The following is a 72,089-nucleotide window of genomic DNA, read 5'->3' as shown; positions in this document are numbered from 1 at the left end:
TGGAGATAGGCGTCTATTTGGGAAGAGGCGGGGTTTGTGTGAGTTTGATTGTATTGGCCAGCTTCCTCTATTTTTTCTGGGAAATCCTTCTTCCCGTGTGTGTAGATGGCAAGTCTTACAGAACCGCATAACCACGCAGCCTGTGAGACCCTTGCTCTGGACGGCTTTGAGGCGTCCGACCCAGCCTGCAGCTCCAGAGTCCTGGAGGAGGCCACAGAGGGTGGGGGCAGAGGCTAAGTTTGTGGCGCCTGGGAAAGTCACACTCCGGTAAAGCCATCAGTGCAAGCTTGCCTGTCCCTTTCACAGGCCGTGTCGAGTTCCAAATGCAATTCCAGAGGCCTCTTGCTTTCTTCTGGGTCAGGCAGGCTTGGGGCCCCTTCCTTCCCATCCCTGGGCCCCCTCCCCCACACTGAGAGGCCTTTCCTCTCTCAGGGAATGGCAGCTTTCAATTAAAGAATGACCATTGTTCCTTCTGGGGGAAAAGAGGCCCCGTCCCCTCCGTCCTTTCTCATATCCTGTTCCTGGTTTCTAAGACCCTCCACCTCGGGGCCAAGGCTTTTGCACCCCCCTGACACTCCTGCGTTTCCTGCTCCTGCCCCCCTTACTCTTGCCCTCCAGCTTCTGGCCTTTCCCTTGCAGGCCTTCCTGGCCACCAAGGCCCCCCCACGCCTGGTGCCCTCCATCCTGCACAGCCCTGGCCTCTGATTTACCTGGGCAGCTCTGCCTCCTCTTTCCTCACCTTCATGCTCCATTGGTCTCGGGCACATTTACCCGGGACGTAGCCTGAGAGACACACAGCGAATTCCCCAGAGTCCTTCGCCCTTCCGGGCAGGCATCACTCAGGACGCACACTGCAGACAGCTTGCTACCACCGGGGAGGGAGGTGACTCTCCCCATGTCTTAATGCCCACATGAGCTCCAGGCAGTGTCCTGCCTCACAGACGCATGTGGCCACCGAGTTGCATGCCAGCCGCCCCTCCCTGGAGGAGCCATTTCTTTTGGCTGCTGGGGCCAGGCCTATGTCCTGCCCTCCCCCCTGAGGCCCAGGAGCAGTGCTGGCTGGCTTGGAAGCCCAAAGCCAGAACATCCTTCCTATCTTTTGCAGCCAAAAGCTATTTTCTGTTTACCTCTGGAAGTTCACTTCCTTCTGAATACTGAAAAAATTCTACCGGGATCATTGCCCTACACAGAAAAGCAGACAGAGTTGGGAGTTGAACCCAAGAACCTAGAACCCCGCCAAATGCAAGGTAACCTGAGGGCACATCCCTCAGTCCTCATGCCTCTCTCTTTCTGTGTGGTCTTGCTGTGAAGGAGTGGTGCAGAAACGTTTCAGAAGAAAGCTCTGGACATAGACACACTCCTGTTCTCTGCCTGTCTTATCCCCACTGCTATGGCCAGGAAGAGAGAGAAACATGCTTTGAGGATTTTGCAATTTCATCCTCCTGGGTTTATAAAATGTCTTTTTTTTTTCTTTTGAGACGAAGTTTCGCTCTTGTTGCCCAGGCTGGAGTGCAGTGGCATGATCTCAGCTCACTGCAACCTCTGCCTCCCAGGTTCAAGTGATTCTCCTGCCTCAGCCTCCCGAGTAGCTGGGATTACAGGAGCCTGCCACCACGCCCAGCTAATTTTGTATTCTTAGTAGAAATGGGGTTTCACTATGTTGGTCAGGCTGGTCTTGAACTCCTGACCTCAAGTGATCCGCCCGCCTTGGCCTCCCAAAGTGCTGGGATTACAGGCGTGAGCCACCACACCTGGCCTAAAATGTCTTAAACCCACATTTGACCCAATTTCACATAAAAATTAGTAGTTTTTCTGATACACAGGCGTACTTCTTGGAGGAGTTAGGTGTTCCCTGCTTCATGTCCCCAGAGACCAAAGCTGCCACCTCTCTCTGGGTCTGACCAGGCTGGGCTCACCACCCCCCCACCCAGCCGTTCTGCTTTCTGCTGGACCCTCCTCCAGCTGGCACCACTGGGGGCCCCTCTCCTAGCACCCCACAGCACTTTCCTGCTCAGCCCTCACCACTGCCACTTGCTACTGCCACAGCCACGCCTCCTCCCAGCCCCTTCCATTCATGCAGAGCTCACACAGAACCTCAGTTCCCTCCAGCTTCCCAAAAGGGACAGCCGGTCCGGGCACAGTGGTCCATGCCTGTAATCCCAGCACTGTGGGTGGCAGAAGTGGGAGATTGTTTGAGCCCAGGAGTTTGAAACCTGCCAGGGCAACATAGAAGACTTTGTCCCTATTAAAAAATAATTTATAAAAAATCAAAATAAAAGAAGCAGCCAGTGCAGGTCAGGCTACCTCCTTCTGTCCTGGGACCTTGTGCAGAAACAGCCCCCTTCAGCTGAGCGGCTTGGTGGGTGACATTCACTTCTGAATTCTTTGGGAGTCTCTTTACAGATTGGAACCTGGGTAGGTGACGGCATCTCCTCAGGACAGAGCAACACTGGGCAGGTTAGGGAAGCAAGGCAGTGGCCACACTGGCCATCCGAGGCTGTCTTTCACGTTTTTTACCTTCGGAAACTAGATCAGTTTGTATTCAGGGGCCACTGGTCCCTTCCAGCACTATTGAGGACATGCTTATAAGGGTGTGAGCACACACATAGCCCGGGACCCTGCACCTGTGCTCACCCAGGAGCCAGCGGCCTGTATGTCCTTGCCTTCTTTGTTCCAGTTCCTGGGAAAGAAAGTGGGTCCATGAAACCTGTGCTCCATCCAGGTCCCAGGGCCTGCTGAGACAACCCAGATTGTGGCTTACACCAGAACCATCTTGCAGTGAGTCTGCACCAAAAAATAAATGCCCACCATGGCTTTTATCTGGTTTCAGGTGAAACAAGAGCATCTACCTCTCAGGGTTGTCGTGAGGATTAAATGAGATGAGGCATTGAACACGCTTAGAGCGTGACACAGTGCAAGACACACAGTGAGTGCCTGTGAGCAAGCACTTAACTAGAATCACTGTTGCACATCCTCAAGGCTGGTAACAGTGCACACAGATTTCAGGACTCAAAACGATAATTCGTGTAAAGCCGTTGTTGTTATCTTTAGGCTGTGACTAGCTGCCAGACTATGAGAGGTGACCCCGAGTGGTTCAGTGGGACCTCAGCCTCTGAATGAATGTCGTCATCCTGCTGAGTTCCTGCATCCACCGTTATGAAGTTAGGACATTCTTTTCATGAGCAAATTCCAAAGTAGAATTGTCAGGAGTCGCATAATTAGTGAAGTTTACTGGCACGAATTATTTGTGTCTTTTGAGTGTTGACCCTTGAGTCTCTGGAAGACTTGAAGAGCTAAAAGTTCTACTCTTTCTCCAGATTCAGGTCCCTAGGAGCCCCCACCTGCCTGATCTGTTTCTGTCCTCCTTCCCTTCCACCCAAGGAAGCATGTAAATGTGGTGCCCGGAGTTCCCAGGGCACCTGGCCAAGGCCACTGTCAACATCCACATACCCAAAGAGCATGCACACGTCTCTGGGGTTCTTTCCTCCCAAAGCCCAGAGCTGTGACTGTCCCCTGCAGACACAGGATTTCAGGTCAACTCAAGCCAGAGGTCAACCAAGTCCCAGGCCAGAAAATGCATTGTCTGGAATGTTCCTTAGAAACAAATGAGTCTCTCTGTGATGCAAGGAGGCAGGCAGGTTAACGTGCCATGTGTCAGAAGTTTTCGCCTAGATTGAGAGATGTCAATGAATGGCCTGGAGATAATGCTCACTGGGCATTTGGGAAAGTTAGCAGGACAGACGTAGACTTCTACCAAGTACAGGGTGCAAAGGCCCACAGGTAGCTCCTGAGGGGAGGTGGCTGGTGGGATGGGGAAGGGAGACCTCCAGGGAAAGGCTCTCTCAGTACTTACCTGTTTAAACTATTGGTCTTCTCAGTAAAATTTATTTAAACACACAAAGGCTGCCCCTGCATCATGTTTTTCCAAAATTGTCTGGTCCAGTTCCTTTCCCTCAGCGTTGTATTGTCTATTTAGTTTAGTTTTCTCCTCCTTTAATGAGGACTTACCAACTTTTTTTGCTTCAAAATGTCTATAACCAATTACACAGACTTTCATAAGAAAGATTTATCAAAACAGTAGACACACGTTACTGCCTTGGTCCTATAAACAGAAAATCACCCAGGACCATGTATTTGCAGAATGGTTTTCAAACTTAATCTATGGCTTAAAAGCTGAGACAATTATCAAAGGCTGTTAAGTTCACTCCTTAGTTTGAAAAAGCAGAACTAAAGTGGACACCCCTGTGTGTCCAGAGCTGCACCCTCCCCAAGGCAGGGCAAGGCACTCAGGGGCTTCTCCATCCCTACAGGGCTGACGACCCAAAACACACACTTTGGTTCAACATTGGGAAAACGACAGCCCTATTCCTTTATTGCTTAAGGGAGAAAGAGGCATGTACAGAGGCCCACTGCTAACCCAGACCAGGAATCATTACTGGAAGGAAGAAACTCCTGGAATCTATGGTCAAGGTCTTCTGTTTTCCTTCTGTCCATGGGTTTCCCAATCCAAGGGCTCGCCTCCCACTGGAGGCTCTCCTCAGCCAGGGCGATTAATTTCTATGCCAGCAACATGCAGACAACCTCAAAAAAGGGCCCTTGCTCTCCTTCCATGGTGCTGCCTGCACTTTCCTTCCAGTGGGAACTTTCCCATCATGCCCATGCTGTTGGAGGTGTGGTGCTGCCCGTGCTTTCCTTCCAGTAGGAGCCTTCCCATCATGGCCCGTGGTTGTTGGAGGTGATGATGCTGCCCGTGCTTTCCCTCCAGTAGGAACTTTCCCATCATGGCCCATGGCTGTTGGAAGTGACGGTGCTGCCCAGAGTTTTCTCTCGCCAACCCCCCACCTTTTCCCTGAGAGGGTGCCTCCATCCTGCAACTCCAACCACCTGCTGCTTTTGACGGCCAATATCTTCTGCACAAATTTCCCCTGTGAGCACCAAATCCAAATGCCCAACATCCTACTGGACAATAGATTTTCAAACTCAACATTCCCCAACTCAACTCCTCATCTTCCCCCTACTTCTTTCCCAAACGTATTGTTCTTATCTTTCTTCTCTCCCTGACTCCCTGCACGTATTCAACTTACCTACTTTTTTGCTTCAAAATGTCTACTACCAGTTATGTAGATTCCAAGTCCTCTAGATTCAACCTTAGTAAGGTCTTTGCTCCCACCCACTCCTCCATATCCCCACGGTGACAGCACCGTTTCCTGACCTCAGCACCTCTCATCTGGCCTTGCAGTGCTCTCCAACCCACCCTGCAGTCTTGCCTTTCTCTGTCCATCCTCAGCAAACCACCAGGGCATCCGTCTAAGACAGGAAGCTCTGATCACCTTATTTTCCAGCTGAAACCCCTCAGTGGCTCTCCCTGGCGGGCCTCCCCCTCATCCTGCCTCCTGCTGGCCCAGGCCCATCTCATTCCTCATCCCCGGCTACACCAATGCCTGACCTTTCCCAAACACACTGCATCGTCTTACACAAAGTGTCTCTGCCCGCCCTCCCCACCAGCAAATATCTTCTATCTCTCATATTTCCATGCACCACCCCCATGAACACGTTTCCCCAGCATACTGCAACGCACCCTTGGTGCACACTGCTCCCTGGGCAAGAATTTTTTTCTCCTTGCCAGCTCAGCTACTGGACTATAAGCTCCTTGCAGGCAGACATTAGGTCTTGATTCTCTTCCTCACATCCCTCGTGTCTAGCATAGTACCTGGTACACAGAGAGTACATAATGAATATTTAGGGAAAGAGGCAAGAGAAGGGAGAGGAGGAGAAAAGAGAAGAACAGAGAAGGAGAAGGAAAGGAAAGAGTCAAAAGACCAACAGAATTGGGTTGTACACTGCCCATATACCTGGGGAGTTAAGATGCGTGTGCACATTGTGTGTGCACATACACACACACGATGCTACGGTCCTTTCAACAACTTAGCATCATAACTCCAAGTGCAGCTCAAGTTGCAAATTGTAAATCTACTTAGAGAGCCACAGCATTTTCCTTGGAAGACATTTACGGAGTATTACTCGGCACATGCCACCGAAGGCCCTCCATGGGTCAGGCCTCGTGCTAGGCACTAGGAAGACAAAAAAACGGGTGAGAATTTGTTTTTATCATTGAGAAGCTCAGAGGAAAAATCTGGGCAGCAAACAAATGGGCCAAATCTGGCCAGCAGCTGTTTTTGTAAATAAAGTGTTATTAGAACACAGCCATGCCATTTACTATCAGGCCCTTTGCAGAAGACATCTGCTGGCCTTGCCCTAGGTAGTAGAGGCCTCAAGGCCCTTGGCCTTGTCCACTGCCAACAGCACACAGCCCCTTGCTAAGTGCTCAACAAACGCATCCTCAAGGCTCCAGAAACTCTCTGGAGTCAGGCTCACTGGTGGAGAAGAACTCCTTCTCTTTATCTAATATTAAAATAAGTGTGCATTTTCCTCCAAGCAAATGTGTGCCACCAGAAGAGGCAGCACAATATCCAGCAGCTGTTGGTGACCTCTCTACAGACATGACGGACTCATTTCCGGGACCAGCCCCTTATACAGAGACTTCCATCCAGCATCCTCACAGTGTCTGGCCTGGGCTGTACAAATCCAGAGACCTAGAAACAGAAACTGTGATTCCTCTCGAGAAGTGAGGCTGCTATGTGGCTGGCGTGCACACCACACTGCCAGCTTCAGGCTCTATTGCCTTATCTTAAATTACAAACTCTACCAGAAGAAAATGTCACCCTTCTGCTGAGGTCTGGAAGGCTTTGTGTGTGTTAACAATCGTCTTGGAACCTGCGCTCAAGACGACCTCAAGCACACTTTGTTCTTCAGCTCTGGACATGTCGTGGCCGTCAGGGTGAAGAGAGAGATGAGAACAGAGGCTTGGACAGGACAGCCCTGGCTGACCAGTCAAGTGTAGAAGACACATACATACATTTCCTTTTTTCCTTTTCTTTTTCAACTTTTATTTTAGAGTCAGGGAGTACTTGTGCAGGTTTGTTACAAAGGTATATAGCATGATTCTGAGCTTTGGGGTATGACTGGCACCCAGGTAATGGGCATAGCACCCAACAGGTAGTTTTTCAGCCCTTGCCCCTCCTCCCCTGTCCCTGGTCTAGTAGTCCCCGGTGACTATTGTTCCCATCTTTATTCATGATAGCAAAAACACAGAATCAACCCAGGTTCCCATCAATGGTGAATTGGATAAAGATGTGGTTCATATACACCGTGGAATACTACACAGCCATAAAAAAGAATGAAATCAGGTCTTTTGCAGCAACATGGATGTGGCTGGAGGCCATTAACCTAAGCGAATTAATGCAGGAACAGAAAACCAAATACATCATGTTCTCACTTATCAGTGGGAGCTAAACACATACCTTTCGGAAGGCACCAGAACACTGGTTTGTTCCTGCTTTGTCTTGGCACCAACCCACTTGGCCCCTGACTCATCTTTCTCTACAACACTCCTGTTTGCTTTTCCCTACCATGGAGAAGGTATGTCTCAGTGGAAGAACTATGGGAGGTATTCAGCCCAAACATCCTCTAAGACAGTAAAGTGTTAACAGCTTAGAAAGAGCTGCAGACTATTAAAATGTGAGCTGCGTTAGTCAGCTGAACCGAGAATTCTCATCCTGGCCCTTGCTCTTGGAGGGAATGCATGCCTTAGTGCTTACTCAGCTCTTAAACAGGGTTTGTTGTTTTCTGTGTTTTTGTTTCCCGTGACTGTGTGTGTTTGACTTTTTTTAAACTGTGGTTTAAGAAAAAAAAAAAAGTTGATCAGTAAGTCAAAGTGTCAGAACTGTCTGGGTTGAAGCAGGCACTCATAGGGAAGCAGGAAGACCAGTCTGTAGGTTTAGGGGAGGGGAGCAGAGGAAACAGAATTTTCATTCCACACCAAGCCTGCAAAATCATACAGACAGGAGAGCCCAGACAAAGCTAAATGTCATTTTCTTTATCCTAATTTATTGATTTCTGCTGGCTGTCGGGAGCTCTCGGGGAGGAAGCGTGCTGAGTCCATAGCTAATGCTTTTCGTTGTTCTCACAGTTAGTGGGCCCTGGAGCTTGGGGAAGGGGGTGGCATAAGTGCAGGGAAATGGTGATGAGATGCAAAAGAATCATGGTGGCCAGAGCAGAAAATGTGTGCTCGCATTTCTCTCTCTGCAGTGTTTCTGAAATGGCCTCTTCATTTACTTGAAAGAGACCTCATGCCAAAAAATGCATAGCATCATCCCCCACCTGCTCAGTCATGCCTTGAATCTCAAGCCCAGAAACGCAACTGCTGCCGGTGGGGGGTGCACCCAAAAAATCCTCATCCCGAGAACACCTGTTAAAAAGTCCACGATGGCAGAAATCCCTGGTGCTGCATGGAGAATCTCCACTCAGGTGCGTCACCCCCTAGACGTTAGGAAGGTCCAGGGGCAGGCGTGCGGTGGGGTCAGTGAGACACGCAGGTTCAAGGTTGTTCTACAACCCTGAGAGAAATGTCTGGGCCTCAGAACGTCAAGAGAGCTGGTTCTTCAGAGTTCTATTTTCCATTCCGCTACTTTGAGAGGGATGTGGGCTTTCATTGTGCTCGTTATTTTCATGAAAACTCATTACAAAACTGAAACCAACATCACAGAACAATGAGGAATCACCAGCCCATTGAACAAGTGCAGAGCGGCACCTATGACCACTGCAATGCTTCCTTTCCAAAGCTCTTTTGCTCTTGCGTGGAGTGGCCCCCGCCACGGGCTTTCCCAGGTCACACCTGCTCCACACTTCTCTCCAGGTGCCTCTGTCCCCTGAGGCCTCACCTCGGGTCCGGGTCACCCTGCACAAACAGCCCCTGGGCGGGCACACAGCACTGACTCTGCTGCAGTCTCCAGGTTCCCGAAGCCAGCTGCCTACTGGACGTCGCACCCTTGAAGTCCCACCAATGCATCCCCAACAGGGTCTCCTCCACGGCCCCCCTTCCTGGTGAAGTCTGATCAGCTTCCAGCCACACAGATGTGAAGACTCATTGTCTCCAAGGAGCCCCAGAGTCCTGTTGACTCCCCTTCTGAATGTCTCCTCATTCTGACCTCCTCCTTCTCACACCCACTGCCCTCCACCCAGCCTGGCCTCAGCCCAGAAGGGCCTCCTCTCCAGCCTCCGTCCGGATCTCTGTCACCTCACCTGTACTCTGCCCTCCACCTCACCTCTACCCTGCCCTCCGCCTCCCTCTGGAAGGCTGCTGTCCTCCTCCGGGGTCCTTCACTGCTCACTGAACCACCTCTCAGTCTGGCCTTCACGGACCCAAATCTACCAACTCACTTTTCTCTTATTCTCTAACACCAAGCCTCAACACCATCAGGCTGTCCCCTGCCACTCCATGAACGTCCGTCCCTCATATCTGTGTCCCCACCATCATCTTACTTAAAATGCCTCTCCCTCTGATCTGCCCATTCAACGCCTCATCAAAGCCCAATTCCAGTCCCTCCCTCCCTGTGGCAACCTTGCCTGACTCTGCAACAACTGCAACCCCATCCTTCTCCCTGCCTTTGTGTCCCCATGTTGCTTCATTATAGTGGGACGTCAATAGGCATTAAAAGGTTGCTGTCTCCTCTACTTCCCTGTACCCATTGTCAAAGACCCCCACCGGCTCATTCGCAAATTCAGAAAAACGTTCCCCTTCCTCAGAACGCTACTGCTCAGAGATTGTCACATTTACCAAGTCTGTTCACATTTATGAACACATTTATGAAGCCTGAGATGAATGGTGGCCCTAGGACTGCTGGTGACAAACCCGCCTGAGCCCAGCCCCCAAGGTGGCAGGATCGCTTCCTACCCACTGTGCACACCAACTTCAGGTTCTTCATTTCCCAGCTTTCAAGTAGGCTTTGTCTATCTCTAGCGGAAACAATAAATAGTCTGAAAACCAAAGCACTTTTGATTTGCAAAAGGCAGGCTGCACTGAGAAAGAGATTTCTCTTAGAATTCTGAAGGATGCCTTCACACATCAAGAACCAAGTTAGAGCTTGGGAGTGCAGGTTTACGCCATGACTATGGGGAGCAGAAGTGAACAGAAAAATGTGGGTTGATGTCAGAGAATAGCTATTTATCTACCGGAAGGGAAATGATGGATTACCAATAGGCAAGAAGGGAATCCACAGAGAATATAGCTTAGACACTTGGGACGAAACTGGAAATGTTTCCCCCAGCTCTCCCCCTCCACACTGTGCCCCTCCCCCAGTGAAAACGCAAGCAGGGGAGGCAACCAGAAGTTTCAGAAACCCCAGGTGGGCTTGGGAGGAACTAATTAGCTTGGGAGAGCTAATATCTCAAAACAGTATTTACCATCTGATGGATTTTCCCTTCATGGGGATGCATCTCCTCACCGACACTGTAAATCAGCTGCCGGGGCAGGCCCGTGGCACAGGTGTGCACACACCTGGCAGCCTCAGCTCTATTCTCTGCTCACCAGAGTCCAGCAGCCAGCACATAATCCCCTTGTTAATACACTGCTCCACTCCTAATAAGAGCAGGGCAGTGTCCCAGGGCCTGAGGGGTTACAGAGACTGCTGAAGAAGGGGCAGTTGGGTCCTTCACTCTTTGGTAGGGAAAGCAGGATAAAAGGGGCTGCTAGAATGTATGGCAGCGTGGAGGGCTGAGCAATGATTCAGATCTGGGGGATCAGGGATGGCTTCATGGAAGAGGTGGAAATTGGCTTGAGTCTAGAAGGGTGAAGAGCGTGTGATATTGTTTCTTCATTGTCCACCTTCCTCACACCAAGGGGAAAAGGGGACTTGGCCCCGTCAGAGGAGGTCACTGCCTGCTCCCTGCAGGGATGGGCGGGCCTGGCATCTACACCCTAGATTGGGCCCCCAACTCTACTTTGGTTAACTCTCTAACCCAGAAAGCATTCCTTCACCTCTTGAGCCCGTTTTTTTCCTCATAAAATAGGAAGGGTCACGTTGCCTCCCTTGCCAGTTTGCTGTGAGAATTAAGTGAAAGAGCAGAGTTACATTTCATCTGTGCTAACTTCCTTTCTGTTATGGACTGAATGTTTATGCTCCCCACAGCCTGACCAAAATTCCTATGTTGAAAAAAACCCAACTCCAAAGGTAACGAATGGCATTAGGAGGTGCGGCCTTTGGGAGGTGATTAGGTCCTGAGGTTGGAGCCCCTGCAAATGGGATTAGTGCCCTTATCAAAGGGATCCCAGAGAGGAGTCTCATTCTCTTCCCACCATGCAGGGACACAGCTAGAATGTGCCATCTGCAGTCCAGAAGAGGCTCTCACCAGAACCCAACCATGCTGGCACCCTGATCTCAGACCCCCAGTCTCCAGAACTGTGAGGAAGAACTGCATGTTGTTTATAAGCCACTGGGCTCTGGTACTTTGTTACAGCAGCTGAAGCTAAGACATTTTCCTTCCTTCTTTAATAGGGATGATGGGCGGTAAAAAGCTTAGAGGAATTCAGCTGGACGCGGTGGGTCACGCCTGTAATCCCAGCACTTTGGGAGGCCGAGGCAGGCGGATCACGAGGTCAGGAGATCGAGACCATCCTGGCTAACACGGTGAAACCCGTCTCTACTAAAAATACAAAAAACATTAGCCGGGTGTGGTGGCGGGCGCCTGTAGTCCCAGCTACTCGGGAGGCTGAGGCAGGAGAATGGCGTGAACCCAGGAGGCGGGGCTTGCAGTGAGCCGAGATGGTGCCGCTGCACTCCAGCCTTGGTGACAGAGCAAGACTCTGTCTTAAAAAAAAAAAAAAAAAAAAGCTTAGAGGAATTCAATCTTTGACAGACTTTGCATTCTAGGGTGCTGGATCAGGGGGGTCCCTGAAGCCCCTCAGGTCCCCAGTAGGTGATTCCTGACCAATGTCTTGCCAGCCTGGCTAATGTCTCATGTGCCCACAGAGCTTGACCCACCCACTCGGCCCCATGGGTTTGGGGTGGGGCTGCCACACCTCTCCTGGCTGTCCTGGCCAGGCTGGTATCTGGGCCAGTGCCTGGCTCCCCCATGCACAGGTCCAGGTGGAAGCAAGGACCAGTAGTCTGGATGCCAACCCAGAAACCTCCCAGCTCACATCCTCCTTGTCCATGGGGTTGAGGCCAACAGAGCAGCGGCCTTGGCCTCACAGACACACCCGCAACATCCCTCTTAGTTTGATGAACGAAAGTTCTGCTGACTGGGTTTCCTTTCAGGCCGGGAGCTGTCACGTGTTACCTGTCCTCTGTTACAATGTTTCCCATGGTTGGAGCTGGGATTCAGCATCCTGTCCCACCTGTGCCTGTTTGTGATGACTTCACATCATTAGGGGACAAGCCTATGGGATGAAAGGACCCCTTGCTGAGTCCCTCAGCTGGGCTTCTACTTCCTGCCAAAGGGGAACAAGCCTATGGGTTGTATCATTAGGGGACAAGCCTATGGGATGAAAGGACCCCTTGCTGAGTCCCTCAGCTGGGCTTCTACTTCCTGCCAAAGGGGAACAAGGGGAAACTTCCTTCGCAGAGATTGTGGGTCCTCCCTAAGAGCACTGTAGCCTTATCTTTTTTTTTTTTTTTTTTTTTTTTGAGACAGAGTCTCGCTCTGTCGCACAGGCTGGAGTGCAGTGGCGCAATCTCCACTCACTGCAAGCTCCGCCTCCCAGGTTCACGCCATTCTCCTGCCTCAGCCTCCTGAGTAGCTGGGACTACAGGTGCCCGCCACCACGCCCGGCTAATTTTTTTGTATTTTTAGTAGAGACGGGGTTTCACCATGTTAGCCAGGATGGTCTCAATCTCCTGACCTCGTGATCCACCCGCTTCAGCCTCCCAAAGTGCTGGGATTACAGGCGTGAGCCACCGCACCCAGCCCCCTTTTCAAGGTTGCTAACAGCTGGCTACCATTCCAACAAATCAGAAAGGAATATTACAGGAAAGGAAAAGAGAAGTGGTGTGATTGCAGTTGTTGGTTTAGGTGCCTGTCTTTCTAGGAGTCTGTTTGCAATTGGAGGGAAAGAGATCTGCTTTCCTCACTATCATATCCACAACATGCACACAGCCTGGGGAGAAGAGCTGGGGCCCCCTCACATGTATAGTGCCTACCAGCCTGCATGACAGCTCTGTGGAGCTATGCCCTTGTGTGAAGAAAAAGTCACCTCTTTCCTGGTGGAGGCAACCCTCAGAGCACATCCAACAGAGAAGCACAATCTGTATTTCAGCACCCATGCACCTTCCACTCCCCCCACACACTCCACACTCCTGGCTAAGCCAAGCACCTTTGTGCAGTGCCCAACCTGCACATCTGTTCATGGCATCCCTGAATGTAGAATGTGTTTAAAACATGTAGTTAGGTTGAATTCATCAATAGGGAGAGGCTGCAAATGCCAAGTATGCAGCCTAGTCCAAGTGGGTTTTTGCTGATTTGACTTTATACAAGGAATCAGGCTTTTTGGAAACCCCAGTTTCAGACTAAATAGTGTGACCACTGTCATTTGAAAGGTTCTTGGTCTGCTCATGGACAGAACCCGAGGGGAAGAAACCTGTCCTGCATCCTAGAGATCCTGAGACTCCTGCCTAGCTTTGTCCAGGAACTCCTACAACAGCCCTGCTCCCATCAGCGTTACGGTGGAAAACAGCAGAAACATGGCTGGAGCCCTCCAGCTGCCCCACCTCCTCCCCAGTCTACATCAGGGCTCCCAGCGTAGGAGCCAGCACCCAACTCAGCACAGCAGGAGAGCTGCAACCCACAGCACCCAGCACGTGATGCCCAAGCTCTGCTTCCCCATGGGGGAGACAATTCGCCTGAGAAATATTAACGCCACCTACTTTACAACAGAATGACGATTTAAACGCTGCATGGGTCCAAGGCACAGGGCCTTTATTCTAGATCTCCATCCCCCTCCCTCCAGGGCTCGCATGCTATTCCTGACTCCTAGCAACCCAAAAGGTACATCCCCAGCGGCACCATAGACGAACGAAACTGTCTGTCCTGTGTCGGGCCCAGTCCACCGACCTGGCTGCAGCCACCTCCTCCTGTGCTGCCCCAGGTGTGTCCTCCTCGTTGGGGGAGAATCGTTCCAAGTCAAGGGTAGACATGGAGCTGTAGTCTCTAAATATGGGAGCCTAGAGGAGTAGAGGGACTCACCTTTAGATCCCTGAGAATGCGAGGACAATAGCAGATCCAACTTCGTTCTTCAGCATTCACCTAACATTCGATTTAATTCAACAGATATTTATCATGTGCTTAGGACGTGTCAGGCACTGTTCCTGGGCATTGGGGTACGGGGATGAACAAGCTCTGAATATCTGCCTCTGCAGAGCTTCTAATGTAGTCACATTTCTCTTTCATGGGCATTGATCCCCCAGAGCACGCCACGTCAGCAGGCTCTCACTTGCTATGCCATTCACATTCTGCCTAATCTTCATTGTGCAAAACAGAGAGAGATTGAGTCCAGTCTGGGAGTGACAGTGCCTAATGAGAGAGGCACTGCCACCAGCACAGGACTCATCCCCATGAGGCATGTTGATTTTCCTTTCGTCTTTCTACACATTTCCCCTCTCTCAATTTTCTTTTCTCTTTCCATACTATTTCCTCTTTGTCTTTCTTCCATCCTCTTTTCTTTCCTGCTCGCCCTTGGGTTCATGGCTCAGCACTATTATTGGCACTGCTGACCCGGCAAAGCACATCCACCTCTGCGATGTTTTCCAAGAGCAGGGGATCAGAGGGATGTCCTTCTGCTGGGGCCAGTGCCTGGGGAAGACCCTGTTGGCCATGGATGGGAACTGATTCTGGGCTTACACCACAGCTCCAAAGGAAAGGGGCCGGGGATGTGTCTACACAGGCCTGACTGACCTGGCAAGAAAGTGACATGCGCACTGACTGGCCCAGAGGAACTCTGATAAGAGGAGATGCCAGGGCTGAAGCTCCTCCTAAATGCTTTCTCCAGGCTCTGTGTGACAACAACTGCCCTTCAGGCTCACTCCACCTCTCATCTGCTGTCCACAGCTCAGGGCCTCAGAGGCTACCATACCCACAGGGGACACTCCTCCAAGATCCTGGGGATGAGGATGAAAATGTCAGCCTCCCCGCCCACGGTCAATGAGGGTCAACATTAAATCAGAACTTTAATTTTGCAGTAGCAGCCACTGGGAGCAATTTTCTAGAAATGTGCTGCTGACCACATTAGCATATCCCAAACTAAATGTAAATGCACATACGCTGAGTTACAGTCTTGGAAACTGAAATCTGTTTTGAGCTATAGAAAATGAAAAAGTGATGTGTGCAAGGAATCTAGGCAAAGGAGCCTCAAAGAGGAAGAATGAGTCAGGCTTGCCCCACATAACCAGAGACCATGGCCAGCACCCAAGGGCCAGGCTCTGCCAAGCCAGACCAAGGTCCTTCAGCCAGTGACACTCCAAAATCTCTCAAAAGTGATCCAGAAACCAAGTGTGGTGGTACACACTGTAGGCTCAGCTACTCAGGAGGCTGGGATGGGAATTGGAGGCCACAGTGTACCATGATCACGCCTGTGAATGACCGCTTCACTCCAGCCTGGGCAACATACTGAGACCCCATCTCTAACAACAACAACAACAAAGTGACCCAGGGGTTTGAATCACTAAAAAAAACTAAGGGTATTTTGTGTCCATTTCCTTTTCTTTTTTCTTTTTTTTTTTTTTAAAGAAGGCTGGAGTGCAGTGATGTGATCACAGCTCACTGCAGTCTCAACCTCCCAGGCTCTCAAGCAATCCTTCTACCTCAGTTTCCTTAGTAGCTAGGACTACAGGCATGGGCCAGCACACCTAGTTAATTTTTTTTATTTTTTATTTTTATTTTTGAGATGGAATCTTTCTCTGTTGCCCAGGCTGGAGTGCAGTGGCATGATCTCGGCTCACTGCGACCTCAGCCTCCCGGGTTCAAGCGATTCTCCTGCCTCAGCCTCCTGAGTAGCTGGGACTACAGGTGCCTGCCACCACGCCTGGCTAATTTTTTGTATTTTTAGTAGAGATGGGGTTTCACCGTGTTAGCCAGGATGGTCTCGATCTCCTGACCTCGTGATCCACCCACCTTGGCCTCCCAAAGTGCTGAGATTACAGGCATGAGCCATCTCACCTGGCCAAATTTTTATTTTTATTTTTTGTAAAGCTGGAGTCTCACTATGTTGCCCAGGCTGGTCTTGAACTCCTGGGCTCAAGCAATCCTCCTACCCCAGTCTCCCAAAGTGCTGGGATCTCAGGCATGAGCCGCCGTGCCCAGCCCTATTTCCGTTTTTTAACTCAAATAAAATGATTATTTAAATAATCCGCCTCTGAAACAGAACTGTTTAAGAATGTCCTGGTTGTGTGACTGTTTGCAGAAACGAGTGAGCGTACCTGTGACTCAACCACTCACTCCCTGTGACCGTCAGTGGATTTGACCATATACAGTCTTTCATTAAGTTAGTCTTTGTCATATATTGCTTATTTTACTTCCACGGTGGAGCACTGGCTGAAGACAAGAAGGATAAGAACCCTGATGATGAAATACAGGAACTTCACAACAAGCATAAAATAAGCCGCACACCATGCCTTATGCCTGTAATCTCAGCACTTTGAAAGGCTGAAGTCGGGGGATTGCTTGAGGCCAGAAGTTTGAGACCAGCCTGGGCAACATACTGAGACCCCATCTCTACAAAAAATTAAAAATAAACTAGCCAGACTGGGCAGCAGAGTGAGATCCTTTTTCTAAAAAAAAAAAACAAAAAATAAAATAAAATGGTAATAATTCAGCAAATTTATCTGAAGATTATTTTCACCAGACCCAGAGTTTTGGTACTTCAAAAATGTAAGTTGAAAGAAAAAAATATATATATTGGTGATTCTATCTAATTTGGCTTTTTATTTATTGGTGACAAAAAAATCCATATACTATAATGTATTATTTGAAAAGAACAGCTGAAATCTCCTGTCTGATTATGTCCATTAGAAATAAAATGTCAGGTGGTTCACGCCTGTAATCCCAACACTTTGGGAGGCCGAGGTGGGCGGATCACGAGGTCAGGAGTTGGTTGAAACCCCATCTCAACCAAAATTACAAAAATTAGCCTGGCGTGGTGGCTCATGCCTGTAATCCCAGCTACTCAGGAGGCTGAGGCAGGAGAATTGCTTGAACCCAGGAGGGGGAGTTCAAGTGATTTCTTACAGTGAGCCAAGCTCGCACCACTGCACTCCAGCCTGGGTGACAGAGTGAGACTTGGTCTCAAAAAAAGAAATAAAATGTCAGAAATTATAAAAATAGACATATTTAAGTCTCAAATATAAGCATTCCAAATGTCAGGAAAATAAAAACATTTGCTGATTTTCATGTGTTATAACATATATATGTTACATGTTTTTATATGCTATAACATTATAAAATATATACATTTAGTAAAAAAATCAAACTTTTTTGCTTTTTTTACTTTATTTTTACTTTTTGCCTTTTTTACTTTATCTCTATAAATCACATTTTTCTTACATATCTCAAATCCACTTAGTGATATGTGTCACTTTAGAGGGAAAAAAGACAAATATCGTGAATATTTTAAAGACTGTCCAAAAATACACTTTCAATACATGAATTAAGAATACACTATTCTCGGCCAGGCACGGTGGCTCACGCCTGTAATCCCAACACTTTGAGAGGCCGAGGTGGGAGAATTGCTTGAGCCCAGGAATTCAAGACCAGTCTGAACAACATAGTGAGACCCTGTCTCTACAAAAAAATTTAAAAATTAGCCGGGCATGGTGGCACATGTGTACAGTCCCAGCTACTCAGGAGGCTGAAGTGGGAGGATTGCCTGAGCCTAGGAGTTTGAGGCTGCAGTAAGCTGTGATTGCACCACTGCACTCCAGCCTGGGCAACAGAGTAAGGCCGTGTCTCAAAAGAAACATTTTTTTTTTTTTTGGTAGATCAGACGGCGTCTTGCTATATTGCTCAGGCTGCCTCAAAAAAAAAAAAAAAAAAAAAAACTCTATAAAATGTTCTACTTAAAATCACTTATTTATCATATATCACTCAAAAGGGAAAAGCATGTTTCCATTTACAGAAAGGTTTAAAAAGTTATACAAGTCAAAATATGGAGAAAACGAACTCCATCGGGATCTGTTGGATCTAATTTCAATTTTTGAGAGTTTTTTTTTGAGAAGTTCTATTGGTAAGGATTCGTATTACTTGATTTTTTTATTTCTTAAAGGGTTTCCAAAGGAAAAAAGTAATTACTTATTTTTCCTAAAAAAATAAGACTCACTCTATATTGCAATTACCATATGCACCCACTGGACCCTTTTATACATCTAAGTTACATCTGAGGAGCTTAGGGTTCTTATTTTTTCCATATCTTGAAACAGTTTTGCTATTTCATCATTACTCATGAATTATTCCAAACTACACTTTTAGAAAAAGAAATGGCAGAATGACCTAGATTAGAAGAATGATGCGATCGTGAGATTAATCATTACACTTTCATCATTCTCAGTTTCCCTATTGCCTTGGCAGAAGTATGGCATCATCTTCGAGTAGGTATGAAGAGGACTAGAGACACCTTCTCTGTAGCCTGCTTTTTGCTTGCATTGAATGCAGTTGAAAATTCAGAATTTTTTACTTTCAGCCTATAATGGCAAAGAGGAAAAAAAGTATAGGAAGATGTTTCACAACTGTTAGATGAATTCGAAGGAGAAAGCCAAGAGATAGCCAGTCTCTAGATACCAATGACGATGATGAAATTGACCGTGTAAGTGAAATCTCAGACTGTACATCTACAGATGGCAATATCCTCGACACATTTCTGAGACTCAAAATTTGATGGATAAATGATATATTTCCGTAGACCTAAAGGGAATATGGTGTTCTCATCCAGTTAGCCATTCCACCAGAAGGACTTTATTATGCAATATTCTGTGAACAGGACCTGGACTATGTCATTTGCTAAAAAGATGCCTGGCAGTGTTTTTTCAACTTTTATGATGTTTGTACACTGAGATTTACTTGGGTTTTGTGTTTGTTTGCTTGCTTGCTTGCTTGCTTGCTTGCTTGTATGTTTTTGTGTTAGAGACAGAGTCTCACTCTGTCACCCAGGCTGGAGTACAGTGGTGCAATCATGGCTCACTGAGGCCTCAAACTCCTGGGCCCAAGAGATCCTCCTGCCTCATCCTCCTTTGTAGCTGGAACTTACAGGCATTAGCCATCACACTCAGTTAATTTCTTTCTTTCTTTTTTTTTTGGGGGGGGGGATAGAGACAGGGTCTCTCTATAGTGCCTGGGCTGGTCTCGAAATCCTGGCCTCAAGTGATCTCCTCCCACCTCAGCCTCCCAATGTACTATGACTACAGGCATGAGCCAGTGCACCCAGCCTGAAATTTCCTTGATATGTTTTGTTAAATGAACAGATGTTGAAGGCAAGTGTGTATACAAAGGTCACTGGAAGGAAATAAAAAACTTAGTGGCTTGATCATCTTAAATGGTGTTTACAAATCTAAAAACGAAAATGCTCTGCAATTATGAAGCAAAGAAGATGGTCATCCTCTCTTTAACAAAACTGTTTTTGAAGGCTTCAAATTTGTTTTATGTATTTTGACAATGCAAGTGCAAGAAGAGGCAGAAGCAATGGTAAGTGTGAAATTTAATTAGAGATGTGTTTGAAATCTGAATCAGTATATCTAAGATGGATGTTCCAGATTCATGCATGACAGCTGATGAGAAGTTGGTTGCCTTTGGAGAGTATTGTTCACTTTGAGTTATATACACCTTCAAAATCAAGAAAACATAGAATTTTAAAAACTGGACTTGGTGTGTTTAAATTCTGGTGTCTGAATTTCTAGCAGAGTTTTTTTTTTTTTTTCACTCTCCTTTCATTTTTATTTCTACAAACTATATGTAAAATGACTGAAAAATATTTTATAGGGTCCATTGCATCTAGATGGTAAAGGGAAATGACTGTTTTCTTTCTGATAAACTGAGGGTTATATAAGCAGAAATTTCCCAAAATGTATTCTGCAGAATATTGTGGTCAAATATGTTTGAGCAATGTTGACTAAAACAGAACAAAATTTTTTTTAACTGCAGGACTTCTCTAAACCTTTAACATACAAGATGTCCAAAATTGGTTTGAACATGGAATCTTTGGGGGCAGGATATTACACAGGACTGGAGACTTCTATAGAACACTTTAAACACGTCTGGAAGGTAAAGAGACAGAAAGCCAAACCATATTACTAGTTAGGTAAGATTAAATTTATGGATGCTTTTCCCCTTTTTTTGGGAAAAAATTAAAGCATTAGAAAACCTGCTCCCTGAGAGAAGCCCTACCAGAGGACCAGGGTGAGAGGGAAGAGAACGGGCTATGATCCCTAAGGGTGTCTGAGGCGGCTCTATTTTAAAAGATAGGTGCAGAGTGAGTCCTTTATTCTCCAAGAGGACTCAAAGAGGAATTACTTTATTAGCTTGCTTTCTTTTTTTTTTTTCTTTTTTCTTTTTTTTTTTTTTTTTTTTTTTTTTGAGACACAGTCTTGCTCTATCGTCCAGGCTGGAGTATAATGGCGCGATCTCAGCTCACTGCAACCTCTGCCTCCCAGGTTCAAGTGATTCTCCTGCCTCAGCCTCCCGAGTAGCTGGGACTACAGATGCATGCCACCATGCCCTGCTAATTGTTGTATTTTTAGTAAAGACAGGGTTTCACTATGTTGGCCAATCTGGTCTTGAACTCCTGACCTTGTGATCCACCCGCTTTGGCCTCCCTTTTGGGGATTATAGCTGTGAGCCACCACGCCCAGCCGCTTTCTTTCTAAGAGAAGGAACAAGAAGTAGCCCATTCTCCTAGGGACAGGGGATGTAATCAGACCCTCAGCATGTAAAGGGTTTAGTAGGGCAGGTTGCTACTCACGCCTATAATCCCAACACTTTGGGAGGCCGCAGTGGGCAGATCACTTGAGTCAAGGAGTTTGAAACCAGCCTGGGCAACATGCTGAAATCCTGTCTCTACAAAAAATATAAAAATTAACCAGGCATGGTGGCACACACTCCTACAGTCCCAGCTACCCTAGAGGCCGAGGTGAGAGGATCGCTGGACCCTAGGGGTCAGAGGTTGCAGTGAGCCCAGATCGTGCCACTGCACTCAAGCCTGCATGACAGAGCAGCCTGTCTCTAAATAAATAAATAGGGTTTAATAGAAAAACTCGCTGAGCCCTACCAAATCCCCAAGGGTGAAAGGTGGGGGACAGTGGGTGGTGGGAAGAAAGGAAAGCAGTGGTTCTAGATCCTGGACACAGAAATGATTTTAAAAATTATTTTTTAATTTTTTTAATTGACAAATAATAACTGCACATATTTGTAGCGATGGGGTACATAGTGATGTTTCCATACATACAACGTATAGTGATCAAGTCAGTGTAATTAGCATATCCATCATCTCAAACATTCATCATTTCCTTGTGTTGGGAACATTCAATATCCTCCTTCTAGCTGCCGGAAAGCAGGTAGTATTTTATTGTTAACTATAGTCATTCTACACTGATCTAGAGTGCTAGAGCTTAGTCCTGGGCTCCTGCCACCTGGATGTTGCTGAGATGAATGAACAGACCACATATGAGACTAAGAATGCCTTCCCACAAGGTTCTGAAACAGGGATCCAGCCCTGGGCTTGACCTCCCTCACCTCTTCCAGCCACCAGCTCCATCCACCAGCCCTGGCGGCAGCCGGTGCTCCTGCTCTGCCTCCTCCTAGGTCACAAGAGAAGAACTGCCCCTGGCCTGTCGAGGGCTGACAACTCCACTCGTTCCCAGAATCACATCACCACGCTCCTCATGGACACCTCTCCTGCCGCTGTCCTCTCTCCCACACCCCTCTCCAGCACCCAGGCCATTTCCATGCTTCTTTCCAGAGGGAAACGTCTCCAAAGAGTTGTGCAGACACCATCACAACCTCCTTGCCACCCATTCTCTCTTCCAATAGCCCCAGTCTAGCTTTTCCTTCACCTCTTCCTAAAATAGTTTCCCAAAGACCTACGTTGAGCCAACGCTGATGCTCACACCACTGTCTTTGTCTCGCTCGAGCCCTCAACAGCATCAGAGTTGATCATCTCGTCTTAGAGATACTTCCTTCGGGTGACTTGCCACCCACCTCTATCTGGTTTTTCTCCTCCCTCCTCCCCATGCTTTCTCAGGATCCTTTGTCTCTTCCGGACCTCTACCTATCACTCAAATGCCCCAGAGCTCTGATATTAGCTCTTCTCTCTTCCACATCTACTCTCTCATCTAGTCCCGAGACTTTAAATGTCACCTATATGTAGATGGCTTTCAAATGTTATCCCTGTGTCTATTTATCCCTGAAGCCCTAGACTGGTCTAGCCCAACTGCCCAGCTCAGCATCTCCATTTAGATTTCAAATACGCAGCTCCAACTTCGCATGACCAAAAAGCATCTCAATCCCAACTTAACTCCCTAAGCCTCCTCATCTCAATAAATCATGCCAGCAGCATAGGCCAGAAACCTAAGAGTCAGATTTAACTCCTCTTTCTCATCTCCCAGTCATCCCCCAACATCCAGTCCAAGAGTAAAACCTACAGGGTCTACCTTCCTAGCACATCCTGAAACTGAAAGCTTTTCATCATCTACCCAGACACTCCTCCAGTCTGAGCAGCAGCATCTCCGACTCGGACCCCTGCCACATCCAGTCCTAACAGGTCTCCCTGCCGTCATCGGTCTTGGCTCCTAGAGTTCACCTCCAGACCACAGCCAGAGTGAGTTTTCTATAGCACTGATTAGATCACATCACTCTTGTATTTGTTTCTTGTGGCTGTCATAACAAAGTACCACAAACTGGGAGGTGAAACAAGAGAAATGTATTCTCAGCATTCGGGAGGCCAGAAGTTCAAGATCAAGATGGCAGCAGGATCCGTTTCTTCTGGAGGCTCCAAGGGAGAACCCATTTCCTGCCTCTCTCCTAGCTTTTGGTGGTTGCTGGGAATCTTTGCCACTCTTTGGCTTGTATCGCCCCAACCCCTACCTCCATCTCCACATTACCCTCTTCTCTGTGTGATTCATTTTCTGTTTCTTACAAAGACATTCTAATTGGATTCAGAGCCCACCTTGATCCAGGATGGATCTTCATCCTTGCCTTCATTACTTCTGCAAATAACCTATTTGCAAATAAGGTCACATTCAGAGTTTCCCAGTGGATGTGAATTTTGGAGGTCACTATTCAACCCACTCTAACTCCCCCACTTAAAACTTCCCAGTGATTTCCTGTTGTCACAAGAATAAAATCCAAATCCCCATCAGGTCCTGGGGATCTAGCATCTGCCTAGTCCTTCAACCTCATTTCCTTCCACTCTGCTTTCGTTCACCACACTCCAGCTACACTGGCTTCTTCCTCTCCCTTGAGCATGCCAAGGTATTCCCACCTCCAACCCTTTGCACTTGCTATTCCTTCCTCTTGGAACACCATTTCCCCAGACTTGCACATGGCTGCCTCTTCATCATGCAGATCAAAACAAAAAATGCCAGGTCAAGAGAACTTTTCTGACTGTTCTGTTAGCTAAATCTACATATAAATCTACATAGCTAAAGCAACCCCCACTGTTAGTCACTACCTCATTACACTACTTTATCTCCTTTGTGGCAAATAACAGTATCTTAAATTACTGGGTTTATTTGTTGATGAACTTACTAGCTACACCCATAAGAAAGTAAGTGCCTTGCGTGCAGGGCTTTCTAACTGGCTTAGAGCCCTACTATTCACACAGTAGGTGTTTGTGGAAGAAATTTTGGACTGGCCCATTCAAAATCCATGGCATCTGGAGTGCTCGAGCCTGTTCCCACTCTGTGAAGTGTACTTTCGCTTCAATAATCTGTACTTGTGTTACTTCATTCTTTTGTTGCTTCATTTGTCTTTCATTGCTTCATTCTTTTGCTGCTTTGTCTGTGCATTTTGTTCAACTCTTTGTTCAACACCCCAAGAACCTAGACAACTCACAGTCAAGACCTTCCATCCATTAACATGGGGAGGGCTCGCTTCCTGGTTCATACATAGTGATGGACTTTCTTGCTGTGTCCTCACATGGTGGGAGGGACTAGCTCTGCACTCTCTTTTACAAGGGCACCTCCCAAAGGCCCCACCTCCTATTACCGTCACCTTGGGCATTAGGATTTCAGCAGATGAATTTGGGATAGGACACCAATATTCAGCTGTAATATTTATAGGTTCCAGGAATTGGGACCTGATATTTTGGGGGAGGCAATATTTCAGCTTACTACACTGACCTTGACCAGAAAACTATGTTCTAAGATCTTTTCCAGCTATTCAAAGGGAATGCCACTGGTGTGCGTGCCCGTCTCCTACCTCACCTCCATTTATTTCTCCCTTGAAGGACTTACCTAATGAGGGAAAGTGAGGAGAAAGGGAAAGAGCAAACATGCAATGGCTGCAGACACTCAGCCAAGGGAACTAGGAAGTGCGTGAGCCAAGCTCTGACCAGGTGTAGACACTCAGCCGAGAGACGAAAACGAATAACCAAATTGCTGGAACATCAGCCAAGTGTATTCAGCTGCATCTGATAGGCCACGAGAGGGACAAGTGCTTGGCATGTTCACCTTAGCAGACAGGTGCATTGGGCCTGGTATGCCCTTGGAAAAAGATCCCTTCCCAGGTGAGGGCTGGCTTTCCAGGAAAACTCCAGCCAGACTCGCCCATTTTTAAGGACAAGGAGGAGGAAGGAGACAAGAGACAGAATGAGAATAGGGAAGTAGGAACAGATGGCTTCCTGGACCCAAGAGGCTATTCACCAAAGATCAAAAGAAGTGAAGAGATGAAGGAATTATCTGGATAAATTAAGCAAAAATAAAAAGAGGCAATGGGACTTGGGGACCTTTCCAGCCAGGGCCGGTTGTCTACACTGTTAAGCTCACTAGACAATTATTCAGACTTTTCTGCACGTGAGAGGGCAACAAAAAACTGACCCCAGGGTAGGTCTAAAAGCCCCCGATTCCTTCTCCCATCTTAGCACCCCTTTGACGTTAAGTCAAGCCATTCAACCTGAGTAGAAATAAAATAAGAATATCAAAGTAGTGCCTGCATATAATTAGGCAATACTGACCAAAATAAAGTAGGTTTGATCTCTTTAATGGGTGAATAAAATGCTGACATCAGCATCATGTTGTTTGGCAAAATGTGCAATATTAATTCATTCATTTGATAACTAATAAGTACCTGGGGATATATTGATTAATCAGACATTAATCTTGCTCTCAAGCAGCTTACAGTCTAATAAAAGACATAGAGCATGCTCATAAATAATGCATTTAATCTTATCAATAAACCTGTGAGCTGGTCACCCTGACTCCCACTTTATGGATGAGAAAAACTCAAGTTTGCAGTAAACACCTTGTACAGAGTCATACAGTTAGTGACAGAGCCTGGATTTGAGCCACATGTCTCACTGCTAAAGCCCATACTTTTTTCACATGACTCTAAGGTTTTCTGAAGAAAAAACCTTTGAATTTTCAAAGCTGTATGGGATTTGAACAAGCGGAGATGAAAGAAAGGGCACTTAATGTAGAGAAAAAAGAAGAAGTATAGAGATGCCGTTGTGATATTAATCGACATGGGAAATAAGAAATAGGAAGTTTGTGGATGGAAATTATGAGCTCAACTTTTAAAAATATCTTTGAAGGACTTCTAGGACACACAGCTAGAAAAAACAGCAGTCATTCAGAAATGCAAAACTGGAACCCCACAGAGAAGCCTAGGCCGAATATTTAGATCTGGGTGTCCTCACCCAAAAAAGAATGGTGGAAGCCATGAATCTACTAAGGCACAAAGTCTATGATGAGAAGACGAAAGAAGAGAAAGAGCCAAGAACCTTTGGGAGTTCTACCTTTAGGAAGCAGAAGAAAGGAATGGAAGGTGGAAAAGAATGAGTAGGCAGGAGAGCTGAGAAAGTCAAGCATTCCAGAACACAGGGGAGGAGAAACTTGAGAGATCAAAGCCCGATGAATTCTACAAGGAGAACAAGGAGAATGAGTTTTGATTGGTAAAAGGCACTGGATGGGCAAGTAGGAGGCTTTTGGTGACGTTTAAATAAGAGCATGTGTTTGAGTAATGGAAACAACAAGGATAAATTGCCCCTTCAAAAACTCTGATAACAAAAGGGAGGAAAAAGAAAAAATAAGAACAAGGGACAGATAACTTTTATGGAATAATCCCAGGCTTGTCTGCATAATTTAAAACATTATGGGCTGGGCGTGGTGGCTCACGTCTGTAATCCCAACACTTGGGGAGGCCAAGGCGGGTGGATCACAAGGTCAGAAGATCAAGATCATCCTGGCCAACATGGTGAAATGTTGGCCATTTCTTCTAAAAAATACAAAAATTAGCTGGGCATGGCAGTGCATGCCTGTAGTCCCAGCTACTCAGGAGGCTGAGGCAGGAGAATTGCTTGAACCCGGGAGGCAGAGGCTGCAGTGGGCCGAGATGGCGCCACTGCACTCCAGCCTGGGTGAAACAGCAAGACTCCACCTCGAAATAAAAAATATATATATATATGACCAGACATGGTGGCTCATGCCTGTAATTCCTGCACTTTGGGAAGTTGAGGTGGGTGAATCACTTGAGGTCAGGAGTTCGAGATCAGCCTGGCCAACATGGGGGAACCCCGTCTTTACTAAAAATGCAAAAAATTAGCAGGGCGTAGTGGCAGGCACCTGTATTCCCAGCTTGGGGAGGCTGAGGCAGGAGAATTGCTTGAACCTGGGAGGTGGAGGTTGCAGTGAGCCGAGATCGTGCCACTGCACTCCAGCGTGGGTGACAGAGCAAGACACCACCACAAAAATGAAAAATAAAACATTATAAATTTCCTCTTGCATCTCTTCATTTTTTTATCTTCCCCCTTCACTCTTCTCTATGTAAACTCGTTCTGGCCAAGTGAATCAATCAAGTTGGGAACACTGATTTGAGCAGACTTGTCAATATTACTCTGGGGAAAAAAGGAGTCGATAAACTGTTCTGGCAAGAGTCGTCACCAAAAATAGTACTACATAGGCTTGTGATTGGAAAGAAGAGCAAGGTTTAGGAAAACGTGTTTGTTGGTTGTATTTGTTTGTATAGGGGATAGTTGAACGTGTTTGTAGAAGGCTCTAGTGTTAAACAAGAGATTGAAGATGCGTTATGATTCTAGACAAGTATGGAGAGGAAGGAGACCAAACCACACCTATAAGGGCTGGCTTTAGAGAGAAGAAGGGACATTTCTTTCCCTGAAATGTCCATGAAATACAAAAGAAAGAAGGCTGACAATGATGTGAAATTAGAGGCAGACAACCATAGCAGCTAGGTAATTCATACCAATCTTCCCAATAAGGACAAACATACAAGCTGCATTAAATATAGGGATTATCTTTCTGGAAGCATCAGATAGCTAACACAAGAGTGAAGAATTAGCAAGCCAGAGACCAGGAAAAATGGAGGCCCAGGAGGTAAACCCACAGTCTGAAGCCATTCTTCTCCTCATTGTTAGCCAAGGTCAGGTCACACAGCAGAGAGGACAAGAGTCTGAGCAACACTTTACACAGCATCATATGGTTAGAGGATCTGATACTGGGGTCCAGGGCCCACCAAGGTGAGTGTCCCAGGAAAATCCTTATCTTTGGGATGTGACCCTAAAGGACTGTACTGTAGGAGTAATTATTATCCAGAAATAGCCCGGCCTTTGCAGACATTACAGCTCACCTTCAGATCATTTCAATCCATGAAATTGGATTAAATTATCTCAGGGTACTCTTGGCCCCAGACTCCTGATGAAAGCAAAGTAAGTCCTCTCTGGAGGAAGATAAGATCATCCTAGGTCTCAAATAATTTCCACAATTAATTTTATAGCTATGCTCACTATAACAGCAAAAATAACTAAATAAGAGGAAAAGATAATAAACATAAAAACCAGCATAACAATGGAAAATAGAACAACAGACACTCAGAGAGTCTCCAGATATTCTAGAAACAGAAATTCTAGAAAGGAAAAAAAATTATTATATTTATTATATTATATTATGTTATATTATTATATGTTATATATTATACATTGTATTCATTATATTATTATATTATATTAAATTTAATAAGTCAAGGGTGTGTTTTATAACAGATTAGACAAAGCTGAAGTAAATTGGATGTTGGATCAGAAGAAAATATTTGGAATGAAGCATGAAGGAATAAAAGAATGAAAAAGACAAAAAAGTTAAGAGTGATAAATAATAGAGTAAGAATACCTAGTACACATGTTATTGGAATTCTGGAAAGATAGAAGAGAAAATGGGAAAGAAGAAATACTTGAAAAGATAATAACTGAGATTTTTTCCAGAGCAAATTAAACACATAAAGCTACAGATTCAAGAAGTCCATAAAAACTCCAAGAATTATAAGGAAATACACCTAGGTACATTATAGTAAAATTGCTGAAAACCAGAGGAAAAAGAAATATCTTAAAAGAAGCCATAAAATAAAAGACAGATCACTGTCAAAGGAGCAACAATTAGACAGACAGCTGATTTCTCAAGAGAAACAAGGAAATCCAGAAAAATATGGAATACCCTTAACATACTAAAAGTAAATAACTGCCAACCTAGAATTTTATGCCCTCCAAAAATATCCTTCAAGTATAAAGATGAATTAAAGATAACAAACCAAAACATAATTATTTGTCACTCACAATAAAGGAAATATTAAAGAATATTCTTCAGGCCCAAGGAAAATAGTCCCAGATGGAAAGTCAGAGATGCAAGAAGGAAAGTATTACATTAAAAATAGCAAGTATTAAAATATAGGTAAATATAAATTGAGAGTGACTATATAAAAAATTTAAAATGTTGTTGTATTTGAAATATGTATTCCTCGGCCAGGCACAGTGGCTCATGCCTGTAATCCCGGCACTTTGGGAGGCCGAGGCAGGCAGATCACCTGAGGTCAGGAGTTCGAGACCAGCCTAACCAACATGGAGAAACCCTGTCTCTACTAAAAATACAAAATTAACCAGGCATGGTAGCACATGCCTGTAATTCCAGCTACTCGGGAGGCTGAGGCAAGAGAATCGCTTGAACCCAGGAGTCAGAGTTTGCAGTGAGCCGAGACTGCACCATCGCACTCCAGCCTGGGCAACAAGAGCGAACTCCATCTCAAAAAAAAAAAAAAAAAAAAAAAATTGGCCAGGCACGGTGGCTCACGCCTGTAATCCCAGCACTTTTGGAGGCTGAGACGGGCTGATAACGAGGTCAGGAGATCGAGACCATCCTGGCTAACATGGTGAAACCCTGTCTCTACTAAAAATACAAAAAAAAACTAGCAGGGCATGGTGGCGGGCGCCTGTCATCCCAGCTACTCGGGAGGCTGAGGCAGGAGAATGGTGTGAACCCAGGAGGCGGAGCTTGCAGTGAGCCGAGATCACGCCACTGCACTCCAGCCTGGGCGACAGAGCGAGACTCCGCCTCAAAAAATTAATTAATTAATTAATTAATTAAATATATATATATATATAGCTTAAAATACATGACAATAATAATACAAAATTGGGGACAAGAGTAGAGTTAGGGTGTTTCAGAGTTCTTGAAATGCCTGAAAAGAGCATGAAGCTCTTTTCAATTAATATAAGACAAGAAGAAATACTGTGATCTTGGGGCTTATCACCAAAAGAAGAGTAAAAAGGATATATAATTTCCAAGATAATAGAGGAAGGAAATGGAATATTAAAAAAATAGTCATCCAAAATAAGCAATAAAACGAGAGAAAGATGAACATAGAGTATAACTAGGACAAATAGAAAGCACACAACAACACGGGAGATCTAAATCCAAATATATGAGGGATTAGGCCAGGCACAGTGGCTCACGCCTGTAATCTCAGCACTTGGAAGGCCAAGGCCGGCAGACTGCCTGAGCTCAGGAATTCAAGACCAGCCTGGGCAAGAGGGTGAAACCCCATCTCTACACTAAATACAAAATTAGCCAGGCATGGTGGCACACGCCTGTAGTCCCAGCTGCTTGAGAGGCTGAAGCGGGAAGATCTCTTGGGCCTAGGAGGTCGAGGCTATAGTGAGCCATGTTCACACCACTACACTTGAGCCTGGATGACAAAGCTAAATCCTGTCTCCCCACCAAAAAAGGAAATCGGGAATTACATTAAATATAAATGGACTAAATGGTCCAATTAAAAGACAAAGATTGCCAGATGATTAATGTTTTCAATTGTATAGTGTTTACAGAAGATTACATTAAGGATATAAAATGGGCTGGGCATGGTGGCTCATGCCTGTAATCCTGGCACTTTGTGAGGCTGAGGCGGGTGGATCACTTGAGGCCAGGAGTTCAAGACTAGCCTGGCCAACATGGTGAAACCCCATCTCTACCAAAAATACAAAAATTAGCCAGGCGTGGTGGCAGGCGCCTGTAATCTCAGCTACTCAGGAGGCTGAGGCAGGAGAATTGTTTGAACCCTGGAGGTGGAGGTTGCAGTGAGCTGAAATTGAGGTGAACCCAAAAAAAAAGCTGGGGGGGATGCAAAATGGATAAAAGTAAAGGTATGGAAAATATATACCATACTAATCCAAAAAAGATTGGACTATCTATATTATTAATTATCAAACAAAATAGAATTTAAAGCAGAAAGCATTACTAGAGATAAAGAAGGGCCTGTCTTAATAACAAGATTTTCAATTTCCCGGGAAGTTAAATGTTATGAAATTATTATTATTATTATTATTATTATTATTATTATTATTATTTGAGATGGAGTCTCACTCTGTTGCCCAGGCTGGAGTGTGGTGGCACGATCTCGGCTCCTCTACCTCCCAGGTTCAAGCGATTCTCCTGCCCCAGCCTCCCAAGTAGCTGGGATTACAGGCGTGCACCATCAGACCTGGATAATTTTTGTATTTTTGGTAGACAAGAGTTTTACCATGTTGGCCAGGCTGGTCTTGAACTCCTGACCTCAGAGGATCCACCTGCCTCAGCCTCCCAAAGTGCTGGGATTACAGGCATGAGCCACCATGCCCAGCCAATATTATAAAATTATATACACCTAATACCTCAAAATACATGAAGCAAAAAGCAACACATCTACATCTAGACAAATCCACAATCATTATGGTAGAATTTAACACACTTCTGTCAATATTTAACAGAACAAGCAGACAAGTCAGTATGCATATAAAAGATTCAAACAGCACAGTCAGCAACTATAACCTAATGGACATATATAGAATACTAAGCTCACAACTACAAGTGTACATTATTTTCAAACACACAAGAAACAATTTCAAAAATCAACCATATGCTGAGTCATAAAGCATGTCTTGGCAAATCTCAAATGACTGAAATTATACAAAATACACTTTTTAAATACATTGCAAGTAAGCTAAAAAACCAATAACAAAAATGATGATTAGAAAACTCCCTTTTTTTTTTTTTTTTTTTTTTTTTCCGAGATGGAGTCTCACTCTGTTGCCCGGGCTGGAGTGCAGTGGTGCAATCTCGGCTCACTGCAACCTCCGTCTCCCTGGTTCAAGCGATTCTCCTGCCTCAACCTCCCAAGCCAAGCAGCTGGAATTACAGACACGTGCCACCACACCCAGCTAACTTTTGTATTTTTAGTAGAGATGCGGTTTCACCATGTTGGTCAGGCCAGTCTTAAACTCCTGACCTCAGGTGATCCACCCGCCTTGGCCTCCCAAAGTGCTGGGATTATAGGCGTGAGCCACTGCGCCCGGCCCCATGTATTTGAAAATGCAGATGTACATCTAAATAACCCAAGAAAACAATTGAAATAACATTTTAACATATTTTAATAGAATGATAATAAAAATATTGAATGCTGAAAGTCATGGGATAAGGTTAAAGCTATGATTAGATGAATATTTATAACTATAATTGCATATATTGATTATAGGAAAGGTTTAAAATTAATGAACTAAGCAGTCATCTCAAGAAATTAGAAAAAGTACAGAAAATTAAACCCAAAGAAAGAGAAAAGAAGAATTTAATGCACTAAAAAACAAATATAAAATATGAAATATAGATGGCTCCCAACTTACAGTGGTTCAACTTACGATTTTATCACTCCAATAATATGAAAGCAATATGCATGCAGTATGCTCCTCAACTGACATTGGAATTATGTCCAGATAAACCCATTCTAAGTTGAAAATATCTTAAGTTAAAAACACATTTTAAGTGGGACACAACTTCATTGTAAATGAAGGAGGATCTGTAACAACAAAACCAAAATCTGGACTTTTTGGAAAGAGTAATAAAATTGACTTAAAACCCTAGCAAAACGGCTTGGTGGCTCATGCCTGTAATCCCAGCACTTTGGGAGGCCAAGGCGGGAGGACTGCTTGAGGCCACGAGCTCAAGATCAGCCTAGGCAACATAGTGAGACCCTGTGTCTACAAACAAAAAACAAACAAAAACTAGCAAGATTTATCAAGGGGGCAAAAGAAAGAAAAAGAAGATTAAAATAATCAATGTCAGGCATGATAAAGAGACATCACAACAGAACCATCTTTATTAAAGATCATAAGAAAGTATTATGAATAGTTTTATGCCAAAACATTTTGCAAATTTAGATAAATTGGTGAATCCCTTAAAAAGAAAATTTATCAAAAATGGACACAAGAAAGTATGTAAATCTTAACTAACCCAATAACTATTCAATAAACTGAATTGATAATTTAAACCCTTCCACAAAGAAGACTCCAGGCTCAGAGTAATACCCTCAGAAACACACATATGCCTCCACCAGCACACAAGAGCAAGGATGATCATAGAAGCGTCATTTATAATAGCCCTAGACTGGAAACAACCTAAATGTCCATCAAGAGTAGAATAGACAGACAAATTATGCCATTTTTTAATGTAATACTATCCACTGATAAAAACTGCAAACTACACCTACACATGACAACCTGGATGATTTTCACAAGTATAATGTTGAGTAAAAAGTGCGGCACATGAAAGCATACATACTGTTTAGTTACATTTATATAAAGTTAAAAAAAAAAAAACAGCCTTTAGCATTGAAATGCTAAAGTTTAGTTTAGCCAAAAACTAAATCTTAGCATTTAAAGAGACTTTTTTCCCTTTTTTTAAGATTTTATTTTTCTAGAGCAGTTTTAGGTTCACAGCAAAATTGAACAGAAGGTACAGAGATATCTCATATACCCTCTGCCCCCCACATAGCACAGCCTTCCCCACTGTCAACATCCCCCACCTCGGCTGTGTGTTTGTTACAATCCATGAGCCTACACTGGCACATCAGTATCACCCAGGATCCATAGTTCACATTAGGGTTCTCTCTTGGTCTTGTACATTCTACACGTTTTGACAAATGTATAATGACAGGTGCCCATCATGATAGTATCATACAGAGTAGTTCACTGCGCTAAAAACCCTCTGTGCTGCACTGTTTGATCCCTCCCTCCCCCTAATCCCTGGCAATTACTGATTCTTTTTTTGTGTGTGTGAGACGGAGTCTTGCTCTGTTGCCCAGGCTGGAGTGCAGTGGCGCCATCTTGGCTCACTGAAACCTCTGCCTCTCGAGTTCAAGCGATTCTCCTGCCTCAGCCTCCCGAGTAACTGGGACTACGGGCGCATGCCACCACGCCTAGCTAATTTTTTGAATTTTTAGTAGAGACGGAGTTTCACCGTGTTAGCCAGGATGGCCTGGATCTCCTGACCTCATGATCCGCCCGCCTCGGCCTCCCCAAGTGCTGGGATTACAGATGTAAGCCACTGCGCCCGGCCAATTACTGATCCTTTTACTGCCTCTGCAGTTTTGCCTTTTCCAGAATGACATATAGTTGGAATCACACAGCATATAGTCTTTTCAGACTGTCTTCTTTCACTTAGTAATATGCATTTAAAGTTCTTCCATATCATGTCATGGCTTGATAGCTCATTTCTTTTGAGGACTGAATAATGGTGCATTGCCTGAATGTATCCCAGTTTATTATCTATTCACCTACTAAAGGACATCTTGGTTGCTTTCAAGTTTTTACAGTTATGAATAAAACTGCTATAAACATCTGTTTATATATATATTTAGGTGGTAAAGATAATCAAAGATGCTTTACATAAAAAGTCAGGATAACGGTCGCCTCTGATAGGGAGGGAGGGTAGAGGTGGACGGGGGAATGAAGAGTACGTCCAGGGTGAGGGAGGGCCGAGTTCTAGTTCTCGATCAGGCTGATAATGACACTGGTGTTGACTTTGTGATATATCACTGAACTGTATATCTTCGTTTTTGGGGGGGTTTTTTTGGTTCTTTTTTGTTTTTCTTTTTTGTTGAGACAGAGTTTCACTCTTATTGCCCAGGCTGGAGTGCAATACGTGATCTCGCCTCACTGCAACCTCTGTCTCCCAGGTTCAAGTGATTCTCCTGCCTCGGCCTCCTTTTTCTGTAGGTACATTCTATTTTACAAGTTTTAAAAGTGATGAAAAAAAGAAAAAGAGAGTCAGAAAGGAGGGAAGGAGGAAGGAATGGAGAGAGAACAGAGACCTTAGAAGCAGAAAGGCAGAAAGCTGAGGCATTAGAGCACATGTTGTGTGGCCTCAATCTTTTCAATAATGTATGAGGCACAATCTCCCGGAGAGATCAAGGGTCTGAAAGGTCTGGACAAGACTTGCAACAGCTGCATTAGAAATGTGGTGGGCTAGGAGTCTGCTATAGGTCAGGAAAAGGATTGCCGAATAAACTCTACTGAGCATGGGCTGCAAACTCAGATGCCCACGGGGAACAGGTAGGCATCTCATGAATCAGGTTGTCTGGGGAGTGGGAGGAAGCAAGCCCGTTGATTAAAGGCATCTGATTCTCAGTTTGGGGTCCAGGAAGACACTCTCTGTTGTTGCAGAGAAGGTAGCAAAATGGAGTGTATGCCCCATGTCAGAGAAGCCACTGCCTCTCAGCTCCAGCCAGTGGTCCTTCCAGAATGGGTAAAGACCGGGTACCGCCAGCTCTCCATCTCTGCTTGCCGAGCTAAAACTCTGGATTTTCTGGTGACCTCCTATTTCTTAAATGCTCATAACTAAATCAAATTGTTTTAAATATCATCCCGGCCAAAAAAAACCCTATTTGATGCTCCTGATGAGGTCCGTGAGGTCCGAGACCCCTGCGCGAACCAGTCAGATCACCATGGAACAAGTCGCCCCAGGGCATGGCTGTCTCCAGCCACTCTGAGTAGCCAGCGGTGCAGCCAGCTGGTCTCAGATTTGGGCTGTGATGAGTCTGGATGGCAGAAGAACAAGAGGGATGGGAAATTGAGGGAGGGCCTCATTGAAAGGGCTCACTCCAGGAGCCAGAAAACCAGAAGAGCCTAAGGGACCCAGAGCTAGAGTGAGATCAGAGATGCACAGTCCCCATGAGGACAAAGAGCCCAGTGAGGAGAAAGGGAGAGGTAAAAGGATAAAAGAGTCAGAAGGAGTTTCAGAATCTAAGAGCTCCAAAAATAAACCTTTCCCTTTGTATCACTTTTCTCTTTTTACTTTAGTTGCTCTCAACTTGCTGCTTCCTTTTTTTAAAAATTCTAGCAATTCTGCAGGAAACCAGAAGTGTGAACCAAACACAGTAACTCTAGATGTTATGGCGCTGTCCTGCTCACCCTTCTTTTGGCCTACTGGCTTCAAAGGTAGGCACACACACCGTCCCTTTTCTAATGATCCGGTCGTGGATTCAGGCTCAGTAAGCCAAGACCACAAGCAACAGGGCTTGGGCTCCATCTGCCTCGGCTGCTTGCAGCTGCCTTCCAGGAAGTGCTGGAACAGCAGAAGCAGCTAGCAGTGCGCTCAAGAAGTGGTCAGCAGTTGGGAGCAGCTGGAGGAGGGGAGGCCAGTGAGCAAATATCAGCTTGGGAAATAGGGTTTTGGCTGAACAAAGTTCACTGCTGTTTTCTGAGAAAGCAGAACCTAGTGGAGCCACCCTAGAGAATAAGGAGAGGAGCAACTGGAACTGAGTGTTGGCTCCAAACTTCTACGGCATGATATGCTTGGCCACCCAATTGTGATCAGGGCCATTGTTGTTCCCCTGGGGGCAGGGGGCAGAGGGCAGGCCGCCTCTCGGAGTAAAAAGGGAAGACAGACAGGCAGTCCAAACACCACCAAATGACAGAGATGCAGACCAAGACAAAAGGAAAAAACAACAGAAGGGATTTTTGTCCTTGAGACGTGCTATGCAAATTCTTTTCAATTAGTTTCCTATTAATTATTCCATCTTGAACATTTAGAGCTGTTCAACCCAGGCAGCATCTACGTTTTGAAGTAGTAAGTTCTCCATTCCTAGCAGAGTCGGAGCAGAAGCTCAGCTGTTATCCACCAGAAATTCTATTAAAAGGATGAAAGGTTGAACTAGATGACTTCTCATTCTGAAGACTGTAATTCAGCAGAACTGACTAATCCCTGGCAAATGATACCCTTTCTGAGTATGCATGTGTCACTGAAAGTCACTCAGACAAACCAGACTATTTGTAAATAGGTCTGATTATCTGCAAATTAGTTGATTGAAGGTTCCCGGGTATCAAGCAGGGCTTATTTTAAGAAATTAAGTTAATTTAGATAATAGCTGTGTTGAAAAGCAACAAGTTCAAAAACAATTAAAAAGAATGCAGCTTCCCTTTTATTTTTTTCAACTCTATATTTTCTTTTCAAATTGCTTCTAATAGACCATCTGTTAAGAAAGGCTCTTTTGACCGGGTGCAATGGCTCACACCTGTAATCCCAGCACTTTGGGAGGCCGAGGCAGGTGGATCACCTGAGGTCATGAGTTCAAGATCAGCCTGAGCAACATGGTGAAACCCCGTTTCTACTAAAAACACAGAAATTAGCTGGGCGTGGTGGCATGCACCTATAAACCCAGCTACTCCGGAGGCTGAGGCACAAGAATTGCTTGAACCCGGGAGGCAGAGGTTGCAGTGAGCTGAGATAGCACCATTACACTCCAGCCTGAGAGACAGAGCAAGACTCCATCTCAAAAATAAAAAAAAGAAAGGCTCTTTCGTAAATTACTCAAATATGCTTAGAAGTCATTATTACTTTTTAAGTCAATAGAAGTCTTTTTAGTTTATCTAATAGCATATTAATTCCTATGCTTTATGTGTTTGTACCCATACAACACCCAGCCCTGCACCTAACACATAACAGGTGCTCAATAGATGTTCATTGAATAAATTGGTTGCAAAAACCGAGTGTATATATTGAATATTTCTGCATATTGGTGATAATAATAGTATTTTGAACACTTGTTCTATGCCAGTGACTCGGTCAAATAAACACTCAACCTCATAGTAATATCTGCGAAGTGATTGCTACATTAGCCCCATTTTACAGATGATGCAACTGAGGCCGGTGACAGGCAGAGCGAGGATTCAAGGCCAGGCCTGTCCAACTCCCGAGCCGAAGCGCTCAGCGAGGGTATCAAACTGAATCTGAATCCTCTTAGTTTATCTGTTTTAAAGTGCTGCATGTGGTATGTTCAGGAGATGAAAACTCTCTGATGAGGCACGTGTGGATGGGATGGCAGGGCTGAGAAGGCCGGCTCCCCCACGGGGTGTGCACAACCTACCTCCCCAGCTGTTTCTGCTACCGGCTGGGGCCTTCAACTCCACCGCCTCCCCTCCCCCAGGCCCTAAATCACTCTCAGGCCCTTTGTTCTTCCCCACAGCTGCTCAGCAAATTCCTTGATTTGAAATTACGATCACAGGTTGGAGTGCTACTTAAAATAATTTTGCCAAATGTTCCATCTCTCTGTGTTGATGAATATAATGGATGACAATTTAAAGAGCAAAAAAAAAAAGTAAGTATTCACTTTGTTGAAGACAAAAAAAAAAAATCATAAGCTGCATGCATAGCATTAGTTTGGCTCTGAAAGATTCATCCCCCCAGGAAGCTAGCCAAATGCTGGACTTTTGTGAACCGCAGCATGGCCGGGAGAGCAGGCTGCTGGCAGGTATGGCCTGCAATAGAGGGAGAGAGCAAAGGTCAGGGCATGTGTTGGGTTTGTTTAAGCATGAGTCAGAGGAGTGGGGGGTAGACCTGGGGATTCAATTTCCAATTTCCTGTGCAAGTCACTGAGCCACACTTCTCCCCTTCCCCAAGAGCTTTTTATGCGTACCGCTCTGCAGAACAAAGGGAGATATGGTAGAGGGACACATAAATAACCGGGACAGGCCGGTCTTCTTGAAGGTGGAGCCTCTCTTGAATTTGGAAAATGCAAGCTCTGAGGGAAGCAGGGATGAAAGCAGACCACATGCATCTAGCACTTTGGCCAACTGAGGCTTCCCGGGCTTGGAGGTCCTCACCCTGGGCTCTTAGCGCAGCCTGAGCCCGGTGTGAAGCCATGGGCCAGCCCTTCCTGCAGGCGGACCCTGTGGCCAGGCTCAGCTCAGGCGAGGGGTGGCTGGGCCATGAGGAATCAGAACAAGGCTTCTTCCTTCACACCCGGTCCTGCTCAGCAGGTGGACTCCACGTTAGACATTTCCCCCATGTCCTAAGGCTTCTTCCAGGCTTGAGCCCTGAAAAGCAGGTGGGGAGAGATGAGCAAATGCTGAGCAAAAAAGAGGTGGTGGTGACGCCTCTCTAAAGTTTTCCATACCAAAAAAGCCCTGGTACAAGGCAGGCACTGCTGGCAGCCAGGCCCCACAAGCTTACTTCCAGTGCAGGAATCCAATGGGAACGTGTGCCCCCAGGGCCACCGGAAACGCAAACTACTCTCTGAAAACCAGGTCAGCCTCTCTGTAGGAGTCTTGCCATGCAGAAAACACCAGGCCCTCTGGAAACGCCCCCTGTTCACTGAGGGTCTCTGGCTGGCCGGCACTATGCCCAGCAAGGCCACCTCCCATAAGTGACACGCCAGGGTCTTGCTGAATCACAATAAGCTGGGAGCTCTGTGCACCCCCCAAAATGATCTTCCACACAATGAAAAGCACTCGAAAGAAATGGTTACAGCTGCTGGGGGCACCGTCAGCCTTTGAGGGCAGTGAGGTGCCAGGGTGGCAGCCTCTGGGGCAAACAAGTCCCAGATCTACCGCTTCCCAGCTGGGGAAGTTTCCTGCCCCTTTCTGGGCCTCAATTTCCTCGTCTGTGAAATGGGCATAACCGTGTCACTTTACCAGGGGGTTGTAATGGGTAAACGCCCCTGCTCTGTGGATAAGCAGGAGTCTTTTGAGCTATTTCCACCAGAAATGGCAGAAGCACGGCAGGGCAGGAGAAGCGCCTGTCTGCAGGTCAGGACAGAAGGCAAAGGTGTCTGTACACACAGAATGTGCTACAGTTCTTTGTCACGCCCTCAACCTCCAGGACTGTCTGCTTGGCTGTACAGTCTGCTTACCATATTCCCTCCAAAGTAGGGCCCCAGCCCCGCCCAGCCCCTCATGGACTCCACTCCAGACCCTCCTCCCAGACAGGTGGGGAAGAGAGGCAGAGCCTGCGGTGTTCCCCTCATTGAGCTGTGGCAGTTCCCCTCTCTTCCTTTCTCTCAGGTGACTCTTTTGACCCCCAAGGATCCCTGAACACTCATGTGCTGTCTCCAGCCTCTCTTGCTTGGAAGAGGAAAGAAATATCTCGGGTTCCTTTGTCTTCGGGCCACACTAGCTCCTCCCTACCCCACTCACTCAGGACACACCAGGAGGGTGCAGAAGGACTGGCTGCCCAACGGAAGGAGATTTTATCACTGATATTGCTTGAACTTACTGGTGTGTGGCAATTAAAATGGTTTAAAAGCAGTCTCACTTGGAGCTGGATTGATTCTTGTCTTTAAACTCTCTAGGGACAATGCCGTCCTCACTGCCAGCCCCCAAGGCACACCCATCCCTGTACCCTCCTTGCTACTGCTCATCCAGGACCCCATCTTTACGGGCCTCCCAAGTCATAAGCGGTCACTCTCTTCTCTCCTTGGATGCCCTTAACACAGAAAATGATCTGCACCCTAGTTACCGCCTCTCCTACAGGAGCCCTCGGGAGACAGGCTTGTCGGGAATCCTCAAAAAGGGTGCTCTCCCTCTCCCCAGAAGCTCTTCTTGGGCCCTTTGGGAAAGCAAAGAAATAACCCGTCCTCCAAATCCCCATGGGCATAAGAGGAGGGTCTTTGATGCCTCATTTTTCTTCTTGTGTTTTTATTTTCCCTTTTTGCAGATCTCTGCATTTAATGAGGAAGTGCCATCAGCAGAAAGGAGAGGAAGCTTCACCCCGACCATCCGCAGGACCCACATCCCTCTCAACAGGAAGGCAGAATCATTCATCTATTGCCTTCCTTGAAGGGCAGCTCCAGACACTCACGTGGACACAAGTAGGAAAAGCACAGAGTGTGTCATCACACTGTGTACCTCATACAGGTGACGTCCTGGAGAAACCTCTGGAAAGAGAAAACAGAAATTTTATGACCCACAATTAAAATGATTTAAGTAATAAATAACCCTGATAGCTTGCCCCACCAAGTGTATGCTATGTTCCACACCCCAGGCCCCTTCACATCCATCTCCTTGCCGAGCCCTCTAACAACCTTATAAGGGAGAGACTTTTTACCCTCACTTCCCAGAGGAGGACACTGAGGCCAAAGAAGGGAAGGGATTCCCCAGGTGACACTGTAAGTGACAGAGTCGAGACCCACATGGCCTGGCTGAAGTCAAGGTCACTCTAATTCCTCACACAGCCCCACCAGAGGTTCCCACAGTGCTGTGTGCCAGCCGGGTGATAAGGCCTTTCCACAAAGGACATCAAAATACCTCATCAGGCTGGACGCGGTGGCTCACGTCTGTAATCCCAACACTTTGGGAGGCCGAGGCAGGCGGATCACCTGAGGTCAGGAGTTCAAGGCCAGCCTGGCCAACATGGCGAAACCCCGTCTCTACTAAAAATACAAAAAATTAGCCAGGCATGGTGGTGGATGCCTGTAATCCCAGCTACTCGGGAGGCTGAGGCAGGAGAATCGCTTGAACCCGGGAGGCAGAGGTTGCAGTGAGCCAAGATCGTGCCATTACACTCCAGCCTGGGTGACAGAACGAGACTCCATCTCAAAAAAAAAAAAAAAAAAAAAAAAAAACCTCATCATCAGTAGAGAACTGTCACCTTCCTAAACGAGGAAACTGACACTTTTAAAAGCAAACAGATTTCTGAACTTGGGGTTAATGATAAAACTGGAAAAACGTAAAAGACTCCCTGTTCCTCTCCTCCATTATCAATATGTGCCTTAGATTTGGATGCCAAGTCAAATCTCACCAGAACTATATCCTCCATGGTAACTCATTAAAGAGTCCATCAAAGTTTGCTTTAAGAGAAAAGTAAATACACCCAACTTTCCATACAATGCCGGACCCTGAGTTCACTTCCTGGTTTCACTGTTGACTCAGGTTGCAATCCTAGATAAGTAACTACACATGCTCACTGCCCTGGGCCCAAAGCTGGGGCGAGAGCCTGGAGTCAGCGCACCCCCAAGAATTCCGGAACATGGGAAGGTGCCCATCTTTCATGGAGGGGGCATGCCTCGAAGAGGAAAATCAGGCAAAAGGCCGTGTGCAAAGCTCCACGTGCAGGTGCAAGCTGCTTGTCCCTGAGTCTCTGATTGCGAGGAAAGGGGTCACCCGTTGGTCGCACCACCAACAAAGCCCTGCCATCCTTTGGCTCTGTGCTCACCCATAATTACTGGGCGTGAGGTGGGAAGGGCCGCCCTTTGGGACTCAGGTGGTGGGGAGGCTACAGAACAGAGTCGGCAACTCAACTCCAATCACAGTGAGCATTTTCAAAGAAACAAATAAAAATAGCCAGAAGTGGGTCAGCACTTACAGTGAGGTTAGAGACAGGAAATTGGGACAGACTCCCAGTCCTGTGTAGAGAGATAAAAGTTTTATTTCATAAGTACAAACTCATACTCTTTCCAATCTGATTCCTCGTTTCTTTTCTTTTGCTTTTTCATCTCCTCTGTCTTTTGGATACACAGGAAACACACACACACAGCTAACAAAAACAGTGTGATGTTGGAATCTTGCTCCTTCAGTTCTAAGGTCCTCTTTTTCCTGAAGCTGAAGAAAAAAGATACTTAAAGAAAACTTACTTGAGAGTCAGGCAGGAAGGGGAGATGGGATACACACTTTCCCTATCTTTCAGGTTTCTGCAATCTCAGCGCATGCTGCTTAAGAGGAAAAGAGCAGCAAAGCAGATGAAAAGCACTGCATCCTTAAGTGATTTACCTGTTCCCAAGCAGGCCTGCCTCACACCTGCCTCCCCCAAGTTCCCTGTCATTGACCCTCCCGCCACCATATCTGTGGCATCTGGTGTGCTGCACACACAGTATATGTGTGCAAGTGCATGGTATATACACATAGCACACATGCATACATGCTATAAACACATGCCCATATATAGGCTCAGTGCACAGGTACGCACAGTGCTCAGGTACACAGAGTACACACACCTGCTAGCCACATACACTCTCAGTGTACACACACGGTGCTCATGCACACATGGTAGTGCATGGTGAATCCACATAGCATCCATGCACACACACAGTACCCACACACACACGCGGTACATACACATGGCACCCCTGCACATACACAGTAGACATGCATAACCCAGAAAGTGGTTCTTGCTCTCTCTGCAACCTTAAGACTTTGGCAGTTTTTGTTAACTCCCACACTTGGCAGGATTACATTTCCTTGTGGCCTCAATGACGTGATAGGGCAGATTTATTGGGCTTACAGAAAAAAAGAGAGAGGAGAGAGAGCGAGCGAGTGAACAGTAAACTCTGCTGTGCAGTCAACCTGGACCTTGGTTTTAAGTTGCAGATCATCAGGGCCAAGACAGAAGATTTGGCAACATGGGGTGGTTTGGTGAGAGTCAGCATGTTTCACTGGTAATCTGCTGGAGCACTAAAATATATACATCCAAAGGTTACCTTCTTTCAATTCACTGAAAAATAAAAGGAGCTTCAAGGCTGGACCAAATAACACACATAAATAACTCATGCATGCCTGCATGCATAGATGCAAACATACATACCTAAGATGTGTAGCAAACAAAACAGGCACAGTGCTTTCAGGAGAAACTTGGGTGTGGAAGTAAGTTCTACCTTTTTGCTCTATTTTCCTCCTGGAGGGAGAGAGGAAAAGCAGCTGCCTAAATGCACAGTCAGCCCACAAGCTGTCATGCGTGACTATCTCCAGGGCAGACAGGAGAGCAGGAACCCCTTTCTGAAGCTGAGTTCTGATGCAGAATGTTTTCAGGGCTTAAGACAGCCCCCACACAGCTAGCCAACAGAACTTTCTGGGCTGCGGTCAGTTAGCTATGTTGCACAGGAATGGCATCTGCTTTCACTTATTTCAGAACTCAAGCATAAGTCCTGGGAGTATTTGACCAAAAGAGCCTCCCACTTGGCGTGCGAGGGTTAGGTTTCCAGAAGATGTAGCACGTACCTGCGCTTTCAACTCCCAGAAGCCAAAGCTATGGAAAGATCTCAGCGTGTTTTTTTTTTAATTTTATTTTAAAATCATACCGTTTTAAAAGATCTGCTTGTTATAAATCCAGCCTGAAAGCAGATGAATGAAACATAGACCCACACAAAAAAATCTACAAGAATAGATCTTTTTTTCTTTTTAACTTGGGGTTTTTGAGGAGGGATTTTAGAGGAGTGGCGGGGAAGCTACTCAGTCGAGATAAACTCCTTAAAAGCATGGGCAAAATTCCCTTTTCTGTGACCAGTTTTTTTAAAAATGACAAAGTCACACAAGAGAGGAAATGAAAAGGGAAATTTTTAGACTTCTCATCTGTGCTGAAAGCCCCGGGCTGTTTCAGAACCCGGTCAGGGTAACCGTCAGGCCTGCGGTCACCGCGCTGCAATCCCAGGAGGCCTTGCGTCAGCGGCCATTATATCAATAAGGAAGTACAATCACCAAACCACAAGCCGGCTTCTTTTCTAAGCCCACATGTTGCTTTAGAGGGTTTTCAAACAAGAGACTTTCCTGTTTTTGAAACCTGTGAATCCACAGGTCTTACAGGTTACTCAAATTATCTTATCACTTGCAGCATGAATTTCAAAACTGCTTACTCCAGCCTTCCCCTCCCCTGGAGGAACAGACGTCCATTTACAAACCAGAATCCTTATTTACAGTGTCCCGTTGCCAACTGCTGACACAGAAGGGGAAAAAATACCAGTTATACATTAAGCTTTAAGGTTAAAGTATCTGTGCCAGACGCTGTCCAAACACCATCTATTCACTGACCTGAAGGCAGGATGACCACACCGGAGAAAATTCCACAGAAACAGTTTCGCGGTCACAGCAGTATTCCTTCACAGAACCAGGCTATGTTTCCTGCAGATGCATACACATGCTTGCAAATGTACTGTAAGAAATCATCACAATTCACAGGAAACATATTTATCCTAAGATGTGCAGCAAATCTGTTGGAAATTTTTAAGCACAGCCAAAAGACATCCCAAACCACCTATGAGGTTGCTTCCCAGGTTGCTGGAAAAATCAACGTAGGATAGCATCGGTAGAGGACGCTACCGCGGCGCAGGTGAAAGATGTAAACAGTGCAATCTAAATCTTCAATGGGATGCAAGTCAGACTTGTTTTTCTCTTGAGCAAATAAAAAGATTCAGATTAAAGAGTGCCTTACAGAACTGGTACAGAGTTCTACATAGAACTGATATAGAGTTCATCTAATAAGAGTGTCTTATAGATGAGATAAATCCATAAACAAACGTCTCTCTTTCCTGCTCAGCTCAGCAGCTTGAGAAAGATGTGCCACACCTAACAACTGCATTTGACAGCCATCTCCTGGTTTAACTTCTACCCTGGCCAGCGGCCACTTAGCGTTTTGCCCCAGCAATGCCTGCAGACTTCATCACGCGCCCCCTCGCTGGAAGCGTCCCTCCTAAGGCAGACCTGAAGTTCACAGAGGGCTTCTGGACAGTAGTTCACATTCTGTTTTCAATGGTGGCCTAATCAGACTGAGAATAAACAACAAGTGAAGTTTATCCTGCAGCTACAACTAGTGAACTCTAAGCCCATTTCACAGAATGCACACAGCAATAATGGATCTAGCAGACACTTATCTAATCTCACACTTTTCCGTCTTTTTTGGGTTATAATCAACACTTAGCTCATCAAAACACACACACACACACGTCTTCCAAAAAAGAACCTGCTCTCAGTTTAAGCACACTGAGATTTTATTTATCTTATTTTATTTGTCTGCATTCCAATAAACCTTCTAACATTGAAATGTTGAGACAGACACTCTAAAGTCAGGATGCTGTGATGTTTATGTTTGAGGGAGGGTTCTTTCAAAGTAGCCAAAACTGTCTGTCTTAGGAAATGTGAAGTGTGAATGAAGCCACACCAAAAAGTCTCAGAAGTAAATCTCTCAAAGATTATGACCAGCCTGTTGTGGAATAACGCAATATATCCTTAGAGGAAAATACAATAAAGTAAGAGAATTCCAGGCTTCCTACACAGGCCCAGTAGGTATTTTTTATCATAATAACTCGTTGGTAAATGGCCTACTATGTCCATAGGAAAAGCATCCTCTTCTTCAACTGTGTTTTAAAAAGAATAACTTTTTCTTTCCTCCTTTGGAAAAGCCATTGCTCCAAAATTCACATAAAACAAATACAGACTGGTTTTCTGTTCCTTTCACTTTCTGTCCCTATCACTTCAGGCTGTGGTAACCAGGACTCCTAGGCCTAAATATGCTTGCCTGATTTTGCCTGAGTTTGCTGGAGAATTGCTCAACCACCCTCTCACTTTGGCTGTGTAGACCATAGCTCTTGCCCTCCCTCCAGGGGAGAGGCATTAACTAATGAAGAAAACAGTGACTCCCCTCTTCTGCCACCACTAACACTCCATACCCGGGTCTGTGCCACCAGGCCTGCTTCCAGGACTGTGGGCTGCCTGTTCCCTGCTATCCTGAGCCTTCCAGCTCCAGTGCCAACAAGGGCACTAGGTAATGGGTACTTCTGATGAAGGACACTGCATGAGATCTTCCCATCACTTACAGAAGTGTTCCATTTGGGGTCATTACCAACCCTGTCTACTCAGACCAGCAAAGCATAGAGAAAAATAGGATGGATAGGCAAGTATAAGGCATCACCTTATATCTGTGTCTTAAAAAGCTCTTTATATTACAGAATTTCTTTATTTGGAACAACAAAATACTCTGAAGGGAATCTCATGAATTTTAGTTTGGAACGTTTATAGAGGTTGTCTGGAAGAATAGTTTTTGTTGATTTGGTTTTTTAATACAAAGAAAAATAAAAGCTTTCGTAGTTATTCTTGAAGGTATGACCTCCAATTACAAGTATGAGAGATATTGTAAGCAAGTCCTTTTCTTTTCTTTTTTTTTTTTTTTTAAGAGACAAGGTCTCACCATGTTGCCCAGGCTGGTCTCAAACTCCTGTACTCAAGCAATCTGCCCACCTCAGCCTCGCAAAGTGCTGGGATTATAGGTGTGAGCCACTACACCCAGCCTGTAAGCCAGTCTTTTAAAGCTCATTTTAAACTTTTTTTTTCTTTTTTGGGACAGGGTCTTGCTCTGTCATCTAGGCTGGAGTGCAGTGGCACAACCTCAGCACACTGCAACCTCCATCATCTCCAAAGTTCAAGCAATTCTCGTGCCTCAGCCTCCCGAGTCGCTGGGATTACAGGTGCCCACCACCATGCCTGTCTAATGTTTGTATTTTCAGTAGAGACAGGGTTTCACCATGTTGGCCAGGATGGTCTAGAACTGCTGACCTCAAGTGATCCACCTGCCTCAGCCTCCTAAAGTGCTGGGATTACAGGCGTGAGCCACCAGGCCCAGCCCATTTTAAACTTTTATTATGACAATGTTTATTTTATATTTTAAAATTTTATTATGACAAAAGGAGCATATAGCACAGTGACTCTCCATATAACTGTCACTCGATTAACAATTACCCGATTTTTTGATGTTTGCTTCATTTATTGTGTTTTACTTTTTTTCTCTTTGCTGAAATCTTTTAAAGAGCATCGCAGGCCTCATGCCGTTTCACTCCTTCCTACTTTAGTATGCACCTCTAAAATGCATGAATATTTCCTTACATAGCCCCATGAAGATCCCTTTTAAAAGCAATACAAGAAGTTGGCTTTGTGGAGATGGCAAATAGCACATGGCTATGAAGGCTTGAGATAACATTTCCAGTGAGCATAGCATACAGACTCAAAAAGTCCTAAATCTCAAAGGCAGTTGGACAGAAGCAAGATGAAGTATTCTGGAAGATTGAGTCAGATCATTCAAAAAGGGACACAGGGCCGAGCACGGTGGCTCATGCCTGTAATCCCAACACTTTGGGAGACCGTGGCAGGCAGATTGCCTGAGATCAGGAGCTCAAGACCCAGCCTGGCCAACATGGTGAAACCCCGTCTCCACTAAAAATACAAAAATAAGCCGGGTGTGGCGGCACACGCCCATAATCCCAGCTACTTGGGAGGCTGAGGCAGGAGAATCACTCGAACCTGGGAGGCAGAGGTTGTAGTGAACCGAGGTTGTGCCACTGCACTCCAGCCTGGGTGACAGAGCGAGAGTCCATCTCAAAAAAAAAAAAGATGGGGGACACAAGTGATGACAAAGACTGTTGATAAAGAGTCTGAATAATGAGTAACAAAAAAGCAAAATTCCTAAATAAGTATATTTATGCATGTGATTCTAAATATAACTGGCCAGCCGCGGTGGCTCACGCCTGTAATCCTAGCGCTTTGGGAGGTCCAGGCAGGCGAATCACTTGAGGTCAAGAGTTCCAGACCAGCCTGGCCAACATGGTGACCTGTCTCTACTAACAATACAAAAATTAGTCAGGCGGGGTGGCACGTGCCTGTAGTCCCAGCTACTCCAGAGGCTGAGGCAAGAGAATCGTTTGAACCTGGAAATGGAGGTTGCAACGAGCCAAGATCGCACCACTGCACTCCAGCTTCGGTGACAGAGCAAGATTCTGTCTCAAACGAATAAATAAACAAACAAACAAACAAGTAACCAAGTCAATAAATTAAATTCTTAACTAGAAATATGACTATTTCACTTACATCATTAAAAGTATATATTCAAGCCACCGGGCATGGTGGTTCATGTCTGTAATCCCAGCACTTTGGGAGGCTGAGGCAGGCGGATCACGAGGTCAGGAGTTCAAGACCAGCCTGGCCAACATGTGAAACCTCGTCTCTACTGAAAATACAGAAATTAGCCAGGCATGGTGCCACACGCCTGTAATTCCAGCTACTCGGGAGGCTGAGGCAGGAGAATTGCTTGAACCTGGGAGGCAGAGATTGCACTGAGCTGAGATCATGCCACCACACTCCAGCCTGGGTGACAGAGCAAGACTCCATCTCAAAAAAAAAAAAAAAAAAACAAGCCGAGCGCGGTGGCTCACACCTGTAATCCCAGCACTTTGGGAGGCCGAGGCAGGCAGATCACCTGAGGTCAAGGGTTCAAGACCACCCTGGCCAACATAGTGAAACCCTGTCTCAACTAAAAACTACAAAAATTAGCCAGGCATGGCAGGGCACAGTGGATCACGCCTGTAATCCCAGCACTTTGGGAGGCCGAGGTGGGCGGATCACGAGGTCAGGAGATCGAGACCATCCTGGCTAACACGGTGAGACCCCGTCTCTACTAAAAAATACAAAAAATTAGGCGGGAGTGGTGGCAGCCGCCTGTAGTCCCAGCTACTTGGGAGGCTAAGGCAGGAGAATGGCGTGAACCCGGGAGGCGGAGCTTGCAGTGAACCGAGATCGCGCCATTGCACTCCAGTCTGGGCGACAGAGCGAGACTCCGTTTCAAAAAAAAAAAAAATTAGCCAGGCATGGTGTAATCCCAGCTACTCACCAGGCTGAGGCAGGGAGAATTGCTTGAACCAGAAAGGCAGAGGTTGCAGTGAGCCGAGATCGCACCACTGCACTCCAGCCTGGGTGACAGAGCGAGACGCCATCTGAAAAACAAAAAAAAAAGTATACATTCAAGATGGCAAAAAAAAAAAAACAACAAAGGACACAAAATGTGTGTAACCTACCAATTGGGAAATAGGGCATTGCCTCATATTTGGGCTTACATACATGGTATCTTCAACCCATCACCTACCCGCCTCCGCCAAGCCTACTCTTCCTGGCAACAGTACTTCTTCAGTGTCTACCAGATGCCAGGCACCATGCCAGGCCCTGAGTATATATGTCCCTGAAGTGCACACCTGCCCTGTGAGGGACATCCTACTATCCCCTCACTTTTTCAGGGGAGAAAAACTTAAGACTTCAAGAAAGTGAGTTATTTCCCACAGAGATAATAAAGGTGGAACGTAGATCTGACTTATTCTGCCTTCTGCCCTGAAGACTCTTTTTTACTCTCGTCTTCCCCAAAGTAGCAGCTTTAGATCTGCCCTAAACCAAGGGGCAATATAAAGGTTTCTACTCATACCGGGAGACGGGGAGGGCTTACCATCTGCACCATCCCAGGACAGCCATCGCTTCATTTTGTCTTAGCCAAATCACTGTTTCTGGCTATGACAGTCTAGTAATAAACAATGGATGACACTACCCAATGGTGGCTGTAATGCCGCTAAGATAACAAAAATAGCCAAAGCATTTGCAGAGGGCTTAGCTGTAGGGCAGCTGAAGGCACTTGAGTTTCCATCAGGCTCTCAACATGCTACCATTGCTTATGTGCACCCATGCGTCTTTTTCCCATTCAGGGTTGCTAACTCCATTAGATAGTTGTTCTCTGCCACTTCCTCTAATATTATCTTCCCATAAGATGAGGAAAAGAAACACAACAAATTCAGCCCTGCTCAGCCACGTGGTCCAGCCCACACAGGTCTGTGCTACATATAAACTTGTGGCTCCTTGTTTAGCCTCACCCCTGAACTGCAGGATGATTCCCCAGCAACTCATTTAATCTTTCTTTACTGCAGTTTCTTTATCACTAAAACGCGATGTTTGAAGACCATGGCTGAAGTAGCCAAATAATATTATCCAATTAAAGTGAAAAGCACCATATAAATGCTACAGAGGCTAAGACTTAAATAGCCACATATGGTTTGGGGAAAAGCACTCCAGTGCATCAGCTAGCAGTAAAAACATGCAGGAGCGAAATGATCTGGCTGGAAATGAACTGCAAATTGATAAACATTTAGTTGCTAATGCAGTGTTTATTATTTTTTACTAGGATAAAAATTAACTTGTGCGGCCTTAGCCAGCAAACACACTGAACTCTACCATCTGGGTAGTGGAATCGGTATTTCTGTAGCCTCGGGTTACAGGTGACTGTTGCCAGATTTGATTTTATTAGCAAATAGGTCCCGGTGTGTCCGGACAACAAAACCGCGGGATGCTTCTGGAAGCACAAACACGCCAGCGCACCAAAGGGTAACATTCGAGAGGGAGCTTAGGGCCACCCTCAACCAGACTCAGAATCCTGTATTTCCCAAAAAGAGGTTGCTACTTGTGTTGAAGAATCGCCTTTAGCCTGCGAAATCAGCCAGGGCTGCAAGGCGACGACCTCTCCAGGAACCGGGGGTTCGGGCAGCGGGGGATGGGGGGCGCCTGGAGCTGGGAATGGGACGCAGGGGGCGGACGCCGGCGGGACCACGTGACAGCGCCAGCAGCGGCCGCAGCTGCCCCAGCTGCAGACGCCGCCGTCCTCTCCCCGGGGCCGTTTTCCATGAGCTTTGCAAGCAGCTGGATCAATTAACTCGAGCCACAGCGCCCTACACAAGCACGGTCTGAATTATTACTCATGGAAATCCCCTCTGTTTCATGGAATCAGGTAGCTTTCAAACTCCCAACAATTAATGGCCCTTTTGGTCAAAGGAGAATAGCAAAAAAATAAAACAACCCCCGCCCCAACCCACCCCCAGAAAAACCCAACCCAGACTGCCAGGCTGAGGGCTTCTAAACAGTCCGTTTGGTTTCTAGTAAATTAGAGAGAGTGGGTGGTTGAGGTACAAGTAATGCTATCCTGTAGAGTGTGGTCTTCTTTGACGTCAGCAAAATGTTTCTCTCGCGTTTCTGCTTCTTTCCCTCTCTCCCTCCTTTTCCCTCTCCACCCTCCTCCTTCCCTCTTTATGTCAAAGAGACAGATGACATAGGGTAACTGTGGAAATGTGCTCATAGTTTTGCAACATAGCTCACAGGCTCAGAAAAATTCCCACATTTTAAAAAATGAAGAGTATTGTGGGAGGTGGGTAAATTGGCAACACAAAAATACATGCTACCCAGGAAAGGAAGGGGGAAAGGCTGCTGGGAAGTGCAGTCACCACCACTGGCGGTATGGTCTTCCCTCCATCCTGCCCGGTTAGCAGCTCTGTCTGAGGGAACATTCTTCCTGTGGCGAAGAACACATTCTTGCTCCAGCTGGCCTGAAATCGGATCCTGGAGAGCATGCGCCCTGCTCCCTGGCTACTGTATTTGTGGGACCCATCCCGGACTGCTGAGCCAGGATTTCTGTTGGCTCTGCTCCCCCTCACCCCCCTTCAGCTAGAGTTGTTTTTCTCTACTCATCAAAGGCAGCAACAGCTGCCCCCATGGGTTAGCATAGAACTTTCTAGAATAAGGATTCCAAGTCTACGCAAACATTTGTAACCTGACCCTGCAGTACTTTTGTTTCCCCTTCAAATTGCTTTTGTCAGCCCCACTGTTTCAACAGGGGCAGCCGTGGACACCCTAGGGGTCTGGCCCGACAGTCACAGGGTGAGGATTGGTGGAGTGGGCCACTCCCTTTGTGGCTGTGAATTGCCATTTGGTCTCTAGAGTAATGTGACTCTCACATTCTTTGCCCAGGCAGCTCTTTAAAAGCAGGAATCTATCCTGACCTCGTGGGTTCTGACGTGCTGACTGCAAGTGTGGTTTCAGGCAGGCAGAGAAAGGAGCGGGGCCCAGAGTACACATAGGCCTGGTTTTCTCCTTGTGGGGTGTACTGACTTCCCCCTCATCCCTTCCCTGATCTAGACAGCAAGGGCATCAGAGGACCTTAGAACAGGGAGTACTTTGTAAACCAAAGCCTCTAAATGCTGCAGACACCAGGTTCATATGAAAAGCATATCTGCCATGGAAAAAATACATGCACGAGAAAATGGAGCAAGGTCACATGAATCTACTCAGAAATGAGACCTGGAACCTGAAAAAGAACCTCTGTGTCTGTGTGTGCTTGTGTGTGTGCGTGTATTGGGGGAGGGATAGGTGCATAGCAGCATCATAAGCAGATAACATAAGAGCACAGCACACAGTAGATATTTATTAGGTTGTGCAAAAGTAATTGCGGTTTTTGCCACTAAAGGTAATGGTGAAAACCGCAATTACTTTCACACCAATGTAATAAGGATTGGGCGGATGAACAAATGAGCAAGTGAATGAATTACAGGAATGAATTGGTTTAGAAAACAAAGCAAAAAGGAGCTGAAACTTTCTCAGGGGTGGATGGGGGTAGAGCTGCTGGATCAGTTTGGAAGAGAACAGACTTCTAAAGTGTAAACTTTAGAGCACTTTGTAAACCAAAGCTTCTAAATGCTGTAAATGCTGCAGACACCAGGTTCATGTGAAAAGCGTTATCTGCCATGGAAAAAAATACACGCACGACAAAATGGAGCAAGGTCACATGAATCTACTCAGAAATGAGACCTGGAACCTGAAAAAGAAAGTGTGTGTGTGTGTGTGTGTGTGTGTGTGTGTGTGTGTGTTTTGGGGGAGGGATGGGTGCATAGCAGCATCATAAGCACATAAGAGCGTAGCACACAGTAGATATTTATTAAGTTGTGCAAAAGTAATTGCGGTTTTTGCCACTAAAGGTAATGGTGAAAATCGTGATTACTTTCACACCAATGTAATAAGGATTGGGCGGATGAACAAATGAGCAAGTGAATGAATTACAGGAATGAATTGGTTTAGAAAACAAAGCAAAAAGGAGCTGAAACTTTCTCGGGGGTGGATGGGGTTGGTGCTGGATCAGTTTGGAAGAGAACAGACTTCTAAAGTGTAAACCCAAACCAGGAGTCTGACATGATGACTGATGATAATGACACTCGGTAACAAGCTTGAACACTTGCCACGTGCTGGACACGGTGAGTGTCTGACACACATCATCTCGGCTGGTTCTCATAGCAAGCCCAGGAAATAGGAACTAGGTTAAGGGTATGTCGACTCTTTGGGGCACCAGAGAAGAAAATCCTGGACCTGAAGGGTTTAGGAAGATTTGAAGCAGATGTATCCAACCAAGAGCAACCCATGTGTAACTCCAAGCTGGCAAAGTGGGTCCTTTAGTGGCCCTGCCTGCCTAAGTCTGACCTCCACTGTAGTTTCTGCCCGCCTCGGTCACTGTTGAGAGGAGACAATTGCTCTCCTGCTGACTTACCGTGCAGAGACCCTGAGGGGGCCGAGGGTGGAATGGCTCTGATCCCAGGCAGCAAAAGCTGGCCTAGCCGCCGCCTCCTTCCCATTGCTCCTTCCTTCCCGCAGAAACTGCGGGAGGGAAGGGAAGAATTGGCATCCCTAGGCTTTGAGGGCGGTTCTTTTGTGCTTCCGGCCCCAGCCTCACTGGGCAACCGCTGGGCTCTTGAGGAAGCAGACTCCAGTTTTCCAGGACATTAAGGGACTGAGGTAGCCAGAGTGATGCCAACGGGCCTGTCCTTGGTGGCCTCCACGGACCTTCTCTCACCTTTATGAGAAGAGCAGGAAACTTTGGTTTGACCCAACTGAAGCGCTGGTGCCTCGCAGCAGCTCTGGTTTATTAAGGCTGAGCAGGCTCTATTTTCAACATCGTCACAGGGATCATTTTCCTCCACCTCACGTTTCCTCTCCTGGAAATGCACCTTAGTCATTTTTTGGTCACTTCAGGGGAATTCTCCCTCCTTCATGGTCTACACCATTGCTCTACTGAATTATTCTTTCTTCCAAACATGCTATTACAGCCCTGACACCACAGGTGTACATTTAATAAAAACAATCCTCCAGGGGCATCATTTGAAATATCCCCCTCTCATGTAAGATGTTTCCCTGAGAGGTGGAGTGGGGTGAGGTGGGAAGAACCTTGGAGGAGGAGCTTCTGCTTGAACACAGCTCGTTGCCCTCTGATTACCAGGACAGAGCGGAGTTGGCTGTCAACTTGAGCTTCTTGCCTACTCCTCACGGACCCTGGACCCCCATGCCCATACATCCCAACAGACTGGATTCCTATTACCCACCCATGGGCATGCCATTAAAAATATGGAATATGAATAAGCTCCAGAACGCACTGGACTCTGCAACTCAGCAGGTGTGTGATCAACTTGAACAAAAGACAGAGCCCTTAGCCACTGCCAGGTGGTTTAGCAAGGGCGTTGAGAAGCTGTTTGGCTAACAGCACACAGACCAGTCTGTGCTCCCGTGATGGGGGCAAAGATGAAGCCGATGCCCCCGTGGCCACCTGACACAGCAAGTTGCCAGCCTCCCTAAACACACACACGCAGTCATGACCTCCAGTGTCCCTGGAAGGTGGCACGGGTAACAGCCAGTGCATGCTCTCTAGTCCTGGCCAGCTGGAGTCCAAGCCTTGGATAATAATACCTCCTTGATGGGCTAATACAATGTTTATAGCACTTCTGGCTTCTGGTAGGCCGCTTTTTATTGTTGGCAGAAACAATGTTTACAGTGGCTTGGTGCTGAAGATCACTGCAATTTATTGAGCCATTTTTATGAGCCATGTGTGTTAAATACATTACCTCTACTCACATTAGCTGTCAAGGTAGGTATCATTATTCCTATTTTACAAATAAGAAACCTGAGCTTAAAGCAGTTAAGTAATTTGCCCAAAGTCACATAGATAGTGGCAAAGAGATGGCTCCCATTAAGGTAATCCATGCCTCCTTCACGGCGCTGTGCTGGCCTGCATGGAGAGACAGGTCCACACAAGCAGAGCCCCTACTGCAGGGCAACACAGAGTAAATCCAAGTGATTATGCAAAAGCGCGATGGTCGTGTGTGTGTGTGTGTATGTGTGTGTGTGTGTGCGCTCACCCTCAGCTCAGGACAGCGCTTTTCAGCTGCACACAGTCTGCCAAAGGCCCACGTTCAAAACCCACCTATTGAAAAGCTTGATTCTGACCCTCAGCCCACAGCAAATGTAGGAAACAAACAAAGGGCATTCATAAAGACTAGGGTTCAATGCAAAGTTCCTGCACATAGTAAAGCTCAATAAACCAAGCGGTCAAAACCACTGGAAAGCATCAGTAGACATTCAGGTAATGATACATTTATTTTAAGCAGTCAGAAAGGAAGAGCAAAAGGTAAAATCAGCTTCTGCATGGGTAGAGGTTTATCCTTGCCCCTTCTTCGAGATAGAGCTAACAAGCCCAAAGTGACTTGAACAAGGAGAAGGAGCCTCTTGCAGGTCACTGGCATCCATGGATAAACTGTAATGGAAGTGTGGCTATGGGGATAAGTGGGTTTTAACACATCGGCTTTGACTGGTGACAAACACTCTTTTGCTCTATATCCCTCCATACCCCCTTTAGTTCCTTGATGATGAAGACTCCCCCTTTAGCTTTTCCAGGCCACTCTTGTTGAGAAGCCAGTATTCTAGAAGTTGAAGTGGCCTTGGATGTCATTCTTGGTTGCAGTAAACTTTCCTTGCTGAATCAGACCCCATAAAATACCAACTATGAGTCACACACAAGTAAATGAGCCGCTATTGGGAAGAGAGATAATGGGGTGATATTTATCAGTGGCTGAATCTTAGCAAACAATGAGCATTGCCTAATCAGTGGTCATGTTCGTGTAGATTACCTTCCAGATCACTGCATGGTAGCTCTCGGGATGGTTTCTAACTGTCAATATTTACAGGAACCAGGCACTTAACACAGACCAAGTGGGCTGGATGTCTCCACGGATGACTCATGCCAAATGAAGCCTTTTATCTAAGGGTCACTGCTCTGAATCCTCATTGGCTAGAGCAGATTGGAAGTGATCAGGTCACTGAAAAGCTTGTACATGGCTGTGGGCTCAGTTCCGTTCTCTGGATGTACCAACATTTATGAAATGAAAGCGTAGAAGAGAGCAAGGGTTTGAACGTGTGTAGACCTGTAGTATTTGTTTGTTTTTATTGGCTAACTAGTAAATATAGCTCTGGGGCTAGGGGAAGGTGGCAGTGAGATGGTACCATGAGCCCACATCAGTCTCCACTTGCAGCAAGATTCATACCCTTGAGTGATAGGAGCCTGCATCACCCCAGACCTACCTGAGAAGGCGTCTGTGCATCAGCCAAACATGCAGACAGACACACACCGAGGAAGGGGTGCCGCTTAGAACCCAGCAGATCACCTTGCCTGGTTATGTAAGTAAGCAGAGTAGACCTGTCTGCCCAACCAGTCCAGGTAGAAAACCTTGGCTCTGTTCAAGCATTGGGAGATAATTTCTTTGGATTTTGAAAGCTTAGGATATTCAGGAGGCACTCATCTAAAACGCAGCTAACCTCAGGAGTAGGGCACACCCTAGGTCCCATCAAATAAGAGGATTCTGCTTGGGAATAAGCAGGGAGCAAGAGGAAGAAGGCAGGGCCGAGGGGCAGAAATGGAGGCCAGGAAAGGAAGGCACTGCAGGAGGAAGTGGGGCAGGAGAAGCTGAGCATACCCAGGCTTTGGGACACTCTTGCTGGGCTGGCCCTCAGAACATCACTGGAATAGACATAGAAAAGAAAGGGAAGCTTGTTTTAACATCAACGTTAAATGAAGAAATGCCACGAGACTTCAGAAACACCACTATGGATATGAGGGAAAAGTGAATGTGATGTGCAAATTTCACTCCCCAGCATGCACAAAGAAGCTGATTGCAGCCACATTGGCAGTCACATCTTGGCCAAAGTCCTCTGGGGACCCAGTACTATGCAACATGGGACCCGTTGGTCAACACTGAGCTCTTGGAATCCCAGTTCCCTTTAAAATCAGCGAACTAAGCCAGGATTGCAAAACGACCAATGGGACAGGATTATTATTGTGTTGTGTGGCGAAAAATGTCTTTGATCCAAAATGGTAGATACTGTAGAAGAACGAGGAATATTGAGTCTTCCATACTGAGCCTGTTTTAAACGGGCTTGGCTTGTTAATAGGCGCAGCAGGTTTGAAGACTGGGGGGTGTTTCCAGAGATCCCAAGATGATTCCACAATGAAATGAGCTGGTGATTCCTGCAGATAAAGAGATCAGAGCACACAGCCATCCTCCAGGGCCATAAATCAAAGGACAGTCCTGTAGCAATTGTGTGGAAACACAACATTGCCATCATTTTTACACACAAAGGACAAAAAGTGACATAATTCGTGCCCCAGAGAATCATTTTATTGCAGCCTTTTCCAGCCACCATGCCCCATAAAGCTGGGACTGGCAAACACACTGCCAGCCACACAGTCACAGCGTGTCCACAACAGCTGGAGTCCCTGTTCCCAGTCTTTCTGAGATGCACACATGCGGCTGCTTCGTCAGGCCATGTGTGTGTTCTGGCCGTGAGTGTGTATACACGTGAGCTAAAAACAAACTTGGAGAGTGGGGGACAGCCAAAAGAAAATGATGCTTCTGATTCTATACTGAAGGGTCTCCATTCTATTCCAGAGCTTCCGTAGGGCGGCATCTGCTGGAGAGCCCTCTGTTTCATTTCCCCCTAAGTTTCTGCTTTCTGCTGAGGGTAGAGGTAAGGAGAGGCTGAGTAGGGAGGGTTTGGGAGGAGAAAATGAAGAAGAAAAGATGAGCTCGTTCCTGTTCCTCTTTTCCTGTACTTCTCTACTTTCGTCTGTAGATCATCTAGAATAACTTGCAGATGGCTATATGCTCAGTGAACGTGTTGAGAGGCTGTATTCATTTTCCCGGGCTGTCATAACAAAGTACCACAGACTGGCTTAAACAACAGAACTTTACTTCTTCACGGTCTGGAGGCTGGAAGTCTGAGGTGTAGGTGCCGGTGGGGTTGGTTTCTTCTGAGGCCTCTCTTTGGCTTGGAAATGGCCATCTTCACCCCATGTCCTCAGATGGGCTTCCCTCTGTGTGTCTATGTCCTCATCTCCTCTTCTTAGAAGAACACCGGTCATATTGGATTAGGGCCCATCTTCGTGACCTCATTCGTACTTAATCACCTCTTTAAAGACCCTCACACTTGGCCAGGCACAGTGGCCCACACCTATAATTCCAGCAGTTTGGGATCACTGAAGTGATCACCTGAGGTCAGGAGTTCGAGACCAGACTGACCAACATGATGAAACTCAGTCTCTACTCAAAATACAAAAATTAGCCCGGCGTGGTGGTATGCACCTGTAATCCCAGCTACTTGGGAGGCTGAGGTAGGAGAATCACTTGAACGCTTGAACCCGGGAGGCAGAGGTTGCAGTGAGCTGAGATCACGCCACTGCACTCCAGCCTGGGTGACAGAGCAAGGCTCTGTATCAAAAATTAAGTAAATAAATAAATAAAGACCTTATCACCAAATAAGGTCACATTCTGAGGTCCTGGGGGTTAGATATTCAACCACAACAAAAGCAGAGCAGGAAGAAATGTAAACAAATGTGCAGAGCCCTGGCAGAAGCTTGGCAGTGTGCCAGGCAGGAGAGAGAAAAGGTGGAAGAGACATCATCTCAACGTGATTGAATGATGAAATGATAGCCCTGGTGAGTGAGTGAATAGGTGGATGGATCAATCATGAATGAATTGAATGAACATCAAAACTGCTCCCCGAATCCAGAGGACTCAACAAACTCCAGGCATACCAAGTCCAGAAGCCGAGTCCCGAGCTGACAGCCTATTCCCATCTCTATCTCCCACGGAGCTGCAGAGATCATTAGGGAACTAACGTGGCCACTGCTTCATGCCCACAGAGGCCCACCAGCTCTTTCCTAGAGCAGAACCACCGTGCAGAGAGGTGAAGCACTCCCAGATGAAATCCAGGCCTTCCCCATCTGTGAGCCCTTTCCCAAAGTGGGCTCACAGCAGCCCACAGTCACAAAGCAGAACTGAAACCCCCTACAGGCAGCATCTCAGGTCAGCTGTGCGGACAGCGCTACCTGCCACAGGCCACACCAGCTGCAGTGCGGTGACGGGTGGTGTTCTATGCCTGGGATAGTGTCACCCTGCCAAATGAGAGTGAAAGTCTCCACATCCTCCACGCCATGCCCTCAAAACACTCCCGGTGCCCGAAACTGTACCCCTAAGTAAGGAAGCTAGATTAGAGGAACAGAGAGGGAACATGCCCCTGAGCTTTCTCATCAGTGCGTTCTTCCACGCACTGCAGGTAATTCAGCTACGTCACTCAATTATGATTATCTGTGCTGTGAGTGTTTACTTAATCAATCTTCAAAGAGCTTTCCAGATGGGTGTTTTGGTGACTAAATCAAGGTCAGAGTTCCTCCTGCAATCAAGCAGAGGCAGCAGGGGGCAGGCCCAGCTGACAGTCATCTGATCTCCGCAGCTGTGCACAAACTTTGAACCAGTTCCTGTCCAGTGTCTCTTTCAGGCTCCCCATGAACCCCAGTCCTTAGTCCACTCCTGAATTGCAACAACACACAACACAAATGCACACAGCGATGCCTCCCTTTCTTGGATGACTCTTTTATATCATGTTTCTGCACATTCTCCCTCCAGTCCAAACATAAGCAAGTTGCACAGCGTATCCGTGAATCTTTCCTTTATTACAGAATCTGCAGTCCAAAAGCACTGGCTTGGTATTTCCTCTGCCCCGGTAGGGATTTTTATGGGGTTTTTATTTGGTTTCATTTTTGCCATGCTTCTGAGAATGGTTCTTTTGTTCTTCCTTCACTCACCGCTTAGATCCTCCAAGGCATTCCACTCAGAAAATCACACGGCTGCTGCCCCCACTCCAAAAAAAGGGAGCTGAGAAAAACCCCCATTTTCCTATGGATTTTCAAGCCAAAAAACAATGGGCTCTGTGGACAGATGTCACCCCTCCCCCAGGCCATGCCCCTCACTGCCAGGCAGGGGAAGCAGAGGCGAAGGAGGAGGGCCCACTGCGCCCTAGGACTTGGGAATAGCTCTCAGCACCACGGTGGTGGGCTCCATTGCATGTCTTCCAGGACAGGGGCCCCTTCTTCTGGAAAGTACCCCCTCCCTAGCACAAATCAGAGTCCAGATGTGAGCAGGCATCAGTTCAGCTCTTCCCAAGCCGCAGTGTTTGAGCCAATGATGGTCACCTGGCCCCAGTGAAGGCCATGAAGGCCCCTCTCTGTCCCTTTCTGGCAGTGAAGTCATGAGGTGCGATAAGCAAAAGCTGCCATCGTGCACATTACCTGCCATAGAGAGGAAGCTTAGCAAAGAGATTTAGATCAGTATTCAGAGGAAGTTGAGGCGTGAGAAAAGAGAGAGCACGTGGCAGTGTTGGCTCCCAGTTGCAGGCGTCCAGGGTCACACAAAGTCCCCTTTTAAAAGCCCAGGCTGGTTTGACTTGCATTTCTCTCTCTAGAAGCTCTCAAGTCCTTGTTGAATATGGCAGTGACTGGATGCTGGCCATCCTACCTGAACTAGACCAGCCAAGCCTCTGCTCTGGCCAAGCAAATGGGAGGAGATGGAGGGAGAAAAGAGGAAATGGGAGAGACTGGGCCGGAAGAAGAACCCCTGTCCAAGGTGATGGAGGGCGTCGGAACACAGAACACCTGTAGCAGTTTTGCAGAGGGCTTCCAATTCTTTATCAAGCCTGCAGCCCACTCTTAGGTTATACAGTCTTAGGCACAAGCAATTATCTGAATAATTGGAGTGTTTCTTAGAAGAGGTTTTAGGTGTCAGCAGCGATGGCTGTTCAGACGGCACACTAGTGACAGATCCTTGGAAAACTCCATGCTCTAGAAGAAAAAGCCAATCCTGACTTTTCACTTCGGAATGTCTCAGCTCCCCACCTGACCCTCTCCTATCGTGTCATTGGCTAAATAGACAAAGGGACCACAAGAAAACTACCTCCTCCTTCAACTGCCTCCTCCATCAGTCTAGCGCCTGCCTAGGTGGAGCCCCTCAGAACTATGCTGCTCCCCCAAATGCAACTCCCAAAAAGGAGGGAGCTCTTGAGGCAGGCACAGATCCAGGATTTGCCTCGGCTCTCGATGTCACTAGCCTCTCTCAGCTGAAACCACAGGAAGGCCTCAGGTCAGAAGGCTTACCCAACGTGAAGCAAGGTCATAGGGTCCAGCTGAGCCCCCTCACTCATCCAAAGGGGTCAAGGGAGGGCCAGCGGCTACAAGGGGTCAGAGCCTCAGGTTTGACTCCAAGTGCAAAGAATCTAGCTAAAGCCACACTGTGCCCCCTGGCACCACCCTCAGAAACAGATCCAATCCTGAGTCAGAGAGGAAGCAGACACTCACTGAATCACGCATCCACTTCCTCCTACCCACAGCCGCTCAGCCAAGACCAGCAGCCGCTTCCAAGGGACAAATTAGTGACTGACACTCGGAAAAGTTGATGCTGTAAAGGAGAGCAAGCAGGGCGCCACGCACGCGGTGTGAACCACCAGGACCGAGTTTACTGTGGCTCCCCACCCCCTGCATTTTTCAGAGTAAAACTGCACATTTTGTAACAGCCCCTATCCTGTCCTGCACTGACCTTGGCTGTGTTATTTTTCACTTCCCTGTTCAGAACACAGCCACACTTTCCAAATGCCATGAATCATCACCACCGAGCAACGGCCATTTAGCAAGGCAGGAAACCACTGCGCACCAGCCCTGGAAGGAGCAGCTCCCTGCAGTGGGCCTCTCCCACCCTGGCTGTTCGTAGTGGCAAGAGTCCACCACGGAGGCTGGCAGGGCAGAGTTGCCACCCCATGTTCTCAGTTTCTCCACCATCGTCCCTGGGGGCTTCCGGTTCCCCCTTGCACTAGGTCACAGGCAGCATTAGCCATCTTCTGACTTTCCCGAAGGCTCTCTTGGTTGCATTGGCTGAAATGAAGCTGTCACCCTCCAATCTCGGAAGGGAGAGAAATTCTTGGTGACATTGGCTGAAGTGAAGCTGTCATCTTCCTATCCCAGGAAGGAAAGAAATGGGGAGACCCATTCAAGACCAAGGGAGGCCAGGCGCCATGGCTCACGCCTGTAATCCCAGCACTTACGGAGGCCAAGGCAGGCAGATCGCTTGAGTCCAGGAGTTCGAGACCAGCCTGGGCAACATGGTGAAACCCCGTCTCTACTAAAAATACAAAAATTACCCAGGCTTGGTGGTACATGCCTTTAGTCCCATTTACTTGTGGGGCTGAAGCAAGAAGATCCCTTGAGCCAGGGAGGTCAGGTAGATTAGATCAGGTGGATCTTGCACAGACATCAACAAGACATGGGACGTGCATTCTGCCTGCAAGTGGCCTTGCAGTTATAGGCAAATGTCATCCTGTCATCCTTTATGACCAGAGCCATGCAGGCTTCTAGATGCCATTCAACCAGTTCCTGAAAGTAGTCACCAGTGAGTCCATAAATCAATCAATCAACAAAATATTACCCTCAAATGGTTATCAAACTGTTCTGTGCTGGGCACCTGGCACCATGGCTCTCTGAATAACATATGTCTGCCTTCATGCCAGCCTTAGTTCCTCATGTAGTAATGATATCCTTATATGAAGTCATTATTTTTGCCTCTATTTAACCATAAACAGTACCATTCAAAAGTAAAATGATCTAGGAAAGGCAAATCAATACAACAATAAAACATCAGTTTTAACCTATCAGATTGGCCAAAACTTTAAATATTGTCAATGGCTAGTGTTGGCCAGAGAGTGTGGAAACGGGAACTCTCTTTATTATTGGTAGATGTTTAGTGTTATACATTTTCTGGGAGAAATTTGACCCTGTACATTAAAATTATTCATGAGTACTCTTTGTCTTCTTAATTTTAAAACTAGGAATTTATTCTCAGTTGAGCCACCAGAAAAAAATGCACAGATAGTCATCACAGTGTGGCAAATAAATCTAAAAAATAAATAAAGCTGAAACAACCTAGAAGTGATTGAGTCGGTGACTTATAGTATGTTTAATCATATGCTATGCAACCATTAAACATAATGTTGGAAATCTACATCCAAAGCCATAGGAAGATATTCACATGGATCATTCTGATAGATAAAAAGTAGGAGCTGATACAACATTTGCAGCCCATTTATGTAAAAATGTTGTTGTGAGTGCGTATTCATAAAAGAGACACCTGGAGGCTTATCAAATCGTTGACAGTGGTCACCTCTGCAGACTGGGATTTGGGGATGATTTTTACTTTCCTCACATTTTCTGTATGTCTTAAAATTGCCTACAATACATATGAAGCATACTTACAGTCAGAAAATATACACACATTGGCCCGGCGTGGTGGCTCACGCCTGTAATCTCAGCACTTTGGGAGGCCGAGGTGGGTGGATCACCTGAGGTCAGGAGTTCGAGACCAGCCTGACCAATATGGTAAAAACCCATCTCTACTAAAAATACAAAAATTAGCCCAGCACAGTGGCATGCACCTGTAATCCCAGCTACTCGGGAGGCTGAGGCAGGAAAATCGCTTGAACTAGGGAGGCGGAGGTTGCAGTGGGCCGAGATCATGCCACTGCACTCCAGCCTGGGCAACAGAGCAAGACTCTGTCTCAAAAAAAAAAAAAAAAAAAAAAATTTAAAAAGAGAGAAAATATACACACATTTCTTTTCATTTTAAAACCAAATGCAACACAAATCCAAAAGCTGTTTGCCTAACAGATCATATCTGTGCAAGATAAGTTTTACATGTTCTCTTTCTGATGGAAGATGTTTCTGCGGACATTCCACCAGAAGGTCGTGGGTTCTAAGCTGTTTTTCCAGAGCTCTGATAGGCTGAACTGAATTATGTTCACACTCTCTTACGCAGCCCCTGTGTGGCAACCTGATGGATCAGGATGGCTGACCAGGGGTGGAGGGGTGGAGACAGGGACATGGCAGAGTTTTCTCCAACAGGTGCCAAGTATCCAGTGTGGTAATCAAATCCCAGCTTGGAATTAACTAAATTAACTACCACAGACCTCTCTGGGTGGCCAAGCAAATTCAGACGTTTTGAAAATATATAACTCACAACCTCTCTCTCTCCTCAGCTCCAGAAATAAATTCTAGACCCTTGGAGATCACAAAAACCTAAAGCCAGAAAGATCCTTAAGCAGTCATGTATTTTGGACTCCTCATTTGACGTTTGAGGGAACCAAGGCTCAGAGAAGTGAAGTGACTTACTCAAGGTCACACAGCATAAGGGTGGCAGACACAAGAGAGCTTGTGTCTCTTCATCTGTAATCCAAGGTTGCTTTTGCTATAATGCATCTAGCACCAGTACAGTGGGCAGGGGTGGGTGTTAGTGTGGAAGATGTCCTTCATACCATCATAAACGGTTCCTGTGAGGGGTCCAGAATATACTATGATGGCCTCTGGCCCTGTAGAAGAGTCTAGTTAGAGTTACATGTGAGCATTCTTAACCAGAAAGTCATGTATTTTTCTGAAAGGGGATATAGAGAGAGCTTTCACTATATTTCAAAGGGGTCCCATCACACAAGGAAAACTAAAAATGGATGAACTAAAGCATAGGTTAGCAGATGTTTTCTATCAAGCTCCATCGAGTAAATATTTTGGGCTTTGCAGGCCACATGGTCTCTCTCCCAGCTACTCAACTCTGCCCTTGTACTGTGAAAGCAGCCATTGATCAAATGTGAACAAACGGGCATGGTTGTGTTCCAATAAAGCTTTATTTACAAAAACAAGCTGTGGGCCAGATTTCGCCCAGGCAATAGTTTGCCAACCCCAAAACCTAAGGATCTGATCAACTTCCTTTCTATTACATTAGATGCTGCTTGCCCCTGCTCTCGGGTGAACTGAATGACATCCATATTCCTGGCAATGGATCCAGCACTTAGCCAGCGACCACCAAGGAAGTGGAGAGGCACATAAAAGGCATTTGTTTCACTTTTTCATTAAACAACAACTTCTTTGAATTCCTAATTGGAAACTTTCACACAAGAATCGAGGTTGCTGCAACTCATTTCCTGCTGCCCTGCTTGCAGTGTATTTTCAGCAAAATAATTGTTGAGTGTGGAGGCTGACATTTGACCTCTGGTGGCTGCCAGCAACATACTTTGCTGACTCATTTGCATATATGGTGTTCGAAACACACTGGCACATTCTTCCCTTTTCGCACGAGGCCCTGACGTCCTTGATTAACTGGAGACTAAAATAAGATCTCAAGGTGGAGCGAGGCTAGGAGGGAACTGGAGATTATTTTCTCCTGTTGTGGCCAAGGAGCACTTTTTTTTTTTTTTTTTTTTTTTTGAGCCTGAGTCTCACTCTGTCGCCCAGGCTGGAGTGCAGTGGCGCGATCTCGGCTCACTGCAGCTCCGCCTCTCGGGTTCAAGCGATTCTCCCGCCTCAACCTCCCGAGTAGTGGGGACTGCAGGCGCGTGCCACCACACCCGGCTAAATATTTTATTTTTAGTAGAGACGGGGAGTACAGTGGCACGATCTTGGCTCACTGCAACCTCCACCTCGTGGGTTCAAGCGATTCTCCTGCCTCAACCTCCCGAGTAGCCAGGACTACAGGCACGTGCCACCACACCCATCTAATTTTTCATTTTTAGTAGAGACAGGGTTTCACCATGTTGGCCAGGCTGGTCCTGAACTGCTGACCTAAGGTGATCCGCCTGCCTGGGATTACAGGTGTGAGCCACCACGCCCAGCCCAGGGAGCACTTTTATGCAAGTTGAGAAGTACTCAGCACCTCCTCTGTTGCCGGGTCAGGCCTTGCAATGTGTACAAAGCACCGGGGCTGGGATCCAGGACATTGGTCCTCTGCATTTGTCAGATCCCATTTGTCCTGGTGTCCCCTGTGAGACATGTCACTCTCCTGCTCCACAGACCCTCACCCACCTACAACCCTTGGGCCTTGCCCCTTCCAAATTCTGGTACCAAAAGGACTGGGTCAGTTGGTTCTAAAAGTGAGAGGCAGGTGAAAAAAAAGTTTTTCCATTTGTGCAATGAGAGTTGTGAATACTCTCTGACCCTATGCAGCAGAAATCCCATCTGTGGATAATAGCTTTGGGGTGCAAATGCCTTCTCTGGGCTGTTTTAGACCCCATTCCATGCTTTGGCATTAGGACATACACAAACACACTTCTCTAAGGGACACAAGAGGTAACAAAGCCCTCCTTCCAAGAGGACAGTGGAGGAGGGAGAGACCAGGCTGGCGTCAGGCCAGCAAGGAGCCGGTATTGAGTCCTCCACTCTGTCTCCCACCTGGGTGTCCCAGTCCCTGGACAATCTGGCTCCTGGGGGAGGCCCCCATTTCACATCTCAAGCGGCTTCCAGAGGATTCAATGAGCTATTTTTTTCCTTTTTCTCTTGTTATATAAAAATTATAGGAGGCCATTGTTTTGAACCAAGCTCCCACACTAGGCCCCAACAGACCAGACTAAAAATCAACATGGGCCAGGCACAGTGGCTCACACCTGTAATCTCAGCACTTTGGGAGTCTGAGGCAGGCGAATACTTGAGCCCAGGAGTTTAAGACCAGCCTGGCCAACATGGTAAAACCCCATGTCTAGAAAAAATAACAAAAATTAGCAAGGTGTGTTTCAGGCGCGTCCGTGTGAAGAGACCACCAAACAGGCTTTGTGTGAGCAATAAAGCTGTTTATTTCACCTGGGTGCAGGCGGGCTGAGTCCGAAAAGAGAGTCAGCGAAGGGAGATAAGGGTGGGGCCGTTTTATAGGATTTGGGTAGGTAAAGGAAAATTGCAGTCAAAGGGGGTTTGTTCTCTGGCGGGTAGGAGTGGGGGTCGCAAGGTGCTCAGTGGGCAGGAGTGGGGGTCGCAAGGTGCTCAGTGGGGGTGTTTTTGAGCCAGGATGAGCCAGGAAAAGGACTTTCACAAGGTAATGTCATCAGTTAAGGCAAGGACCGGCCATTTACACTTCTTTTGTGGTGGAATGTCATCAGTTAAGGTGGGGCAGGGCATATTCACTTCTTTTGTGATTCTTCAGTTACTTCATGGCTCACACCTGTAATCTCAGCACTTTGGGAGTCTGAGGCAGGCGAATCCTTGAGCCCAGGAGTTTGAGACCAGCCTGGCCAACATGGTAAAACCCCATGTCTAGAAAAAATAACAAAAATTAGCAAGGTGTGGTGGTGTGCACCTGTAGTCTCAGCTACTCGGGAGGCTGAGGCAGGAGGATCACCTGAGCCTGGGAGGTCAAGGTTGCAGTGAGCAGAGATCACACCACTGCAACCCAGCCTGGGCACCAGAGTGAAACCCTGTCTCAAAAAAAAAAAAAAAAAAAAATCAGCCAGGCGCGGTTTTTACAGGCTCAAGCCTGTAATCCCAGCACTTTGGGAGGCCGAGGCAGGCGGATCACGAGGTCAGGAGATCGAGACCATCCTGGCTAACACGGTGAAATCCCGTCTCTACTAAAAATACAAAAAAATTAGCCGGGCGTGGTGGTGGGCGCCTGTAGTCCCAGCTACTCGGGAGGCTGAGGCAGGAGAATGGCGTGAACCCGGGAGGCGGAGCTTGCAGTGAGCCGAGATCGCGCCACTGCACTCCAGCCTGGGTGACAGAGCGAGACTCCGTCTCAAAAAAAAAAAAAAAAAAAAATCAAACTGGAGTCACCCACGCTAAAGTTCCATACCACCAAACCAAAACAAGGTTGTTATCTGACCTTCTGAGAATCGAGAGAGAGAACAGCCAATCTCCCAAAAGGCCCGTTTAAATCTTCAATCAGAATGATAATGAAGTTCTTTCTGCTTTAATCCTACCACAAAAAAGGTAGCATGAAGTCACCCAAGGTTAACTAATGAGTTATTTTTCTATTGTTCTATCTCCCTGTCCCCTCCTTACAAGAACAAGTAACATTGAAAAGTAACTAACACAATCTTTGTTCCCTGTTTCTGTTTTCTTCAGTCCTTCTCTGTCTACAAAGCCAACCTCTTCAGCTCAGCTCATGGAACACTTATTCCATTGTGTGGAATGAAGTGTTGTTCGATGCCAGAATCACAAATCAAGACAATCAAGGTCTTTAAGCTAAATTTTTTGTCATTCTGGTTTTGACACTCTTTTCTACCAGGACCTGTTTCCCAGCTTTCTCATGGAAAATCCCTGAGCCGGCCACTTCCTGTTTTTGTTTTGCTTTTCTACCCCATTGGTGTACCCTTTGACCTTTTGTCCCTTGTCATGATCCTCCATCTCAAACTGGGAAACCACGCATAGATCAAATCCCCAGCCCCAAGCAGCTAGCTCCGTGCCGCGTGTACTAAACAAATCCTTTCTCCAAGGGGTCCTCTGAGTTGCTTCCTTACCTACAAATGGGATGGTGAGAAGACTCAGGCATTTGTTTTGGGCTCTGCTGGGCTCCCTACCCTGTGTCGTGATGCCCCCAGCAAAGCCCTAGGCAGGGGTGGATGCCGGGGTGCAGGATCTCTACATGCAAACTTTAGTAACAATCATTGCTGAGTTCTGAAACTTCTTGATCCACTTTCATTTGGAGCTAGAAGTTCTCTTCTGCTTTGTTTTGACAACTAGACTGGCTAGACTATGGCCTGGTGACGCCTGTTCTTTTTCCTTCTTTCTCCTGTTTTGTCCCCTGCCTCTGGGCCCGGCATTCCTGGCATATTTGGAAAGAGTAGGAGCTGGCCTGAGGCCACTTTTCCGAGTATCTTCTCAGCCCTGCAGTCCTGTTTCCAACACACAGTCTCTTTGCTTTTGTTTATTCTGCGTTTCACACTCCCAGTCAGGAGCCAGTCCCACAGGCAGGCCCAGATATCAGACTGCACAGGCGAGAGGGCTGGAAACTCCAGGGTCCTCACCGCCTCTGCAGGTGGAACATGCAAACCGGTCAGACAAAGGATGGGTTAACCTTGTACCCATCTTATGGGGAATTTCCCCAAATACATCTGGCACCTACGAAGTAAAAGGGAAAAAAGAACCCCACACAGTAAGCCCCACTGCCTTTGAGGATTTACTGCCTGGAGCATGGTCCACTGCAACCTCATTAAGGGCCCGAAGTTAAGCACTATTTTCCCTTGGTCTCTGTCTCCCCGGCTGACCTTCGCTAGCACACTTTACCCCTCCAGCCTCAACTTTCCTCTCTCTGGAGGCACCTAAAGAGGCTTACAGAGCAAGGCGCTTCCAGCCAGGGCTCAATCGGGTGGTACCTGGGGTGACCTCATTTTCTGTCAAGCCCAGCTAGGCCTGTCTTACATCTTACCTGGAGGAAAGGTCAACCCGATTCATAGCAGAGGAAAATCTGAAGTTTACTCTAGTCTCTAAATTGTTTTCAAGTTCCCATGGGGGAAAGAGATTGATTCATTTTGTTAATAAGCAAAGGTCTTATTTTTCCACCTTTAGTCGTATAAACGTCAAGGGGGAAAAAAAGGCTTTGTATTCAATCAAAAGACAGTTCCAGCATTTTAAAAAAGTCAAGTGGAGATGAAACAGATGATCTTCCAGGAAAAAAAAAAAATAGTCTTAACTCCCAAATTATAACACCTTAAATTATCTCATGTTTAATTCTAGCAACAAAGACCTCAGTGTTTGCCTGTGTTAAAGAATAGTTAAAAGCATAAAGTGTGTAGGAGCTACAGCCAAGATTCTTCCAGGTTTCTTGTGCCCTGCAATGAATCAAACCACTGGCCCAGAAAGGCCTTTAAATGGAGCCATAATATCAAATTCAGAGTTTCATAGCAGTGTGACTCAGTAATAGCCAAAAGATCAGCAGATGCATGGATAAACCAAACGTGGTAAATCCACACCGTGGAATATTATACAGCATTAAAAAGGAAGGACATTCTGGCACTTGCTATAACATGGATGAACCCTGAAGGCATGATGCTAAGTGAAATAAGCCGGTCACAAAAGGACAAATACTGCATGATCACAATTATTTGAGGTTCCTAGAGTTATTTCTGTTTTGCAAAATGAAAAAGTTCTAGAGACGGGGGTAGTAATGGTTGTACAACAACATGAATGTGCATAACACTACCGAACTGTACACTTAGAAATAGTTAAGATGGTATATTTTATGTTGTCTATATTTTACCACAGCTTTTTAAACATTTAATTAAATGTTTTAAAGTTTCCGAGTCGCGAATAAAGAATCTTGAGTGGCTAAGCCTTCTCCTTCTCTGTACATGCAGAGCCGTGTATATACAGCTCTTTTCTGAGAACCATTGATTGTGCCTTTAATTTAGAGTCTATGCAGAGTCACAAATGCACCCGCCCACTTTTCTGCTTCAGAACTTAGCCTGAGCTACCACATCCTCCATTGTAAGGGAGAGAAAGGGCAGTTCTTTGCCCTGTTTGACTAATGGAAAAACCAGAGGTCATGGAGGTTAAGTAACTTGCTCAAGGTTAGGCAGTTCACAGGGGCTGCCCTCAGTTAAAAGTTCCTGGTGGAGCTGTCTCCAGATTTATAGCCCCCCAAAGCATTGAATAAACCTGGGTCAAAACCAACGTGTGTGGGTGGAGAGATTGGAGTGGCATTCCAGGACTGATTTTCCAAAATGAGCTCTAAAATCAGTGCCATGTGGACAAAAGCAATCCAGAGGGACATCACGTTTGTTCATTCAAACAGTGTTCATGGCAGGGCACAGTGGCTCAGGCCTGTAACACCAGCGTTTTGGGAGGCCCAGGTGGAAGGATCACTTGAGCTCAGGAGACCAGCCTGGGCAACATAGGGAGATCCTGTCTCTACAAAAAATGAAAAAGCATTAGCTGGGTATGGTGACTCATGCATGTAGTCCCAGCTACTGGGGAGGCTGAGGTGAGAGGATCGCTTGAGCGCAGGGGGTTGAGGCTACGGTGAGCCATGATCACGTCACTGCACTCCAGCCTGAGCAACAGAGTGAGATCCTGTCTCAAAAACCAAACAAAACGTAAATAGTGTTCATGGAGTTCCTACCGTGGGCTGGGCTCTCTGCAAGACACAGCATCCATGCCTGGGTCCCCACCAAGCTTGGGGCAGGGGAGGAGGCAGGATGCAGGCCTTCAACAACCAGTTGCAAGACAGGGTGGCAGTGCAGAAATGGAGAAAGTGGTGAGTGTGGCCAGAGCACAAAGGAGAGTTCCAGACCTACCTGGAGAGGTGGAGCCGTCAGCTGAGACCTGGACAGGTGGGCACTAGGGCAGGTGGTACGTGGCACGAGTGCAAAAAACCCGGGACACGGAGAGCCTGGTGACTTGCAGAGAACCCTCCCTCTGCTCTCCCACATGCCCTGTTTTTCCTCAACATTGATCATTCCCGTTTTCCTATAAACATGCTATTCTGTCTTCCCTATTTAAAAAAAAAAAAAAAACTAAGAATTCCGCATCTGTGCCAGCTATCTCCTTTTATTAGCTTCCTGGGGCTGCTGTTACAAAGTACCACGGACTGGGCGGCTTAAACAACAGAGACTGACTGTCTCCCAGTTCTGGAGCCTGGGAGTCCAAGATGAAGGCCTTGGCAGGGTCGATTTCTTCTGAGAGTGTGAAGGAGGCTCTAAGCCCTGGCCCCTCTCCTGGCTTCTGGTAGCCTCAGGCGTTCCTTGGCTTGGAGATGGCTGTCATTAACCTGTGTGTCTTCACATCACCTTCCCTCTGTGTGTGTCTGTGTCTGTGTCCAAATTTCCTCCAGTCATATTGGATGAGGGCCCTCCCTAATGACCTCAGCTTCATCATCTTCAGAGACCCTATTTCCAAATAGGCTCACATTCGCAGGTACTGGGGGTCAGGTCTTCAGCATCCTTTGAGATGGACACAATTTTTCCCATAACACTCTCCATTGCTCTGTTCTCCTTTGTAACAAAAAGCCCTCCAAAGAGTCTTCTAGACTCAGGGGATCAACCACGGGACCCACTGAGCTCACTCTGTGGTCTTCAGGCCATCTCTTTCCGGCACCCCTCAAATTTGTATCTCCAGCCTCAACCTCACCCCAGAGCTTCAGACTCATATACCCTCATCCCTTAATTTAGTAAACTCAGAGCAAAGGCCACCAGACATCCTGACTCCACTCTTCCCTTCTCCATCCGCCACCCCTCACTCAGAGAGGATGGCTTAAGCTTCAACACCTGCAACCAGGACTGTGCCTTCTTGCCACCTCCTCACCATCGTCTCTCCCCTGGAGCATGAAAGGAACCTTCTCACTGCTCTCTCTACTACCACCCACGTACTCAGTCCCAA

At 46.5% G+C, this 72,089-nt stretch overlaps 1 long non-coding RNA gene across 3 annotated transcripts; it reads right to left on the bottom strand.

Annotated features, from left to right (window-relative positions):
• Positions 1-39,413: 39,413 nt before the first annotated feature.
• On the bottom strand, positions 39,414-46,207 carry LOC745550 (uncharacterized). Of its 3 annotated transcripts, XR_677835.4 has the most exons (4): positions 44,186-44,957; positions 42,966-43,055; positions 41,837-41,986; positions 39,414-40,323 (listed from the first exon to the last, which is right to left on the bottom strand). It is a non-coding gene; the product is annotated as an uncharacterized LOC745550 (long non-coding RNA). The 3 variants fall into 3 exon arrangements; XR_008537603.1 differs by lacking the exon at positions 42,966-43,055 and having other exon boundaries at positions 43,379-46,207; XR_008537606.1 differs by lacking the exon at positions 42,966-43,055 and having other exon boundaries at positions 43,459-46,207.
• Between the last annotated feature and the right edge of the window lie 25,882 nt (positions 46,208-72,089).

This window comes from Pan troglodytes, chromosome 1 (assembly GCF_028858775.2).
Source record: "Pan troglodytes isolate AG18354 chromosome 1, NHGRI_mPanTro3-v2.0_pri, whole genome shotgun sequence".
NCBI lineage: Eukaryota > Metazoa > Chordata > Mammalia > Primates > Hominidae > Pan > Pan troglodytes.
The sequence above is the reverse complement of the archived record's forward strand: the minus strand, read 5'-3'. Positions and strand labels throughout refer to the sequence as shown.